The sequence below is a fragment of the Oncorhynchus clarkii genome, chromosome 1 (genome assembly GCF_045791955.1).
Source record: "Oncorhynchus clarkii lewisi isolate Uvic-CL-2024 chromosome 1, UVic_Ocla_1.0, whole genome shotgun sequence".
NCBI lineage: Eukaryota > Metazoa > Chordata > Actinopteri > Salmoniformes > Salmonidae > Oncorhynchus > Oncorhynchus clarkii.
Genome location: NC_092147.1, coordinates 89,142,745 through 89,214,833, shown reverse-complemented (window position 1 = coordinate 89,214,833; position 72,089 = coordinate 89,142,745). Strand labels below are relative to the sequence as shown.

General features: G+C 43.7%; 3 protein-coding genes and 1 pseudogene across 5 annotated transcripts; 1 reads left to right on the top strand and 3 right to left on the bottom strand.

Annotated features, from left to right (window-relative positions):
* Nucleotides 1-12,748: 12,748 nt before the first annotated feature.
* Nucleotides 12,749-35,079, bottom strand: LOC139413792 (protein transport protein Sec31A-like). 3 transcript variants are annotated; one of them, XM_071161555.1, is made up of 26 exons: nt 34,940-35,079; nt 33,646-33,761; nt 33,159-33,282; nt 32,825-33,020; nt 32,499-32,594; nt 31,606-31,746; nt 29,908-30,050; nt 29,402-29,501; nt 29,063-29,224; nt 28,411-28,563; nt 27,804-28,037; nt 27,054-27,221; nt 26,700-26,838; nt 26,286-26,464; nt 25,369-25,495; nt 24,738-24,883; nt 24,374-24,547; nt 23,575-23,748; nt 23,039-23,282; nt 22,267-22,674; nt 21,221-21,265; nt 18,564-18,619; nt 18,057-18,218; nt 17,619-17,738; nt 17,388-17,459; nt 12,749-14,285 (listed from the first exon to the last, which is right to left on the bottom strand). In XM_071161555.1, exons 2-26 carry the CDS (start codon nt 33,722-33,724, stop codon nt 14,106-14,108), a joined length of 3,822 nt encoding a protein of 1,273 aa, XP_071017656.1. In that variant the 5' UTR covers nt 33,725-33,761; nt 34,940-35,079; the 3' UTR covers nt 12,749-14,105. The 3 variants fall into 3 exon arrangements, with proteins under 3 accessions (XP_071017656.1, XP_071017665.1, XP_071017674.1); XM_071161564.1 differs by lacking the exon at nt 21,221-21,265 and having other exon boundaries at nt 28,411-28,587; XM_071161573.1 differs by lacking the exon at nt 21,221-21,265.
* Nucleotides 35,080-41,225: 6,146 nt separating this feature from the next.
* On the bottom strand, nt 41,226-46,125 carry LOC139418219 (NADH dehydrogenase [ubiquinone] 1 beta subcomplex subunit 8, mitochondrial-like). Its single transcript, XM_071167504.1, has 5 exons — nt 45,965-46,125; nt 45,436-45,562; nt 45,004-45,103; nt 42,183-42,338; nt 41,226-41,392 (listed from the first exon to the last, which is right to left on the bottom strand). Exons 1-5 carry the CDS (start codon nt 46,074-46,076, stop codon nt 41,300-41,302), a joined length of 588 nt encoding a protein of 195 aa, XP_071023605.1. The 5' UTR covers nt 46,077-46,125; the 3' UTR covers nt 41,226-41,299.
* Nucleotides 46,126-46,957: 832 nt separating this feature from the next.
* LOC139418210 (glutathione peroxidase 1-like) lies at nt 46,958-48,686 on the bottom strand (annotated as a pseudogene).
* A 917-nt stretch (nt 48,687-49,603) lies between these two features.
* LOC139418203 (F-box/LRR-repeat protein 15) lies at nt 49,604-54,357 on the top strand. The gene is made up of 6 exons (XM_071167479.1): nt 49,604-49,766; nt 50,060-50,219; nt 50,342-50,844; nt 52,442-52,589; nt 52,886-52,970; nt 53,344-54,357. The coding sequence occupies exons 1-5, from the start codon at nt 49,741-49,743 to the stop codon at nt 52,925-52,927; spliced, it is 879 nt and encodes a 292-aa protein (XP_071023580.1). The 5' UTR covers nt 49,604-49,740; the 3' UTR covers nt 52,928-52,970; nt 53,344-54,357.
* Nucleotides 54,358-72,089: the final 17,732 nt, after the last annotated feature.

Here is a 72,089-nt window from a genome sequence, read left to right as displayed (position 1 = left end):
CTACAGTACAGTTCTGGGTTATTACACCCCCCCGAAGATGAATATTGGATGGAGAAAGTGTAGGCCTACTTTAGTCACATCTCATTAATACGATATTGATCAATAATAATCTATTGTACAGGCTTACACAAATAGTTTAGATGTTTTATTGGATTGGCACTCTAGAAATTGAGTGCAATACTGACAATACCAGTAGTCCATGCTAAAAACATCAAACGGTTGGTTTGGATCATCAGTGATAGTCCCATCATGCTGACAGTGTCGCTATCTTCAGCCATTAGATAGTAGATAGGCTACAGTCGTTCGTTCCTCCGCTCTCTGCTTCAGCTTTACCATGTGATGCTACCACGTCTAGTGCTGTGCTTCCCACACCTATATGATGAATTCCACAGGAAGCCACTGAATGTCACACCACATTTCAGTGGCTTCGGTGGTTCATGCGCTTTGAGAAAATAGCCATGTCTTTCTTTCATTCATCTTTCATTCATCATATCTTTTTTTAATATCACCACTTTCATTCAAACACTGAAGAAAGAGGAGAAGAATACTTTGTCCATTGATACAGCCACACCCACACCCACACGGTTGCCCTGCAATGATGGGAATGCAGTGAGAGATGATGTCTAAGATTGCTTGACTTGGGCCGGAGCTGTCCCGACGAGCTCCGTACCCGGACTTCACATTTTTTGGTAATTGCAAACCAGCTCCTCTATAAAACAAAGTAGCATGTCGGCGGCGCAGATTCACACACCGAGGCAGAACACGGTGATCAAAACGGAATGGAAGGCGGGATCTGCATTGAATAGCAATGACATTTTGGCATTCATTTCCTGATTCCGCTTTGTTGAAATTGATTTGGCGCTAGTCTGTGAAACTATGCATGACTGTAGGCTGTTCCAGATTGTGCAGATTAAAAATGCGCCAGCCTGAATGGCATGGTGTCAAATTAGGGTTTTTAAGGTCATGAAATGTAATTGAAATGAGTTTAATATTTTTTGTTAATATAATTAATTAATGAAGGCACACTTTTAAATATGATCAATCACTTAAAAATCGACATATCAGCCATTACCGGAAGGACCATTCATTGCGTGACTGTTGTACACTGCACGTGTGCCAGTATGAGTGGTCTGTTGCCCGAGGAGAGAGAGCGCCGGCAATTCAGCAGCAGGTATAACATAATGACAGACAACAGACCAACTACCCTGAACTAAAATATAAACGCAACATGCAACAATTTCAAATATTTTTACTGAGTTTACAGTTGATATAAGAAAAACAGTCAATTGAAATACATTCATTAGGCTCGAATCTATAGATTTCACATGACTGGGAATACAAATATGCAACTGTTGGGTCACAGACACCGTGTGGATCAGAAAACCAGTATCTGGCAGCGGCGCAACAAGTCCCCACCACATTCCCCTATTTTATCATTGGAATGTGATACAAACCTAGGAAAAGGTGTGCTTTAGGACCATGCAGACGTTTGGAGTGTTTATCTGTCTGGATTTTACAAAAAAAATATCTATATTTTTTTATATATATATATATATATATATATATATATATATATATTTATGCTCGGAAGTTTACATAGACTTAGGTTGGAGTCATTAAAACTAGATTTTCAACCACTCCACAAATTTCTTGTTAACAAACAATAGTTTTGGCAAGTCGGTAAGAACATCTACTTTGTGCATGACACAAGTAATGTTTCCAACAATTGTTTACAGACAAATTATTTCACTTATAATTCACTGTATCACAATTCCAGTGGGTCAGAAGTTTACCTACACTAAGTTGACTTTAAACAGCTTGGAAAATTCCAGAAAATGATGTCATGGCTTTAGAAGCTTCTGATAGGCTAATTGACATAATTTGACTCAATTGGAGGTGTACCTGTGGATGTATTTCAAGGCCTACCTTCAAACTCAGTGCCTCTTTGCTTGACATCATGGGAAAATCAAAAGAAATCAGCCAAGACCTCAGAAAAAAATTGTAGACCTCCACAAGTCGGGTTCATCTTTGGGAGCATTTTCCAAACGCCTGAAGATACCACGTTCATCTGTACAAACAATAGTACGCAAGTATAAACACCATGGACCATGCAGCCGTCATACCGGTCAGGAAGGAGACACGGCCTGTCTCCTAGAGATGAACGTACTTTGTTGCGAAAAGGAAGGTACAAAAGTATCTATATCCACAGTAAAACGAGTCCTATATCGACATAACCTGAAAGGCTGCTCACCAAGGAAGAAGCCACTGCTCCAAAACCACCATAAAAAAGCCAGACTACGGTTTGCAACTGCACATGGTGACAAAGATATTACTTTTTGGAGAAATGTCCTCTGGTCTGATGAAATAAAAGTAGAACTGTTTGGCCATAATGACCATCGTTATGTTTGGAGGAAAAAGGCTTGCAAGAACACCATCCCAATCGTGAAGCACGGGGGTGGCAGCATCATGTTGTGGGGGTGCTTTGCTGCAGGAGGGACTGGTGCACTTCCCAAAATAGATGGCATGAGGGAGGAAAATTATGGGGATATATTGAAGCAAAATATCAAGACAATAGTCAGGAAGTTAAAGCTTGGTCGCAAATGGATCTTCCAAATGGACAATGACCCCAAGCATACTTCCAAAATTGTGGCGAAATGGCTTAAGGACAACAAAATCAAGGTATTGGAGTGGCCATCACAAAGACCTGACCTCAAGCCTATAGAACATTTTTGGGCAGAACTGAAAAAGCGTGTGCGAGCAAGGAGGCCTACAAACCTGACTCAGTTACACCAGCTCTGTCAGGAGGAAGGGCCCAACATTTACCAAATTCAACTTATTGTGGGAAGCTTGTGGAAGGCTACCCGAAACATTTGACCCAAGTTAAACAATTTAAAGGCAATGCTACCAAATACTAATTGAGTGTATGAAAACTTCTGACCCACTGGGAATGTGACGAAAGAAATAAAAGCTGAAATAAATCATTCTCTCTTCTATGATTCTGACATTTCACGTTCTTAAAATAAAGTGGTGATCCTAACTGACCTAAGACAGGGAATTTTTACTAGGATTAAATGCCAGGAATTGTGAAAAACTGAGTTGAAATGTATTTGGCTGAGGTGTATGTAAACTTCTGACTGTATGTCCCCCCACTTCTAAAACCAAAGTTGTGCCCCTTGTATCTGGTGTGACCCCCATTTACCTAATGCAGCAAGACACATCTCATTCTCATGGAGTTGATCAGGATGTTGATTGTGGCCTGTGGAATGCTGTCCCACTCCTCTTCAATGGCTGTGCAAAGTTGCTGGATATTGACGGGACCTGGAACACGCTGTCGTACACATAGATCCACAGCATCCCAAACATGCTCAATGGGTGACAAGTCTGGTGAGAATGCAGGTTATGGAAGAGAAAACACAGTTTCAGCTTCTAGGAATTGTGTACAGATCCGTGTGACATGGGGCCGTGCATTATCATGCTGAAACATGAGGTGATGGTGGCGGATGAATGGCACGACAATGGACCTCAGGATCACATCACGGTATCTGTGTCCATTCAAATTGCCATCGATAAAATGCAATTGTATTCGTTGTCCACAGTTTATGCCTGCCCATACCATAACCCCATCGCAACCATTGGACACTGTGTTCACACCGTTGACATCAGCAAACGGCTCGCCCACACGACGCCATACACGTTGTCTGACATTTGCCTGGTACAGTTGAAACCGGTATTCAAGATCAAGGCCCTGGTGAGGACGACGAGCACACAAATGAGCTTCCCTGAGACGGTTTCTGACAGTCAACTGTCCAGGTGGCTGGTCTCAGATGATCCCGCAGGCTGGTGGCTGGTCTCAGACGATCCCGCAGGTGAAGAAGCCGAATGTGGAGGTCCTGGGTTGGCGTGGTTACACGTGGTCTGCGGTTGTGAAGCCAGTTGGACGTACTGCCAAATTCTGGAGGCAGCTTATCGTAGAGAACATTAGATTCTCTGGCAACAGCTCTGGTGAACATTCCTGCAGTCAGCATGCCAATTGGACACTCCCTCAAAACCTGACACATCTGTGACATTGCGTTGTGTGACAAAACTGCACATTTTAGAGTGGCCTTTTATTGTCCCTAGCACAAGGTTCACCTGTGCAATGATCATACTGTTTAATCAGCTTCTTGATATACCAGACCTGTCATGTGGATAGATTATCTTGGCAATGGTTAAATGCTCACTAACGGGGATGTAAACAAATTTGTGCACAAAATTTGAGAGAAATAATATTTTTGTGCGTATGGAACATTTCAGGGATCTTTTATTTCAGCTCATGAAACATGGGACCAACCTTTTACATGTTGCGTTCATATTTTTGTTCAGTGTAGATAGCCAATTCAAAACAACGTGTAGCAGTTCTCGCTAGTTAATTATAACTAATGTCGTTGTCGCCTTTCCACCCGCACTAAGCCTAAATAAATCTGCACCGTTGGAAAACTGGGATTACCCTCTATTAAACCGTAGCCGTGTAATTGCGGCAACAAAAATGGTAAGAATTGACAAATGACTTGCTGTGCATCACAGGAGGTTGGTGGTACCCTAACTGGGGAGGACAGGCTCATGGTAATGACTGGAGTGGAATCCATGGAATGGAATCAAACACAACAAACACCTAACTGGGGAGAACAGGCTCATGGTAATGACTGGAGTGGAATCCATGGAATGGTATCAAACACATCAAACACCTAACTGTGGAGAACAGGCTCATGGTAATGACTGGAGTGGAATCCATGGAATGGAATCAAACACAACAAACACCTAACTGGGGAGAACAGGCTCATGGTAATGACTGGAGTGGAATCCATGGAATGGAATCAAACACAACAAACACCTAACTGGGGAGAACAGGCTCATGGTAATGACTGGAGTGGAATCCATGGAATGGAATCAAACACAACAAACACCTAACTGGGGAGAACAGGCTCATGGTAATGACTGGAGTGGAATCCATGGAATGGAATCAAACACAACAAACACCTAACTGGGGAGAACAGGCTCATGGTAATGACTGGAGTGGAATCCATGGAATGGTATCAAACACAACAAACACCTAACTGGGGAGAACAGGCTCATGGTAATGACTGGAGTGGAATCCATGGAATGGTATCAAACACAACAAACACCTAACTGGGGAGAACAGGCTCATGGTAATGACTGGAGTGGAATCCATGGAATGGAATCAAACACATCAAACACCTAACTGGGGAGAACAGGCTCATGGTAATGACTGGAGTGGAATCCATGGAATGGAATCAAACACAACAAACACCTAACTGGGGAGAAGAGGCTCATGGTAATGACTGGAGTGGAATCCATGGAATGGAATCAAACACAACAAACACCTAACTGGGGAGAACAGGCTCATGGTAATGACTGGAGTGGAATCCATGGAATGGAATCAAACACAACAAACACCTAACTGGGGAGAACAGGCTCATGGTAATGACTGGAGTGGAATCCATGGAATGGTATCAAACACATCAAACACCTGGTTTCCATAGTTTCCAGGTGTTTGATGCCATTCCATTTGCTCCGTTCCTGTCATTATTATGGGCCGTTCTCCCCTCAGCGGCCTCCTGTGCTGTGCATAGATATCTCCTGAAATATGAATATTTGAGCCTTATATATAAACAGTTAAGCCGTGTTCACATTGGCAGTTTGAAGTGACTCAAATCCTATTTATTTGCATAATCTTAGCTTGCTACATAACGTCTGAGTGATAGGAAGCACAAGCACCACCACTAATCAGCCTACACCACTATGGCATACACCGGTTGTTACTATGACGACTAGGGTAGCCTTGTCTGCAAATGACTGCTGTTTGAACACACACAAATCCGATTTGGCCACGCTGTTTGGACAGTCAGTAGTCCAAAACGGATTTGGCCACGCTGTTTGGACAGTCAGTAGTCCGAAACGGATTTGGCCACGCTGTTTGGACAGTCAGTAGTCCGAAACGGATTTGGCCACACTGTTTGGACAAGTCAGTAGTCCGAAACGGATTTGGCCATGCTGTTTGGACAGTCAGTAGTCCGAAACGGATTTGGCCACGCTGTTTGGACAGTCAGTAGTCCGAAACGGATTTGGCCACACTGTTTGGACAAGTCAGTAGTCCGAAACGGATTTGGCCACGCTGTTTGGACAAGTCAGTAGTCCGAAACGGATTTGGCCATGCTGTTTGGACAAGTCAGTAGTCCGAAACGGATTTGGCCATGCTGTTTGGACAGTCAGTAGTCCGAAACGGATTTGGCCACGCTGTTTGGACAGTCAGTAGTCCGAAACGGATTTGGCCACGCTGATTGGACAGTCAGTAGTCCGAAACGGATTTGGCCACGCTGTTTGGACAGTCAGTAGTCCAAAACGGATTTGGCCATGCTGTTTGGACAAGTCAGTAGTCCAAAACGGATTTGGCCACTCTGTTTGGACAGTCAGTAGTCCGAAACGGATTTGGCCACGCTGTTTGGACAGTCAGTAGTCCAAAACGGATTTGGCCGCGCTGTTTGGACAGTCAGTAGTCCGAAACGGATTTGGCCACGCTGTTTGGACAGTCAGTAGTCCGAAACGGATTTGGCCACGCTGTTTGGACAGTCAGTAGTCCGAAACGGATTTGGCCACGCTGTTTGGACAGTCAGTAGTCCGAAACGGATTTGGCCACGCTGTTTGGACAGTCAGTAGTCCGAAACGGATTTGAAAAACAAAACTGATTTGAGCATTAAGGCTTTAGATACCTTGCTTTGAAGTATCCTACCTTATCCATCTGATCAATGTATCCATCTGATCAATATATCCATCTGCAATATTTTATATGAAGGGTGGCAACCATCCTCCAGGATAGCAGTGGTGAAAAAAGTACTAAATTCTCAAACTGGAGTAAAAGTAAAGATACCTTAATAGAAAATGACTCAAGTAAAAGTGAAAGTCACCCAGTAAAACACTACTTGAGTAAAAGTCTAAAAGTATTTTTAAATATACTTAAGTATCAAAAGTAAATGTAATTGCTAAAATATACTTAAGTGTCAAAAGTAAAAGTACCAATAATACAAAATTCCTTATATAAATTCCTTATATACAGCCAGGGTCACACGCCAACACTCAGACATAATTTAAAACAAAGCATTTGTGTTTAGTGAGTCCTCCAGATCAGAGGCAGTAGGGATGACCAGGGATGTTCTCTGTTTAGTGAGTCCACCAGATCAGAGGCAGTAGGGATGACCAGGGAGGTTCTCTGTTTAGTGAGTCCTCCAGATCAGAGGCAGTAGGGATGACCAGGGAGGTTCTCTGTTTAGTGAGTCCTCCAGATCAGAGGCAGTAGGGATGACCAGGGAAGTTCTCTGTTTAGTGAGTCCACCAGATCAGAGACAGTAGAGACGACCAGGGAGGTTCTCTGTTTAGTGAGTCCTCCAGATCAGAGGCAGTAGGGATGAACAGGGATGTTCTCTGTTTAGTGAGTCCTCCAGATCAGATTCAGTAGGGATGACCAGGGATGTTCTCTGTTTAGTGAGTCCACCAGATCAGAGGCAGTAGGGATGACCAGGGAAGTTCTCTGTTTAGTGAGTCCTCCAGATCAGAGGCAGTAGGGATGACCAGGGATGTTCTCTGTTTAGTGAGTCCACCAGATCAGAGGCAGTAGAGATGACCAGGGATGTTCTCTTGATAAGTGAATTGGATAATTTTCCTGTCCTGCTAAGCATTTAAAATGTAACAAGTACTTTTGGGTGTCAGGGAATATGTATGGAGTAAAAAGTACATACTTTTCTTTAGGAATGTAGTGAAGTAAAAGTAAAAGTTGTTAAAAATATAAATGATAAAGTACCCCAATAAACAACTGAAGTAGTACTTCAAAGTATTTTTTACTTAAGTACTTTGCACCACTGCAGGAGAGCTACTGGGTGTGCAGACTTTTGTTCAAGCCCTGCTCTAACCACATTGTAGCCTAAACATCAGCTGCTCAACAGGACCTCGATAAGCAGACTTGGGTGTTTCAGGGATAGATCAAAAGTCAAGCCTGAACACCCAGAAGCTCTCCAGATGGAGGGTTGACCACGTGTTGACAACATGCGACTAAGAGTGCAGGTCTACTTTGTGGAGGTTAAGTGCCTTGATCAATGGCACAACGGCCTACAGGGGATCAGACACCGTGTCAAACACCGTGACATCAGCTCAGGGATTCGATACAGCAACCTTTTGGTTACTAACACAATGCTCTAACCACTGGGCTAGTTGCTAAGGGCTTGTAAGTAAGCATTTCACGGTAAGGTCTACCTACACCTGTTGTATTCAGCATTTCACGGTAAGGTCTACTACACCTGTTGTATTCAGCATTTCACGGTAAGGTCTACCTACACCTGTTGTGTTCAGCATTTCACGGTAAGGTCTACCTACACCTGTTGTATTCAGCATTTCACGGTAAGGTCTACCTACACCTGTTGTATTCGGCATTTCACGGTAAGGTCTACCGACACCTGTTGTATTCGGCATTTCACGGTAAGGTCTACCTACACCTGTTGTATTCAGCATTTCACTGTAAGGTCTACCTACACCTGTTGTATTCAGCATTTCACTGTAAGGTCTACCTACACCTGTTGTATTCAGCATTTCACTGTAAGGTCTACCTACACCTGTTGTATTCAGCATTTCACTGTAAGGTCTACCTACACCTGTTGTATTCAGCATTTCACTGTAAGGTCTACTACACCTGTTGTATTCAGTATTTCACGGTAAGGTCTACTACACCTGTTGTATTCAGCATTTCACTGTAAGGTCTTCCTACACCTGTTGTATTCAGCATTTCACTGTAAGGTCTACTACACCTGTTGTATTCAGCATTTCACGGTAAGGTCTACCTACACCTGTTGTATTCAGCATTTCACGGTAAGGTCTACCTACACCTGTTGTATTCGGCATTTCACGGTAAGGTCTACCTACACCTGTTGTATTCAGCATTTCACGGTAAGGTCTACATACACCTGTTGTATTCAGCATTTCACGGTAAGGTCTACCTACACCTGTTGTATTCAGCATTTCACGGTAAGGTCTACCTACACCTGTTGTATTCAGCATTTCACGGTAAGGTCTACTACACCTGTTGTATTCAGCATTTCACGGTAAAGTCTACTACACCTGTTGTATTCAGCATTTCACGGTAAGGTCTACTACACCTGTTGTATTCAGCATTTCACTGTAAGGTCTACTATACCTGTTGTATTCAGCATTTCACTGTAAGGTCTACCTACACCTGTTGTATTCAGCATTTCACGGTAAGGTCTACTACACCTGTTGTATTCGGCATTTCACGGTAAGGTCTACTACACCTGTTGTATTCGGCATTTCACTGTAAGGTCTACTACACCTGTTGTATTCAGCATTTCACTGTAAGGTCTACTACACCTGTTGTATTCAGCATTTCACTGTAAGGTCTACCTACACCTGTTGTATTCAGCATTTCACTGTAAGGTCTACCTACACCTGTTGTATTCTGCATTTCACTGTAAGGTCTACCTACACCTGTTGTATTCAGCATTTCACTGTAAGGTCTACTACACCTGTTGTATTCAGCATTTCACTGTAAGGTCTACCTACACCTGTTGTATTCAGCATTTCACTGTAAGGTCTACCTACACCTGTTGTATTCAGCATTTCACGGTAAGGTCTGCAGTACAGCGCCCTTAACCACCGCGCCACCCGGGAGGCCCTGCAAATACATTTTTATATGATTTACTTAACAGATCCATGGCTGTGCTATCGTTGTCTTTGAGGCCTAAGCTCTCAGTAATTTGCAAGTGAAGGGTTCCCTAAAATTCAAAGCTGGCTAGAGCTCTAGGAATCATGTCTGGGTAGGACTATGAATGTAGATATTATCTGCTCCCCAAATGGCACTCTATTGCCGATATAGTGTTTAACTTGACCAGGGCCCTCTTTTCAAAAGTAGTGCACTATATAGGGAATATGGAGCCATTTGGGATATATCCCATATGACTCTGACACACCCCGCCAACACAATAAGACTGTGTTCATTTCCCATTGGTGAATGTAGGATAATTACATATGCATTGTGTTTGATGGAGGTTATGGTTACATCACCTTGTCAAGTAGAGGTTACTTTAGGTCATAATGGCACTAGGGCGGTTCACCTGGTAAAATCACCCGCACAACAGCTTACGTCGTCTGATTCAACACAACCAATCAGCAGCAGTTCTTCAACATGTGTTCCCCTCTGACCAATCCTACGACATGCCTGCAAAGTGAGTGAAAACCTTAGCAAGGCATCACGTCTGAAGTAAATTTAAAAAAAAGAATCCAACCTATAAATTACGGTCATTCCTATATGAGCTCATTGGGACGTTCCTACCCTAAACCCGAACCTTACCTATAATTTACATTCCCCTTAGATGATAGTGGCACAGATGGAACAATGAGCCAGATCTTTCACTGGCTGTATAAATGTGAAGAAACCGGTTGGCGTTTCCACTCACTACCAAATATGGTGATAAGAGGAACCCCAATAGCCGGCTGTGGGAGAAGATGGAGACAGATGGATTTTGGCCTACAATCTGCAAAATTTTCTCATCGATGAAACATTTGATCTCCATACGGTTTTCTGTTTCCAAAACTAGAGTCTGTAACAAACATAGTAGATGTTTTGTAGATTTTACGCTTTGCCAAATGTTTAAAAAAAAATGCGTTGTTTAGGAGTGCAAGAGCGAATTTGGTTATTGTACACGTACTCTTCAGAGTAGGCGTTCCCTTAACAGAAATATGCAAATAAACTCTAGAACACGCCAATAGGATCTCACTAGCTCGTGCTTGGCTCTGCCCACCTCCTTCCTTGTTCTGCCCACTATGATTCATTTGCTCTCATTGGAAAGGACAGGCTCTGGTATATCTTGGGTTAGTTATAGAAATCTTTGATAGTGGGGTGACGTGTTCCCACCTTAAAACCTCCAGCTTTGAAGTATGGCTATAGCTGAGTTTTGGCGCCACCTACCTGGCAAGACAACATGACAAGGCAGAACATTCGTAGTATCACGGTCTCGTAATTGGGTGATTCTGCAACTACGGGCATTTCCATGTCAGGTCAATTTTGGGGATTTTATATATATAAAAAAAGAAGAAGAATATATATATTATATTTTAAGTTGACACTACAAGCGGTTCCATACTAGTTGGTTCCATGCTGTTGGTCCGCTCCATACTCACCACTCAGTTCAGCCTGACCTGCTGTTATTAAGTCTCTCGCGCCATTCATTCATTCATTCGCCTTCTCTCCTGTAGACCCACATGTACATCAGCCTACTCTGCTGAGGAATCAACCTTACACAATCATAAATCCCTTGATACACTTTCTGCACTAAACATGGACACTTCCTTATTTATACAAGTCTGAATTATTATTTTATTTCAAAACAAAAATATATACAGCAAAGGATGGCAAAGTAAGCATCAATGGATTGGATACATATTTTAGTGCAACAAATAATGAGCACTGGGTGAGGTGCTTCAATGCCTTCTGTTGCCACATGATGTTCTCTGTTTGCTCTCTCTGGCCAACCTGTTTAACTGACTGACATCTCTTCAACCAACCTATAGTACAGAACTAAAGTAATACACAACAGGGTGTAACATAGCACATCAGATAGTCAATTACATGACCAAAAGTATGTGGACACCCGCTTGTTGAACATCTCATTCCAAAATAATGGGCATTAATATGGAGTTGGTCCCTCCTTTGCTGCTATAACAGCCTCCACTCTTCTGGGAAGGCTTATCCACTAGATGTTGGAATATCAATACGGGGACATGCTTCCATTCAGCCACAAAAGCATTAGTGAGGTCGGGTACTGATGTTGGGCGATTAGGCCTGGCTCCCAGTCGGCGTTCCAATTTTTCTCAAAGGTGTTTGATGGAGTTGAGGTCAGGGCTCTGTGCAGGCCAGTGAAGTTCTTCCACACCGATCTCGACAAACCATTTCTGTATGGACCTCGCTTTGTGCACAGGGGCATTGTTATCATACTGAAACAGGAAAGGGCCTTCCCCAAACTGCTGCCACAAAGTTGGAAGCACAGAATTGTCTAGAATGTATGCTGTAGCATTAAGATTTCCCTTCACTGGAACTAAGGGGCCTTGCCCGAACCATGAAAAACAGCCCCAGACCATTATACCTCCTCCACCAAACTTTACAGTTGGCACTATGCAGTAGGACAGGTAGCGTTCTCCTGGCATCCACCAAACTCAGATGCGTTCGTCGGACTGCCAGATGGTGAAGCGTGATTCATCACTCTAGAGAACGCATTTCCACTGCTCCAGCTCTCAAACATTTGATTTAGCACATTAGATCTCGACTAATATTAAGTACACACGTAAGCATAGGCCACTCCCAATGAGAACAAAACACTAGAATGGATCAGCTTTGGTGTGATAATTTTTTGTGCACAAACCCCCTCCTGAAAATGAACAAGGTGACGTGGGAAGGTCGTTTCTATGGCTACGCACAATTAGAAACTAAATATAGGATGCAACAGGTCACATAAGAAATGTCTAATTCCTTATTAAAACAGGGGTAATTGTTAATTCCTTATTCAACACAGGGAATTACTAATTCATGATTAAAAATGGGGAAATACTAATTAATTATTAAAAACAGGGAAATGGTCAACAACGACCCCAAAAAAATAGGGGGAGTGTAGCTTACGCACCACTTACAATTCACAAAAATATTTCAAGATATTTATTCATGGGTTTCTTTGCCATAATTCATATTTCAGTCGATAACCGCCACGTTCTTCAATCAGCATGAAATGTCAAGTATAACCACGCCAAAGCTGTTTACACTGGTGTGCTCATTACAGTTTATACACAACAGAAGCCAGCACACTATAAACAGGGGGCAAAGCCAACAACCAGGACACACACTGTTCTCATACAGTATCTCAATCACACAAGCTAGCTGACAGCAGTGGGCCGCTCTATAGTGACTAACGCGGACTGACTATAAAACACATCCAGCAACTCCACAAGAATCATTAAATTACATTCTGTTGTTGCATAGCTCTGGACCAGGGCGTAATGTGCAGGCTCTGACACAGCTCTGAGTCAACAAGCTGCACGTAACACCCTGGATCAGAGCTAGTCGTTGCAGTGCTTTGGCCTGAAAAACGGAACAAAGTAAGAGGTGGCACACTGGTCTGTAGAGCACACTGGTCTGTAGAGCCTACTGGTCTGTCAGTGAAAAGTAAAAATTTCAGCGCTGTGGTACAGTATGCATTACAAAAGTGTATATAACTCATTCACTCTTCCTAACTATTGTAAAAATCGGCTGGACGTTGTGTGGTTTGTTAAGGAAAGATGAGGTAGGAAGGTGGACGAAAACAACCTCGCTCTCCAAAGTCTTCCCTTAGTTGGATGTGTTACCATGTTAAGAACTACTGACAGCCAGAGAATCCAAGCCCACATTGTTCAGAGACATTTGCGTATCTTTCTCCACTCTCAAACATATGACATTAAAATCCTCAGCAATCTACAATCCTCCCACATCAGTAAACCCCCACCTCTTTAATATTTAACATCAGGTATCTTCCCATCGAAAAGCTAAAAGGACTCAACTTCTTTAGTACTATTGGGTGTTTTGCTGTTGATAACCACCACAGTGACTCGTCTTCTCAGAGAGAAGAACACCTCTCGTCATCAGCCAAGTCTGAAACCTTTTCAATGAGTCGGCTTTAGTCAAGCGAAAACCACACATCTGCAATCATGTTCTCTTTATCAAAGCACATTTCAACAGCTGAAAAAGAAATAAATATCTAATCTATAACATTGTGATCCATCCATATGATAACACTGAAGGCTGTTTTTATCTTGGTGTGTTTTTGAGTGTTCCAAATGGCACTCTACTCCCTATTTAGGGCACTACTTTTGACAAAAACCCTCGGGGGCCCTCATAGACCCCTCGGGGCCCTCATAAATCATAGGGCCCACGGGGCCCGTAAAGAGCCCATAGGGTCTGGTCAAAAGTAGAGCATTATAGGAAATAAGGTTTATTCTAGAAGCCTGCCTTGGTGTGGGATCAGTGGTCAGACGCCCAGCTTGTTGGCGATGGTCATGACCACTTTGAGGATGGGCATGAAGGCTTGGATCTCGCTGAAGTTGCTGCTGGTGACCACAGCAGTGTGGACCTCCAGGCCACGCTGGTAGTTCTGGCCCGCCACACAGCGGCTGATCTCATGTAAACCCCCCAGGATGTTGTTAGACAGCTACAGGATGAGGGGAGAATTTAAAGTTACTATAGGCATGTACAGATTTCCTTTGGGTCTGTTATGTAGTGGAGCACCATGACTGGGTCTGTTATGGAGTGGAGCACCATGACTGGGTCTGTTATGGAGTGGAGCACCATGACTGGGTCTGTTATGGAGTGGAGCACCATGACTGGGTCTGTTATGGAGTGGAGCACCATGACTGGGTCTGTTATGGAGTGGAGCACCATGACTGGGTCTGTTATGGAGTGGAGCACCATGACTGGGTCTGTTATGGAGTGGAGCACCATGACTGGGTCTGTTATGGAGTGGAGCACCATGACTGGGTCTGTTATGGAGTGGAGCACCATGACTGGGTCTGATATGTAGTGGAGCACCATGACTGGGTCTGTTATGGAGTGGAGCACCATGACTGGGTCTGTTATGTAGTGGAGCACCATGACTGGGTCTGTTATGGAGTGGAGCACCATGACTGGGTCTGTCATGGAGTGGAGCACCATGACTGGGTCTGTCATGGAGTGGAGCACCATGACTGGGTCTGTCATGGAGTGGAGCACCATGACTGGGTCTGTCATGGAGTGGAGCAACATGACTGGGTCTGATATGTAGTGGAGCACCATGACTGGGTCTGATATGTAGTGGAGCACCATGACTGGGTCTGATATGTAGTGGAGCACCATGACTGGGTCTGATATGTAGTGGAGCACCATGACTGGGTCTGATATGTAGTGGAGCACCATGACTGGGTCTGATATGTAGTGGAGCAACATGACTGGGTCTGTTATGGAGTGGAGCACCATGACTGGGTCTGTTATGGAGTGGAGCACCATGACTGGGTCTGTTATGGAGTGGAGCACCATGACTGGGTCTGTTATGGAGTGGAGCACCATGACTGGGTCTGTTATGGAGTGGAGCACCATGACTGGGTCTGTTATGGAGTGGAGCACCATGACTGGGTCTGTTATGGAGTGGAGCACCATGACTGGGTCTGTTATGGAGTGGAGCACCATGACTGGGTCTGATATGGAGTGGAGCACCATGACTGGGTCTGATATGGAGTGGAGCACCATGACTGGGTCTGATATGGAGTGGAGCACCATGACTGGGTCTGTTATGGAGTGGAGCACCATGACTGGGTCTGTTATGTAGTGGAGCACCATGCCTGGGTCTGTAATGTAGTGGAGCACCATGACTGGGTCTGTTATGGAGTGGAGCACCATGACTGGGTCTGATATGGAGTGGAGCACCATGACTGGGTCTGTTATGGAGTGGAGCACCATGACTGGGTCTGTTATGGAGTGGAGCACCATGACTGGGTCTGATATGGAGTGGAGCACCATGACTGGGTCTGATATGGGGTGGAGCACCATGACTGGGTCTGATATGGAGTGGAGCACCATGACTGGGTCTGTTATGGAGTGGAGCACCATGACTGGGTCTGTTATGGAGTGGAGCACCATGACTGGGTCTGTTATGGAGTGGAGCACCATGACTGGGTCTGTTATGGAGTGGAGCACCATGACTGGGTCTGTTATGGAGTGGAGCACCATGACTGGGTCTGTTATGGAGTGGAGCACCATGACTGGGTCTGTTATGGAGTGGAACACCATGACTGGGTCTGTTATGGAGTGGAGCACCATGACTGGGTCTGTTATGGAGTGGAGCACCATGACTGGGTCTGTTATGGAGTGGAGCACCATGACTGGGTCTGTTATGGAGTGGAGCACCATGACTGGGTCTGTTATGTAGTGGAGCACCATGACTGGGTCTGTTATGGAGTGGAGCACCATGACTGGGCCTGTTATGGAGTGGAGCACCATGACTGGGTCTGTTATGGAGTGGAGCACCATGACTGGGTCTGTTATGGAGTGGAGCACCATGACTGGGTCTGTTTTGGAGTGGAGCACCATGACTGGGTCTGTTATGGAGTGGAGCACCATGACTGGGTCTGATATGGAGTGGAGCACCATGACTGGGTCTGATATGGAGTGGAGCACCATGACTGGGTCTGATATGGAGTGGAGCACCATGACTGGGTCTGATATGGAGTGGAGCACCATGACTGGGTCTGTTATGGAGTGGAGCACCATGACTGGGTCTGTTATGTAGTGGAGCACCATGCCTGGGTCTGTAATGTAGTGGAGCACCATGACTGGGTCTGTTATGGAGTGGAGCACCATGACTGGGTCTGATATGGAGTGGAGCACCATGACTGGGTCTGTTATGGAGTGGAGCACCATGACTGGGTCTGATATGGAGTGGAGCACCATGACTGGGTCTGATATGGAGTGGAGCACCATGACTGGGTCTGATATGGTCCACTCCATATCAGACCCAGTCATGGTGCTCCACTCCATGGTCCACTCCATATCAGACCCAGATGAGAACTAACTGACATCATGGTACAGGAGTTGCGTTAATACAGAATTGTGTGATTTTCACGCAGAAAAAAAAAAAAGATAAAACGAGTAAGAAATATCTTGCTGTGTTTTGTACAGCAAAACTAAAATGCTTCTTATTGTAATTTCTGCTCTGCATCAGACTAATTTTGTGCTTCAGTTGCACTTCTCCACTCGGATGAGACTTCAGGAACGGCATTCTATCAGCAGATAGCGCTCTGACTGATGTGTAGCTACTTTTCCGCGTAGCCAACTTTTCTCTGGTAAAATACAAGATTAACTTCAAGCAAAACATTGGGAAATGTAGCTGGCTACATTGTCTCTATGCTAAACAGAAATATGATGGCCATGCATCGTTTTTGCAAAAAAAAAAAAAAGACAGTGCTTTTTAATTGTAAACTCATTTACTTGTGTGGCTGCCAGCCAAATGGCGTTCCACTTCTGTTGTCATCTGATGAAAACGAAGCTATTTTCTGCCAGAATGTGTTGCACTAATGTATTTTCTGTGAAGGAAAACTATAGCTACATGTCCCTGATCACTCTATTGAAGCAAAAAATCTAAAAACAGCCGACTTTCAATATAAAAACACAGGTTTTAAAAAACACAGATTATTTTTTTTGAAGGTGTGTGTGTTTTTAAACAGCAGATTTGTGAACTCTAAGGCTGGGGCCCTGTGGTAGAGTATCTGCTCTGTGTTCTCACCGAATGCTCTCTCAGCTTGTCATACAGGTACCCAAGGCGTTTCGATGCATCGTCAAGTTTCCTCTTTGTCTGCTGAGGAAAATAAATAAATAAATATATTGAATATTAGGATGTCAGACTCGAACAGCAGCACCTTCAGAATGGCTCTGTGTGTCTTATGCAGATAGACGGGTAGAAATTCTGTCTTTTGAATCACTAGAGCCGAAACTACCGTCTTGTGTAAAGACTTACTGGGTCTTGTGCGGCTAGCTGGCAGCGTTGAACCAGGCTGTCGAAGGTCTGCTTGAGGACCATGTGCTCTGCAGGGATCTCTCTCTGCTCCACCCTCTCAGCCGGCAGCGCCTGGAGGAGCTGAAGGGACACACAGGGGTTAGAGATCTGCCTACCTATAAGTAACTGGTATCCTGACTTTAGGGGTTAGAGATCTGCCTACCTATAAGTAAGTGGTAGCCTGACTTTAGGGGTTAGAGGTCAGGCTGCCAGGCCTTTAATAAGAAAGTAAATGGTAGCCTGACTTTAGGGGTTAGAGGTCGGCCTGGCAGGCCTTTAATTCGAAAGTAAATGGTACTGGGTTAGGTTGGCACTAGTCTCATGCTACCAGAAATCCCACTGTATTCTGGCTCCAGAACTGGCATGGAGAAACACAGAAGAGACGAGATTGTCACTGACCTGTACGCTGGGCTCCTGAGGGGCCCCTGGGGGGAACTGCTGCGTGCGGCTGGGGTCGTGGCCCTGCTGTCCTTGGGGCTGATGATGATGGCCCTCCATGGGGAAACCCCCCATAACAGGGGCGGTGATGGGAGCCGGAGGGGTGTAGTTGTCTGGGACAACCTGAGACACGGACAGAACACAGATTCACACACTGGCAGGTTTATTATTACAGACATAAAAGCTTCACCTTATACTGGTTAACATACAGCTAAGATCTTACTGCATGTTTAAACACGTGAAAGTACTGAAATAGCAAAGACCCGTCTACAACATCTGGAGAACATGGATTCACTGAATACTGGTTTACATACAACTAAGATTGTAGCTATTAACATTTCCAAGATGGTCAACTGGTCCTGGATTGGACAAATTGGAACTGGTCCACATTTATCCAGTCTGAGCTAGTCCATGTTATCAGAGAGGATGGGGAATCCGGTATGAAGGTCATTTATCCAGAGGAGATACCTTTTTCTTCCTAGAACCCCCTCGTACTGCTGGTGGGTCATTCCAGCCATCTTGTCCTATAGATAGTGAAAGATGAATAGTCAGCCACAAGACACCTGACGCTTTTTAAGAATCCAGACAGCAGCCAAAGCCAAGAAGCCTAGAGACCTGGAGATCCATGGAAAGTTCTGGGACATTAAGTTGAGCAGGGTAATTTCTCAATCTCTTAGGAGGATAAATTAAGTCTTAAAAATCACTTTCAACTCTGAAAAACAAAAAAAGGTATTTCCACTCGAGTAGCAACAAACAGGCCACTTCAACAGACAGCAGGCCACGGCCAGGCAGCAGGTCACTTCAGACAGCAGGCCAGGCAGCAGGTCACTTCAGACAGCAGGCCAGGCAGTAGGTCACTTCAGCAGACAGCGGGCCACGGCCAGGCAGCATCACAGTGCAGTTAGATTGGACACACTGACTGACAATAATAACACATTGTTGTTGCATTATCTTCACTACATGGCATAGCCTAATACTGTGGTAAATTTACATTTTTTAGTACTCAAATATCATAAACTTAAAACAGATATTTCGGTATTAAATTAGTAAAATGTAAATCACCAACAACAGTGATTTAGCATGGATTATTTCACTACATCGTTACATTGTTTGTTATAAATCAAAGACCGGCTCAACGCGTTCCTGTAAAATCATGTGACGGCACAAGCAAACACCTTTCTACATGTCTGCATTAACACAGTCTTATCCCTCCAAACCTATCCCTGTCTGCATTAACACAGTCTTATCCCTCCATATATAAACCTATCCCTGTCTGCATTAACACAGTCTTATCCCTCCATATCTAAACCTATCTCTGTCTGCATTAACACAGTCGTATCCCACCATATCTAAACCTATCCCTGTCTGCATTAACAGAGTCTTATCCCACCATATCTAAACCTATCCCTGTCTGCATTAACACAGTCTTATCCCACCACATCCAAACCTATACCTGTCTGCATTAACACAGTCGTATCCCACCATATCTAAACCTATCCCTGTCTGCATTAACACAGTCTTATCCCACCACATCCAAACCTATACCTGTCTGCATTAACACAGTCTTATCCCACCACATCTAAACCTATTCCTGTCTGCATTAACACAGTCGTATCCCACCATATCTAAACCTAGCCCTGTCTTATCCCACCAAACCTATCCCTGTCTGCATTAACACAGTCTTATCCCACCATATCTAAACCTAGCCCTGTCTTATCCCACCATATCTAAACCTAGCCCCGTCTTATCCAACCATATCTAAACCTAGCCCTATCTGCATTAACACAGTCTTATCCCACCATATCCAAACCTAGCCCTGTGTACATTAAGTCTTATCCCACCATATCTAAACCTAGCCCTGTCTTATCCCACCATATCTAAACCTAGCCCTGTCTTATCCCACCATATCTAAACCTAGCCCTGTCTTATCCCACCATATCTAAACCTAGCCCTGTCTTATCCCACCATATCTAAACCTAGCCCTGTCTTATCCCACCATATCTAAACCTAGCCCTGTCTTATCCCACCATATTCAAACCTAGCCCTGTCTGCATTAACAGTCTTCTCCCACAATATCCCTCTCTGCATTAACAGTCTTATCCCACCATATCTAAACCTAGTCCAGTCTTATCCCACCATATCTAAACCTACTCCTGTCTGCATTAACAGTCTTATCCAAACCTATCCAAACCTATCCCTGTCTGCATTAACAGTCTTATCCCACCATATCCCTGTCTGCATTAACAGTCTTATCCCACCATAACCCTGTCTGCATTAACAGTCTTATCCAAACCTATCCCTGTCTGCATTAACAGTCTTATCCCACCATATCTAAACCTAGACCTGTCTAATCCCACCACATCCAAACCTATCCCTGTCTGCATTAACACAGTCTTATCCCACCATATCTAAACCTATCCCTGTCTGCATTAACAGTCTTATCCCACCATATCTAAACCTATCCCTGTCTGCATTAACAGTCTTATCCCACCATATCCCTGTCTGCATTAACAGTCTTATCCCACCATAACCCTGTCTGCATTAACAGTCTAATCACACCACATCCAAACCTATACCTGTCTGCATTAACAGTCTTATCCCACCATATCTAAACCTAGCCCTGTCTGCATTAACACAGTCTTATCCCACCATATCTAAACCTATCCCTGTCTGCATTAACAGTCTTATCCCACCATATCTAAACCTATCCCTGTCTGCATTAACAGTCTTATCCCACCATATCTAAACCTTTCCCTGTCTGCATTAACAGTCTTATCCCACCATATCTAAACCTATCCCCGTCTGCATTAAAAGTCTAATCACACCACATCCAAACCTATACCTGTCTGCATTAACAGTCTTATCCCACCATATCTAAACCTAGCCCTGTCTAATCCCACCACATCCAAACCTATCCCTGTCTGCATTAACACAGTCTTATCCCACCATATCTAAACCTATCCCTGTCTGCATTAACACAGTCTTATCCCACCACATCCAAACCTATCCCTGTCTTATCCCACCACATCCAAACCTATCCCTGTCTTATCCCACCACATCCAAACCTATCCCTGTCTTATCCCACCACATCCAAACCTATCCCTGTCTGTCACTCTCACTGTCACCTTCATCATCGTCAACAAGGGGAGTACTCAGCCAAGGGAAGTACCCTGAAAGTTAAACAAGGGGGACAGCTCAATCAGAAGCATTTATAAATTAACATTACGTTATTCACGTCTCAAATCTCACTACACATGATTTAGTATTTATAAAAGAGACAAGTGTTAAAGAAGGAATGGTGGATTCTTGTTTAAGCATAAATGAATAAAGATATGATTAAAGATGACTATCACAACAGATAAACAGTGGTGTTACAGGCCTGTGTCCCAAAATACACCCCATTCCCTTTATAGTACGAGCCCCGGTCAACGGTAGGGTCCTACTGACGGTACGTTCCCCGGTCAACAGTAGGGTCCTACTGACCGTACGTTCCCCGGTCAACGGTAGGGTCCTACTGACCGTACGAGCCCAGGTCAACGGTAGGGTCCTACTTATCGTACGATCCCAGGTCAACGGTAGGGTCCTACTGACGGTACGTTCCCCGGTCAACGGTAGGGTCCTACTGACCGTACGAGCCCAGGTCAACGGTAGGGTCCTACTTATCGTACGATCCCAGGTCAACGGTAGGGTCCTATTGACGGTACGTTCCCCGGTCAACGGTAGGGTCCTACTGACGGTACGTTCCCCGGTCAACGGTAGGGTCCTACTGACCGTACGAGCCCAGGTCAACGGTAGGGTCCTACTGACCGTACGATCCCGGGTCAACGTAGGGTCCTACTGACGGTACGATCCCCGGTCAACGGTAGGGTCCTACTGACGGTACGATCCCCGGGCAACGGTAGGGTCCTACTGACGGTACGATCCCAGGTCAACGGTAGGGTCCTACTGACCGTACGATCCCAGGTCAACGGTAGGGTCCTACTGACCGTACGATCCCCGGTCAACAGTAGAGTCCTACTGACCGTACGATCCCAGGTCAACAGTAGAGTCCTACTGACCGTACGATCCCAGGTCAACAGTAGGGTCCTACTGACCGTACGATCCCAGGTAAACAGTAGTGCACTCTACCAGGCATAGGATGGCAACACATGAATTGCATCATGGTCAGTACCTGTAGGAGGAGGAGCAACCGACGGAGCAGAGAAGGACTTGACAGCCGGGGCTCCAGGACCTCCTTGTGGGTACCCAGGTCCCAGGGGTGGGTACGGACCAGAGGGGGGACCTGCAGGTGGGCCCTGGCTGTGAAGGTGAGACCCCCCTGGTGGGTACATGCCGACGGGGGCCCCAGGTTGCTGGTAGCTGAGTGGCATGGGGCCTGAAGGGAGCGAGGTGGGGGTGAAGCCTGACGGAGGTGGCCCTGGGCTGGGCATGGTGGGGAGGCCGCCAGGGGCAGAGAACGGAGGCAGGGGGTGTATAGCAGGTCCTGGAGGTCCTGGAGGAAAGGCAGAGAGGCCGGGGCCACCTAGTCCTGCAGACATGGGCTGCTGTTGTGGCTGGAATGGCTGGAGTGGAGAGAACCCTGAGCAGACAGGAGACAGACATGTTACATCAAGACCAGTCTGGAGTAGTGTCTGGCAGGTGACAGAGTAGTACCTGGTTCAGCAGGGCACAGCTTGTATATTACGTTCAGATTGAAACATGTTTGTTCTACATTATATATTTCTATGTCACATACACAAGTACAATGAAATGCCTTTCTTACAAGCTTCAAACCCAACAATGCAGCAATCAATATCAAATGTAGCACTAAAAATAACAAGGTAGAACAAAAACACAGGATAGAAAACCAACAAGATTAAGTCAGTAAGCATACTACACACACAGGGTCAGTTCCAGACATAACACCTGCTGAACACGGCCCTGGACGGAGGGCGAGTGCCTACCTGGGGCAGTGGCAGGATGTTGAGGGTAGGCTGGCCGTAGTCCTGTACGTGGCAGCCCACTCGGTGGAGGAGCAGGGGAGGAGGGTGGCAGACCGCCATACGAAGGAGGAGGCGGCCCTCTGGAGAGAGCAGCAGCCTGAGGAGTGAAGACTGTCGTCATAGGAGGCTGGCCAACCACTGACATCACAGGAGGAGGAGGCTGGCCACCCACTGACATCACAGGAAGAGGAGGCTGGTAGGGCCCCTGGAGAGGAACATCATTTACACACAGCCGGCGTCCCAAACGGCACCCTTTTCCCTTTATAGTGAACTACTTCAACAGTAGACTGGAACGCAGCCACAGGAACACACACGAGAGAATAACACTATACCAAGCTGATGTTTCACAACATGAACTCTAGGAACTGCTATGATATCTTCAAGTGGAGATTAGATTCATCGATGTATAAATCAATGGAAATACATCTGTTTACTTTGTGTTTTATAATCCTCAGTCATTTGTGTGTGTGTTTATTGTTGCATTCATTCCTAAATACCGTCTGTGTTGGTGGTTGTGTTTGGACGGGGACAGCAGGGGCCTGAGCGGGGGTAGGGTTGCCCCCAGTCACCCTGACTCTGTTGTAAGGGCACGGTGGGGGCTGTTGCCCCCCTGCAGCTCCTCCCTCTCCCTGGGCGTGGAACAGCCGGTCTCTCATCATCATGATGCAAGCCTGCAGGAGGACAAACACCACAGAACAACAACACAGTTATAATAGTACTGGAAATATTTCCAACAGTTTGATGCGTCCGCCTGCAGGAGGACAAACACCACAACACAGTTATAATAGTACTGGAAATATTTCCAACAGTTTGATGCTTCAGCCTGCCCGAGGGGGTAAACTATAAACCAGGGAGTTAGCAGGCTAACTTACCCATTTCAAGCTTCTCAAATAATAATAATAATAATAATAATAATAATAATAAATCATAATATTTAGGCATGGTTTTATTGACTCAACAGCCAAGAACACATGGATGTTTAGCTTTGTTAATGAACCAGAAACTGTGTAGTAATTTCTGGTTGTTGATCAAAGTAAGCTGACTAACTCATTGATCCTGCTCTGCAGTACAGCCCTCTGGAGTAACAGATGGTAGGAAAAAACCCTTTCTGGACGACAACAACATTAGTTCTCTTTCACCAGGCAAGATCAACGAAGCACAACTTACATATTAAAATGCAGGTCTGAACACGATCCAGGAGAGAGAAAACACAGTGTCTTTGAAGCATGAGGACACGTTTAAAACACTTCCTGGTTGATAAGGTATCTGTGAAGAGGAGTGGGAGGTTGTGTTTACCTGGTCTGAGGTGTCTGGCAGGTAGGACAGGGCTGTAGCCAGGCTGCCTTGTGAAGCTAGGAGACCAGCGTAGTGAGTCAGCTTGTCAGCCAGGACAGGACTCTGTACAGCCACCTCGCTGTTCCTCAGACACTCCACAGACTTACGCAGAACCATCATCTTCTCTACCAAGTCCTGGCGGTCAATCACACAGACGACATAATGTAACTAACTACCTGGTTACTACCACGTCAATACAGATGGTATCTGTGGCCAGTTATCACATCACATCATCATAACGCTTGGGTTCACTTGGAAAAGTGACTTCCATGGTTAAATGAAGGACAAATATATAGATAGATATATAAAAAAAACGATTTCTTACCTCTAAAACCAGGGGAGATGAGCAGTCCCTCTGCAGGGCCCAGCATTCCACTAGTTTCTCAATGTTCCCAGAGCAAATGTAACAGAGACATGCCTGCAGACAGCGTTTCTCTGTCCTCTCCCCCTCCAGACGCGACCCCAGGGTCTCTACAGTACCAGGAGAGGGCGGGAGAGCAAGGAAGAGTGGGAGAGAGAGGAGGAGAGGTTAGATAGAAGATGTAACAGAGGTCAGTTATAGTCCAACCAGGAGAAAGGGAGGGAGGGGTTAGGAACAGGAAACAGAAGAGCAACCCAGCACAGAGATCAGTTATAGTCCAACCAGGAGAAAGGGAGGGAGGGGTTAGGAACAGGAAACAGAAGAGCTACACAGCACAGAGATCAGTTATAGTCCAACCAGGAGAAAGGGAGGGAGGGGTTAGATAGGACTAGAACTGACCTCTGTTACATCTTCTACCAGGGGAAAGGGAGGGAGGGGTTAGGAACAGGAAGCAGAAGAGACCATCAGGTACAATCAGGTCTCTCTTCTGAAATAGATTTGTAGTGACTTGCAGAAATAAGTTCTGAACTCAAGGTAAAAGCAAGTCGGGGTTTACTGATGCCTTTGTTTACGATCCTCAACATCTTGTTCTTACCACACAGATGAGCAAACTCTTTGGGGTGAGCGTAGGTTAGGAGTGCAGCGAGAGCCTCCTTCCAGTTATCCAAGGCACAGCTCTGCACGATGTCTCCCCAGTTCTGGGTCACCACGGATGAGATCAGCTGAGGACGGTCGACAGTAAACTTAACCATGTTGTATGTATTCATGTTGACTATGTTGATTATTTTGCCCTGTTGATATAAAATAACTATATTCTGAACTAAACTAACTTTGCTAGCTAGTAATCAAGTCATACAAATATGATATAAATCAAATAGCCGTGAGGGTAAGTCCCAAATGTCCCCCGTCTTACCATAGATGCTGTTCCTCTGCTCGTCCAGGTATGTCCCCTGTCTTACCATAGAGATGCAGTTCCTCTGCTCGTCCAGGTATGTCCCCCCCTGTCTTACCATAGAGATGCAGTTCCTCTGCTCGTCCAGGTATGTCCCCCCCTGTCTTACCATAGAGATGCTGTTCCTCTGCTCGTCCAGGTATGTCCCCCCCTGTCTTACCAGAGATGCTGTTCCTCTGCTCGTCCAGGTATGTCCCCCCCTGTCTTACCATAGAGATGCTGTTCCTCTGCTCGTCCAGGTATGTCCCCCCCCCGTCTTACCATAGAGATGCTGTTCCTCTGCTCGTCCAGGTATGTCCCCCCGTCTTACCATAGAGATGCTGTTCCTCTGCTCGTCCAGGTATGTCCCCTGTCTTACCATAGATGCTGTTCCTCTGCTCGTCCAGGTATGTCCCCCCTGTCTTACCATAGAGATGCTGTTCCTCTGCTCGTCCAGGTATGTCCCCCCCGTCTTACCATAGAGATGCTGTTCCTCTGCTTCTCCAGGTATGTCCCCCCCCGTCTTACCATAGAGATGCTGTTCCTCTGCTCGTCCAGGTATGCCCCCCCCCCCGTCTTACCATAGAGATGCTGTTCCTCTGCTTCTCCAGGTATGTCTGCTGGGTCTTCTGCAGTAGCTCCTGTCCTCCACTGATCGCCAGCAGGATGGCCTCAGCGTAGCGCCCCTCGTTCAGACACAGGTCCACCGCTCCCTCAAAGTTTCCCACCAGCAGAGCCTGGCTGATCAGACCATCTGCATCTAATACAACAGGAGCATAAAGCAACTGAATGAGATACGGGAGAGTTACAGTCATACAAAAGGGCCAGTTACCAGGACAACAGATTCATATTAAGACTAAAAAAAAAAGGTTTTACGTTGAACATTCTATTTGTTATGTGTCCGGGAAACCAGTCCGTACTGTTTAGATTTCACAGGAAGAGAGAGCTGAAGTCACGTCCTACTGCTGGGATACTGAACGGAAGACGAGCAGTACCTGCTGAGACAGGGATTGGGAAGCTGATCTTCTTCTCCTTGTCTTGTGGTTGTGGTGGGATCTGACTGAAAAAGTCAGAGGGCGAGGATGAACCCGGAGTCTTGGTGGAGTCAACCTCATCCCCGGATTCTTCTGACCTCTGGAAACGAAACGAGGACAACGTACTTTTACAGAAGGTTGGCGGTGATAATATAAAAAGGTGACAGGATTCATGTTGTTATGAACAGAGACCACATATCGCTTCTGAAACTCGTCACTGCCTTCTAGTGGACGGTGGAAGAAATGCAGTCTAGACGAGAAGTAGGACTACTATAAAAGAGAATGGGCTATGAAGAGGTTTGTTCCTGGACTGACCTGAGTAGAGAGAAGCTGTATCTTCTCAGCCAGATCGTTGGCATCCACTCCGTGTCCGTTAGGCTGCAGATTCTTCCCCAAGCAGGTGGATATCTTTCTCTCTAAATCCTCTTTGCTGAAACCCAAAAGTCTCAGGAATTTGACCCGGGCTTCATCTTCAAAGTTGACCTGCAAACATCAGGAGGTGGACAACATTAGAAACCTAAACAACCCTTACAGAACTTGTGTTCATCATATGTCGGTCTTGGCTCCCGAGTGCCTTTCTATCCAAATACATTGTACAGAGAAGCCTACTGTTCATGGAAATGCATCATCTCCATAGGTGTTCTGTGAGTCCTACTACTGTCCAGTCGGAAGGACAGACAGGGACACAGATAACTGGACTTTTTAAAAACATTTTGGCAATGAAGCAACTTTTCTACTTAACGAGGGTCAGATGAATTCATGGATACCATTTTAGCATGCTAACAGTTCCAGGAGACTTCCAGTCATTGTGCTAACGCTAGTTAGCAATGGCTCCCGAAACTACCTTCAAAACTGCATACAGAGGCAAAAAATGGTATCCATGAGATCATATGACCCTGGGTGAGGAGAAAAAGGGATTAAATGACAAAAATGTCACACCGTCTCTATAATGTTACATTGTTTGACCCTGGGGTATGTAGAAAAGTTGCTTAATTGCCAAAAATCGTCCATTATTCCTTTAAAAAATGAACCTTTCGTGCCACTGTGCAGTGTCATAACACCTACCAGGAGAAACCTCCATATATCCTGTTCAGAGTCTGTGGGGGCCTTGTGGATCTTGGCCTGGCAGTAGTCTGACAAGGATCCAGATTGCAGAGCAGCCTGCAGCTCTCTGGAACGTTGGAGGAGCTCTGTTTCCGTGGTGACCTGGCTCACAAACACCTGCCTGGGGACAGGGACGGGCTGTGGGCTCTGGACTGGAGCCTTAGGACTCTCAAAGGTGATCAGCTTCCCACCAAACTACAAGGAGAAGAGAATAGGGGGGGGGGGGGGGGGGGGGTACTATTACTATGATGCAGTTATAATACATTGTAAGACTTGTCATAAGCACGTACTGTCCCTTTAAGATTAGAGCGTGACAAAAGAGTAGCACTTTACGTCATGCCAAAGAATAGACTTTAACCGTGTGTTTCCACCATAATCCACGGGTTGTCATGCCTAAGAATAGACTTTAACCGTGTGTTTCTACCATAATCCACGGGTTGTCATGCCTTACTGCTTAAACATATTGGGGTTCCTCACAATAGGCATTCACTGATGTTATTTACCTTCTGAAATACATTTTTTTTTAATATATATACATTTTTTAAAAGGTCAGGTACATTGCACTTACAGCGAATGAGGCTCCTACGGGCCTACGAACCCACTTGGGGGGCTTCTTCAGCGGAGCGACGAGGGTGGTCTGAGGGGTGGGTTGGGGAACTTGCAGAGGGGGCAGCACCTGGCCTGTCCCAAACGGATCCATGGTGTCAAAGGACGAGGAGATCTGTGGGAAAGCACCACACAAAGACTGCATTCCAATCTAAATATTATATAAAGGAAAGATAAATGAGCAGAGGTCTTTAAATTATTATTATATTTTTACCTTTATTTAACTTGGCAAGTCAGTTAAGAACAAATTCTTATTTTCAATGACAGCCTAGGAACAGTGGGTTAACTGCCTTGTTCAGGGGCAGAACGACAGATTTGTACCATGTCAGCTCGGGGATTTGAACTTGCAACCTTTCAGTTACTAGTCCAACTCTCTAACCACTAGGCTACGCTTCCGCCCAAATGAGGTCTACAACCATACCAGGCTAGACACCTGACTACGCCAAAATGTCCCCTGGTCAAAAGTAGTGCACTACATAGGAAACAGGGAGCTTTTGACGTTTTAGCATTTAGCAGACATTCTTATCCAGAACGACTCCCAGCGGCAACACTGGATTGTGGGTGGTTTCCTTTAGACAGTAAACAGACATGGGTCACAGATGGAGGCTCTCTACCTGATCAGCCCTGCTCTGCTGCTGGGCCTCCAGGCTTCCTCCCATCACGCTGTAAACACTGATCCAGCCGTCAAACGAGGCCGCCGACAGCAGCGCTGGGTTCCTGGGACACCACTGGATGTCAAAGCACCACTGATTGGTCGTTGGTAATTCATAGATCACCTAGAGAGACGGGAGAGAGAGAGATTGGATCACCACGACATTGTAGAAACAGATCACCTAGACAGAGGCATCTGAAGAAGCCCTGAGCAGGGAAAGATGGCGGGGGCTTTGTGATGGGAGGCCATATGCACCACATGACGCCATGAGGCCTTTAGAACAGAGCAGAAAAGCAGGTACCTCTCCAGTGTTTGGGTTCCAGCAGAGGATCCTGTTGTCTTTAGCACTACTGAGCAACAGCTCTGGGTCTGCTTGGCTCCACGCTATGGACAGAAGTCCCCTGAGGAGGAAAAACACCAAGCCTTCATCACCGACGGTCGAAGCTCTCTCTCTTTTAACTTCAACTATGAAACAACAACAGCCGCCGAGCTAGAAGAACTCATTGTACTTTATTAATCCATTTAAAAAAGGAAAATGTGATTGAACCACGTAACACATACAACACCACTAAAAACACAACCAACGACATACAGACAATTAAAGTGGCACAACACCAACGTATAAAAAAATAAAAATAATAATGTTTTATTATGTGAATTACTATGGTTAGATATTACTGCACTGTTGGAGCTAGAAACATGAAGTACTTAGCTCCACCTGCCATAACAGAGACCATATCATCACCATCATCATCACATAACAATTCCAGCTAAAGTGATGTGTGGCACAATGTCCCAGAGGCTCACCTTGTGTGGTTCTCCAGGACTTTGAGAGGGGACGTGGCAAAGCGCAGGTCCCACATCTGAATGACTGGCATGCGGTCATCTTCTGAGGCCAGGACCAACTGTGTGGCCACCTCGGGGTGCCAGAGCATCCCTGAACAGTGCATCTATAACACAACACAACATCAGACCAGAGCATCCCTGAACAGTGCATCTATAACACAACACTACATCAGAAGAGAGCATCCCTGAACAGTGCATCTACAACACAACACTACATCAGACCAGGGCATCCCTGAACAGTGCATCTATAACACAACACTACATCAGACCAGAGCATCCCTGAACAGTGCATCTACAACACTACATCAGACCAGAGCATCCCTGAACAGTGCATCTATAACACAACACTACATCAGACCAGGGCATCCCTAAACAGTGCATCTAAAACACAACACTACATCAGACCAGAGCATCCCTAAACAGTGCATCTACAACACATCAGACCAGGGCATCCCTAAACAGTGCATCTACAACACATCAGACCAGGGCATCCCTAAACAGTGCATCTACAATACTACATCAGACCAGAGCATCCCTGAACAGTGCATCTGTAACACAACATCAGACCAGAGCATCCCCTAAACAGTGCATCTACAATACTACATCAGACCAGAGCATCCCTGAACAGTGCATCTACAATACATCAGACCAGAGCATCCCTGAACAGTGCATCTGTAACACAACATCAGACCAGAGCATCCCCTAAACAGTGCATCTACAATACTACATCAGACCAGAGCATCCCTAAACAGTGCATCTACAACACATCAGACCAGGGCATCCCTAAACAGTGCATCTACAACACATCAGACCAGAGCATCCCTGAACAGTGCATCTACAATACTACATCAGACCATAGCATCCCTAAACAGTGCATCTGTAACACAACATCAGACCAGAGCATCCCTAAACAGTGCATCTACAATACTACATCAGACCAGAGCATCCCTAAACAGTGCATCTACAATACTACATCAGACCAGAGCATCCCTGAACAGTGCATCTACAATACTACATCAGACCAGAGCATCCCTGAACAGTGCATCTACAATACTACATCAGACCAGAGCATCCCTGAACAGTGCATCTATAACACTACATCAGACCAGAGCATCCCTGTTGCTGTGGTCACTAATCTACTGTACTCACCCGGTTACTGTGGTCACCAATCTACTGTACTCACCCTGTTGCTGTGGTCACTAATCTACTGTACTCACCCGGTTGCTGTGGTCACCAATCTACTGTACTCACCCTGTTGCTGTGGTCACTAATCTACTGTACTCACCCTGTTGCTGTGGTCACTAATCTACTGTACTCACTAGTCTACTGTACTCACCCGGTTGCTGTGGTCACTAATCTACTGTACTCACCCTGTTGCTGTGGTCACCAATCTACTGTACTCACCCTGTTGCTGTGGTCACTAATCTACTGTACTCACTAGTCTACTGTACTCACCCTGTTGCTGTGGTCACTAATCTACTGTACTCACTAGTCTACTGTACCCACCCGGTTGCTGTGGTCACCAATCTACTGTACTCACTAGTCTACTGTACTCACCCTGTTGCTGTGGTCACCAATCTACTGTACTCACTAGTCTACTGTACTCAACCGGTTGCTGTGGTCACCAATCTACTGTACTCACTAGTCTACTGTACTCACCCGGTTGCTGTGGTCACTAATCTTGATGATGGGCTCGTTCTTCCTCAGGTCCCAGACCACTGCTTTCCCACTGGGGTTTGCAGAGGCCAGGATGTGTTGCACCTGTCTGTTCCACGACACTACACTGATATCTTCAGGAGGCTAGGTGGATGGGGAGAGAAGGAACAGCACTGTTACAAATATAGATATTCCTCCATTAATTAGTGAGTGGAGAATGTCATGGCACACATTTTAGAGATTAACAAAACAACAACAAAAAATTAGTTATTTCACATCAAAAAGCAAAGCCAAAATTCCCAACACTGCCACACTGTGGAAGACTATCGTCACAGGCTATTTCTCTGAGACTTCAGTAATATCTTGATAGGGGGAAGTGTTAGGTTATTTATTGTTCCCACCAGCCCACACATGTTAAATCCAACACACACCAGACAACCACACACACACACACACACACACACACACTTTCACTCTTACCTCACAAAGCTACAAAGAGGGGAAAACATGGAGAAAACGGTTCAAAATTAAATTAAGACTCACCAGCCCACACATTTTAAAGCCAACACACACCAGACAACCACACACACACACACACACACACACACACACACACACACACACACACACACACACACACACACACACACACACACACACACACACACACACACACACACACACACACACACACACACACACACACACACACAGGCTTTCACTCTTACCTCACAAAGCTACAAAGAGGGGAAAACATGGAGAAAACGGTTCAAAATTAAATTAAGACTCATTCCAGGGATTTAAATCACCTGGAATTACCCACCATTTTGATTTAGAGAAGAAGTTGAATGGAAATAGAAGAGAACGGGACAAACTTCCCCCCCAGAGACATTTACCTGTGACTTTGTCCCGGGTGTCATTGGATTGCTGAAATTGTTCAAATCCCAGATGTAGATCTCTGAATCGTTTGCACCTGATGCCAACAGATTACTCTGAGAGAGAGAGGAGAGAGAGAGTGAGAGAGTGAGAGAGTGGAGTACATTCAAATGAGAGAAAAAAAATACATGTGACGAATATGAAAGAGAACATTGGATTGAACATATCCTTTAAGTGTTCATATTAAAAGCTTCATTTAAATGTAATTTAGTAGCCATTTTAAATTGCATGTCAAACTACAAGTGAGAAATGGGCCAAAGCCTTGACTGGCTGCTACCAGTATTACCTGAAAGGGGTTGAAGTCTAGTGCTCTGACAGGCCCAGTGTGTTTGTCAGACTGTCCTATTATTGCCTCTGCCCCTGATGTTACGATGGCTTCTGGGCTATACACCGTTACCATGCCATTATCACTGCCTCCAATCAGTCTCCCTCCCAAACCGTCTTCTCCTGCTCCAAAGTTCACCCACACCAGACTATGGAGCCTAAGGCACAGATATCAAAAATCAAATGTTATAGGTTGAATCGTATGTATTGATACAATAATATTATATATATATATATATATATAAAACTTGATAACTCGTATAGTATTGGGTTAGCAGGTCATTGTTGTTGCTTACCTGTTAGAAGTAGGTAGGGACCCCTTGAGCTTCATTCCCAGGGAAGGATCGGCAAAATCCACCTGGAATATTTCCAAGGCGGCAGTGGTGTTGAATGACGCATCCAGCTGCTGAGCTGACGTGCCTGTTCCTCAACAACAACAACAACAAACAGACCAACAAAGAAATCTAATAAATCACAAGAACTCAAGAAGTATGTTATTCAGAATTAAAAGTGAAGCCTGTTATCATCAGTTACACAACTCCTGATTTTTAGAAGCCTGCTCCCAAGTCTGTTTATGCATGCTTGCCAAGTTAGGCAAGTTGGCTAGATCGCATAAACAGATCTGGGAAGAATGCCTAAACATCTGGAACTATCTACTGTATAAGTGCATGACAGTCCTGATACACAAAACAGTTCTGACCTACCTAAGATTAGGTAGAAGGGTTAGAGTTAGTGTAGGACAGGTATGGACAGGCCTGATACAGGTAACATTTGGTGCCCTACCTAAAGCCAGGCAGATAGGGTGGTGGGGCGCAGGACTCCATGCTGGATGAGCAGTCCTCTGGATCTCTTTCAGCCTCATCTTTCCTCTATTGGGCTAGGATGCCTCTATCAAAGTCCTAAAAAAAATGGAAACAAGCACTTTTAATGACGTTTCAATACGGGGTGCATTCAGTTCAGTTCAACGTGTGCAGCATTCTTCAACAACTTTTGAGGTCTGTTTGCTTCTGTTTGGTGGGTGTACCCTGATCAATATGGGTGTGACACATTGAGATACATAAATCACCAGTGTGACCATTTGTAGCTAATCGCACAATATTGTGCAGCCCACCATACACAATAGCCCTCTGAGCCACCATAATCACACCGTTCTTCTCTTCAGCACCGTTTCCATTGACTAAATCGTTGAACATAGCCAAAACATTTCGAAATGTTTTTGGCTACGTTGAACAAAGTTTTGTCATATTGAATATACCCCTGACGTTATGACCCCTGGAGTGTATTCATTACGCAAATTATGTTGCAAAACGTTTCCTCCAAACTGAAAAAGTTTTGCAACGAAAACGAGAGATTCTATCGGAAAAACTCAGGTAGGTCTGTCTCAGTTGACTTCTTAAACGGTACAAAGTTTCCGTTGCAAGACGTAAGGAATAAACCCAAGGTAAGCGTATTGCATTGGGCAGTAATGGACGTCATATGGGGATAGCCGATTTCTAAACACTATGAACCCACCTACAGCTAACTAGCAAACGTTAATAGTTTCTGAATAATCAAAACAACATATTGTAGGGCGTTACAGTAGCTAGCTAGTTAGCTACGTAACATTCCGGGATGGTTAATAAGATGAAACAATTTACTAAACGTTAGAAGAATCAATTTCAATCACGTGTCATGAATCAACAACACGAGAAGGAAGCGAGCCGTTAGATGGAGAGCTGCTGGGTGATGAGAAAACGTTGAGCTAGCTAACATCCATCATTTGGTTAGCTAGTAATACACGTCTGTCAACGGCTTTTCTTCGTCGTAATGTATATGTTCTATAAATAGATAGGTAGTTAATGCTGGTTGAGCTATTAGCTATAAACCATCCCTGGTTCAACCAATTTATTTAGTTAGCTAACGGTAGCTAGCTAGGCTAGTTACCGATACGTGTCGTTGGCTTCTGCTAGAGCTTGACAGCTAAATCATGCAGACGTGTCGTTCAGTTTATAAATCTAGCAAGCTAGCTAAAAGCTAGAATAAATATATTCTAACACTATATTGTTAGTACCCCCATATCTTCATATAAAATACTTACGTCTGAATTGATGATTATCAATCTTTCTAGCTTACAAATGATGTAGAAAACCACCGGGCACTCCCAACGTAATCCTGGATGTTTATCGTCGTCTACGGTGGCCGACATGGTATCAAATATCACAGCAGTCAGTATCTTGATTTGACCTGTAGCTGTGTTTTGCAATGTTTTCAGTTCAGTAAAGATTGTCTCGCCTATTCATATGTTAGTAGTTGAAAGTACTGAATAGATTTTCTTTTTTTTTCAAAATAGTATTACATCTATAACTATACATTTTAATTTCCTGATGAACAATGTTGCAACTAGCTTCAGCCAGACAAACATACAGTGCCTTCAGAAAGTATTCATACCGCTTGATTTTGTCCACATTTGTTTTTTTTTATACACGCAATACCCATAATGAAAACATGTTTTAGACCTTTTTACAAATGTATTGAAAATAAAAAATACAGATATCTCATTTACATAAATATTCACATCCCTGAGTCAATACAAATTAGAATCACATTTGGACGTGATTACAGCTGTGAACCTTTCTGGGTAAATCTGTAAGAGTTTTGCACACCTGGATTGTACAATATATGGTAGTGAGGAAGCCCGATTGCGGGCAGCGGGAGAAGATGGAACCAGATGGATTTTAGCCGATATTCTACACATTTTCTTATCGATGAAACGTTTGATCTCAATACAGTTTTTTGTTCCCAAAACTATATGTTATGAAAAGAGTGGCCTAGGTTTTGCAGACTTTGCAGTTTGCAATTTTTTGGGGGAAATGTGCGTTTTTTAAAAGGGGCGCAAAGGCGAATTGAGTTATTGCACACGCGCACCTCACAGGGTAGTGGGTCCCTAACGGACATAACGCAGATGTGTGCAAGAACACGCCAATAGGATCTCGCTAGCTCATGCTTGGCTCATTTGTTCCCATTGGAAACGAGAGGGTGTGGTCTATCTTGGTTTACTTATAAAATCTTCGATTCATTGACGTCTTGGTAGGCAACTCTTTCTTCTTCTTTTTTTGAGATAGGGTTGGCAGATCGCATCCAACTTTTAAGGTGTATCACCGCCACCTACTGTAGTGGAGTGTGAGGCCAGTCACAGCCCTTCTCCTCCTCCTCCTCCTTCTTCTTCTTCTTCTTCTTCTTCTTCTTCTTCTTCTGTGGGGGTTTATCGACAGTTGGCATCCAACATGATGGTGCATTACCGCCACCTACTGTACTGGAGTGTGAGCCAGAGACGGAGAAACTAAATCTTACCTGCCAGCCCCATTACTCTTTAAAAAAAAAATCGAAAATATTTGAGACTATATCTAATGATGTTCTACACAATACACTCTTTAAACTAATTTCCTGTATCCCCTCCTCCCTCATACTAGATCTCAGCCTCTCTTTCCCTCTGATACTGCCCACACTAGCAATACATGCTCCACGGTCTCTGTTTCCTGGCAATAATCACACTTTCCTGTTGGATGCTTTCATCCATCACGTTTAAGGTCTTATTCAACCGTCTGTGTCCCACCCTTAATCTTGTAAAAATAGCCTGCTATTTTCTGTCCCTTCCTGCCGTCCTCCCCTCTCCGACTTTCCTCTGTACTTGAAATAAATGCTTGCCCTTACTATCTCTATTCCACTGCTCCTGTCATCTCTGCACCATCACTGTCCATATCAGGCTTTTAACCTGTCATCTCTACACCATCACTGTCTATATCAGGCTTTTAACCTGCTCCTATCATCTCTACACCATCACTGTCTATATCAGGCTATTATCCTGCTGTCTCTACACCATCACTGTCTATATCAGGCTATTATCCTGTCATCTCTACACCATCACTGTCTATATCAGGCTTTTAGCCTGCTGTCTCTACACCATCACTGTCCATATCAGGCTTTTAACCTGTCATCTCTACACCATCACTGTCTATATCAGGCTATTAACCTGTCATCTCTACACCATCACTGTCTATATCAGGCTTTTTGCCTGTCATCTCTACACCATCACTGTCTATATCAGGCTTTAACCTGCTCCTGCCATCTCTACACCATCACTGTCTATATCAGGCTTTTAGCCTGTCATCTCTACACCATCACTGTCTATATCAGGCTATTAACCTGTCATCTCTACACCATCACTGTCTATATCAGGCTTTTTGCCTGTCATCTCTACACCATCACTGTCTATATCAGGCTTTAACCTGCTCCTGTCATCTCTACACCATCACTGTCCATATCAGGCTTTAACCTGCTCCTGTCATCTCTACACCATCACTGTCCATATCAGGCTTTTTGCCTCTGCCTTGCTCATTGAAACTACAACATTAACATTCCCACTACTAAGTGCTTGTTGAGCCAGTACATCAACATCCCCACTACTAAATGCTTGTTTAGCCAGTACATCAACTGCCTCGTTCCCCTCCACCCCCACATGGGCTGGGACCAAGTAAATCTTATCTGTATTCCCATCTGTCTAATCCTGCCATGGGGTTTGTAGCACCTCATACAGCAGGTCTTGTCTTCTACATGACCTAACGGACTGAATACTCATTAACACTGCACATGAATCAGAGCAAATAACTACTCTGTCAGGCTTGACTTCCTCCACCCACTGAAAGGCCAACAGTATGACCATCAGCTCTGACAGAATATCTGTACTTTGTTTCCTGACTGCCACCCCACATTCCTGCACTACAAATGCTGACCCAGTATGTCCTGTCCTTCCCTGGCTTCCGGATTGGTACCACTAGTGCTCCTTCCAGCTGTGTGGTAGTTTCCCCTATTCCCAGATTGGTACCACTAGTGCTCCTTCCAGCTGTCTGGTAGTTTATCCTATTCCTAGATTGGTACCACTAGTGCTCCTTCCAGCTGTCTGGTAGTTTCCCCTATTCCCAGATTGGTACCACTAGTGCTCCTTCCAGCTGTCTGGTAGTTTATCCTATTCCCACACTCTGTGGTACAACACCAATACCTTATCCAGTGCTTCATCACTAAGATGGGCCAACATAAAATAGCACATCTCATCTTTCCCAGGTGAAGTTAACCCAGCATTACTTATTGCCCTTTTCTCCTCTGCCATTGTAAATGGTGCATTCAACGCATCCTTTACATCCTCCCTCCCATCCAGCACTCTCTTGTTCTCTCTCGCCTCCTGGCATTATCATACCAAGGCTTATATTGATTTACTACTTCAGGCCTTTTATCTCCATTAGATGTTACAGTATTCCTGTGATTTCCTCCATCTTCACTCACGCCAAAATAATTAAGCATCACTTCCGCTTCCATTGTTACTCTCTCACCTTGGGTAAGCAACTCCTGTGTATATTTGGCCTTGTGTTTTAGTTTATTTTTGACCTTTTATTTACCTAGGCAAGTCAGTTAAAGAACAAATTCTTTATTTTACAATGACTGCCTACCCGGGTCAAACCATCCCCTAACCCGGACGACACTGGGATAATTGTGCACCGCCCTATGGGACTCCATAGGCCGGTTGTGATACAGCTCGGGATCGAACCAGGGTCTAGCACTGAGATGCAGTGCCTTACACCACTGTGCCACTCGGGAGCTTCTGTTTTCCTGCTGAAAGGTGAATTTGTCTCGCAGTGTCTGTTAGAAAGCAGATGTTTTTCTCTAAGATTCTGCCTGCGCTGAACTCTATTCCATTTATTTTTATCCTAAAAAAAGTCCCTAGTACTTGCCAACAACAAGCGTAACCATAACCAATGTTCCCTCTAAACTGCGCGCGTGGGCGGGCGCCCCACTCCCCATGACTGCCATACAGCCTGCGCAGAGATGCACGAGATTGAACTTCACTCAACTTTCGTCAAGTTTTCTCCCTTAATTAACACTATCAACGTTTCCCTTTACTGTGGGAATTGTGATTGAATCACTGCAATATTAGCCACTTTCAATGCAACATACCGAAACAAAAACGAACTAGTCAAGACATTGTGTTGTAGGCAGAACACATCAGTGTAGGATTCTATTTCATTGACAAGCACCACTCCGCCCATACTCTACACACAGACCGGTGAGGCCTAACCAATCAGAGCTGCCAATAGGCCTATATGCAAATAGACCATTGCCATATATGGATCTGTGCCATTCACTTTGAACTGGACTGTGTTTACAGCATGAGTGGTCTTGAGTAGATGTGTTTGTTTTCAGATCAAAGCGAGAGCTGCATGTAGCCATGTGTGTACATTTGTTTATATCCTTTGCTAGTTAGTCATTTATTAACCCAGTTATAGATCATTAATAGTCAACAGTAGGGGAGTGATTGCTTCCTACAAGAGCACAAAACTTGTGCATTTCTAGACATCTTTGAAAAGCCTGTCTGGTAAAGAGCTTTGTTATGTCTTAAAAAGGGGCAGTGTTGTATTTTGAGGCAGGCTTAAATAAGCTAAGTAGCCAATAGGCAGAGAGTAGCATAATTTGTTTGATTCTTTGTAATCATGGAATGAGAATAATGCATTTTATTTTGTAAAGTAGTTTCTTGCATCAAACAACATTTTCAGTCCCCTCATCTGAAGGACAAGTGGATAAACAGGTTAATGTCAAGCCCTGTATATTTTTTCAAAAGTCTGATGAAATGTAGGCCTACATTGAACACCACACATTGGCTGGTACTGTAGACAATTATAGAACAGCTATTGCCATGTTAAAATGTTATGGGAGGCATTATCTCAATTAGATTTGATGGTAGGCCATTCTGGTAGGCCTACATCATGATCAAATAGCCAGCCACAGTAGCCTACTTTACCACTGTCTGAAACGGTAACTTAAAGTGGGTAAAGCCTCAAGTGTTCACAGTAAACACGTGCTCGAAGTTACACAGAATGTTCACAACATTCAAGTTTGCTCTCAGCAGGCCTGATGTTTTTTTCAGTGCCGAAATTGTTTTGAGGGAACATTGCCCATAATAACATGATGCTGCAAAATATGAAGAGTGGTACTCAGTGATGGATTTGCACAAAACAGGATTCAGGACATAAGGTTCATTTCTTTGCTGTTTTACTTTAGTTCCTTGTTGCAAACAGGATGCATGTTTTTGTAATATTTGTATTCTGTAGACTTCCTTCTTTTCAGTCTGTCATTTAGGTATTGTGGACTAACTACAACGTTGTAGAGCCATCCTCAGTTTTCTATCAGTCATTAAACTCTGTTTTAAAGTCACCATTGATTGACCTCATGGTGAAATCCCTGAGTGGTTTCCTTCCTCTCCGGTAACAGAGTTAGGAAGGAGACCTGTATCTGTGTAGTGACTGGGTGTATTGATACACCATCCAAAGTGTCATTAATTACTTCTCCATGCTTAAAAGGAATATTCAAATGTCTGTTTTTATTTTACCCATCTACCAATAGGTGACCTTTGCACCTATTGGTAGATGGGTATCTGTTTGAATCTGTGCTTGAAATTCACTGCTCGACTGAGGAAACCTTACAGATAATTGTATGTGTGGGGTACAGAGGTGAAGTAGTCATTACAAAACCATGTTAACCCCTATTACTGCAGACAGAGTGAATCCGTGCAACTTATGACTCTTTGCATAATTCCTCTCTGGCATTATGGGACATTGCTTGTTGGCTCGTGACACAATCTAAATTCAGTCTGACAAAGTGGGAAAAGTCAAGGGGTGTGAATACTTTCTGAAGGCACTATTTTTTTACGTTGGTCAAAGAAGTTTAGAAGTTTAAATTGAGCGTAGTAGTGACTGTATGCACTATGAAAGTGACACAGCATTTAAGGATGTAACCTGGTCATTTTTTGTATGGTCTTCGATAGGGAAAAAACATCTGGCAGAAGTAAATTCATTCACACCAAAAAAATATAATTTGATATCCTAAAACGGCCTTGTTTTCACATTGTATTTTTTAATGGTCAAACCCAATCAAAAAATATTAGGGGACAAGACCCAGGCGTATGACGACTCCACTTGTGCAGCGTTTTACAGTAGTGGGATAGTATCTTTTAATGATAGTCACCCTAAATTAAATATAACGTAGCCCCATAATGCACTATGATATAAAGGACTTCATTTAAAAACACAAACAAGTAATTGACTATTTACCATGTAGCCTAATTAATTAGCCATGTATTTACCATGTCAATTGGCTATAGGACTATCCACTGATCGATCTCTCTCTCTCAGCAGGCGACGACACGGATAAGTGATATCAAAAAGTTGTACGCAAGCAACCTATTCCAGAGTTGCACGTTTTAAAGTTTGAAAAGCCATTCGATCTTAAAAGTGATTTAGAAGGAGTAGCTTTCCAAAGAATAAGATCTAGGTCAAAGATCAAGGAATGTGACTGAAGTCACACTAATAACTCTTTATTAGACAGAAATATACACATTTAGAGAAGCAGATATTTAAATGTTAAAATGTTTGACTTCTTCAGGTTGTTTCTCGGGATCCTCTCCTCTCTCTAGGTGCAGGTTGCTGTAAGGATATTGTTTGGGTGCCTGGAATAGAGAACAGGGATGACCTAACAGGGGGCATCAGACAGGATGTACCTATTCACCTTTCCTACAGAAGAGGACATTTGAAGACCTTTGTACTTTTTAAAAACATGTGTTTGGTGAGTGTGTGAGAGGTGCTCAAATGGTCTTCAATAAATACCAGAAATATATCATAAGGAAATGAAATAGCAAAATATGTTGGAATATGATAAATGCACTTCAGTTACCAATGCATGTCTTCACACTATTGAATTGGTAGCAGGGCAAGGAAACAAATGAAAACACTAACAGCAGTAGCATCATCTCCGACTCCGTGTACACCGAGTCATTAAACTGTATTCAGGGATCAGATCTGTTGCTCCAACTGTAAAATCCCATGTTAGTGTCCACGGGGTAGACCCAAAGGCTGTTATTGGATAAGCCCTTCTCAAATCCAGATTTTTTTATGTTTTATTTATTTTACCTTTATTTAACTAGGCAAGTCAGTTAAGAACAAATTCTTATTTACAGTGACAGCCTAGTGGGTTAACTGGCTGTTCAGGGGCAGAACGACAGATTTGTACCTTGTCAGCTCGGGGGTTTGAACTTGCAACCTTCCGGTTACTAGTCCAACGCTCTGGCTACCTTGCCGTCATAGTAAAAAATGTCTTGAGATGCCAAAATGGGAAAGGGTTTCAATACAACAGGAAAGGCATATAATTATATTATCTTCTGGTCTGTGACATCTTAGGGGGTTACAACAGCGATTACAACGGAGACAAAAGACTGATGCTTTGCTCAATGCAATACTTACCACCGGCTGGTAAGACGGAAACTTCTCCCCAAGGTAGAACATCAGCAGCATGAATCCAACGAAACCAAACAGATGTTTGCACATGGTGTGCCAGGCCACAGGGCTGGGCGACGTGTCCACTCGATTCCTGATGAACATGTCAAAATCCCAGTGGATCTAGAACGAAAACATGCAACAGGCGAGAACCCATTTTTTTATTTATCTGTTATTTTACCAGGTAAGTTGACTGAGAACACGTTCTCATTTGCAGCAACGACCTGGGTAATAGTTACAGGTGAGAGGAGGGGGATGAATGAGCCAATTGTAAACTGGGGACCGTGATGGTTTGAGGGTCAGATTGGGAATTTAGCCAGGACACCGGGGTTAACACCCCTACTCTTACGATAAGTGCCATGGGATCTTTAATGACCTCAGAGAGTCAGGACACCCGTTTAACGTCCCATCCGAGAGACGGCACCCTACACAGGGCAGTGTCCCCAATCACTGCCCTGGGGCATTGGGATATTTTTTAGACCAGAGGAAAGAGTGCCTCCTACTGGCCCTCCAACACCACTTCCAGCAGCATCTGGTCAGCATCTGGTCTCCCATCCAGGAACCAACCCTGCTTAGCTTCAGAAGCAAGCCAGCAGTGGTATGCAGGGTGGTATGCTGCTGGCAACCCACTGTCAATGAGTCAGGGAGAAATACATGAGCAGATAATGAGTTGTAGCTTACACACATTCACGTCCTGCCATTTCAAATGTCTACGTGCATAAATGTACACAATACTTTACAGTAAACAAGTGGCGCACTGTGAATAATACACAGTAGGGCTGTAATGATATCAGTATTGTCATATTTTCCCATAGCAAAACATTTACACGAAGCAGCTCAAACTCTTTGGTTCTTTATAAAAACCTGCTTTGTGTAAAATGTTGTGTGCTATAGCTTGGAAAATAAATACAAAATGTGACTCTGGGTAACATGTTTGTTTCCAACATCAGCGCCGTTTTCCTAAATTAGTTAATCTGCTTTGTGTTGTTTTCTTGTTGCGATACTAAACAAGTATCGGGATACTGGTATTGTCCCAGACCTAATATATAGTCTTATTAGTCAGTTGTGTAGTCACGATACTAAACAAGTATCGGGATACTGGTATTGACCCAGACCTAATATATAGTCTTATTAGTCAGTTGTGTAGTCACGATACTAAACAAGTATCGGGATACTGGTATGGTCCCAGACCTAATATATAGTCTTATTAGTCAGTTGTGTAGTCACGATACTTGTAGGCAGATGCCTTTTATTTTTAATATACACTGAAAAAGAAATAAATTAAGCCCTGATCTATGGATTTCACATGCCTGGGAATACAGATATACATCTGTTGGTCACAAACGCCCTTACTAAAAAAAAGGTTGGAGTGTGGATCAGAAAACCAGTCAGTATCTGGTGTGACCACCACTTGCCTCATGCAGCACTTGCCTATGCCTTCACATAGAGTTGATCAGGCTGTCGATTGTGGCCTGTGGAATGTTGTTCCACTCCTCTTCAATGGATATGTGAAGTTGCTGGATATTGGCAGGAACTGGAACACTCTGTCGTACACGTGGATCCAGAGCATCCCAAACATGCTCAACAGGTGACATGTCTGGCGAGTATGCAGGCAATGGAAGAACGGTGACATTTTCAGCCTCCAGGAATTGTGTACAGATCCTTGCGACATGGAGCCGTGCATTATCATGCTGAAACATGAGGTGATGGCGGCAGATGAATGGCACGACAATGGACCTCAGGACTGCAGCACGGTATCTCTGTGCATTCAAAATGGCCTTTGATTAAATGCAATTGTGTTCATTGTCCGTAGCTTATGCCTGCCTGCCTATACCATAACCACACCATGGGGCACTCTGTTCACAACAGAAAACTGCTCGCCCACACAACGCCATACATGCTGTCTGCCATCTGCCCGGTACAGTTAAAACCGATATTCACCCGTGAAGAGCACACCTCCCCCTCTTTCCCAGTGGCCATCTGCCCACTGAAGTCAGTTACGACACCAAACTACAGTCAGGTCAAGACCCTGTTGAGGACAACAAGCACGAAGATGAGCTTCCCTGAGACGGTTTCTGACAGCTTGTGCAGATATTCTTTGTTTGTGCAAACCCACAGTTTCATCAGCTGTACGGGTGGCTGGTCTCAGACGATCCCGCAGGTGAAGAGGCCGGATGTGGTGGTCCTGGGCTTGCGTGGTTACACGTGGTCTGCGGTTGTGAACCCGGTTGGAACTACTGCAAAATTCTCTAAAATGACATTGAAGCGGCTTATGGTAGAGAAATTAACATAACACTGGTGGAGATTCCTGCAGTCAGCATACCAACTGCACACTCCCTCAAAACTTGAGACATCTGTGGCATTGTGTTGTGTGAAAAAAACTTTACATTTTAGTGGCCATTTATTGTCCCCAGCACAAGATGTACCTTTGTAATGCTCATGCTGTTTAATCAGCTTCTTGATATGTCACACCTGTCAGGTGGATGGATTATCTTGGCAAAGAAGAAATGCTCAATAACAGGGATGTAAACAAATGATCAAAATTGGAAATATGCATTTTTTTTTTACTACCTTGTGCATATGAAACCAATCTTTTACATGTTGCATTTATATTTTTGTTCAGTGTAAGTAGAGTGAGATCTGATACTGTATCTTGACAACACTATTAGTCTCCCCCCCAGTTCCTCCTCTTTCTTACCGGCTCCCCCCAGTTCCTCCTCTATCTTACCGGCTCCCCCCAGTTCCTCCTCTATCTTACCGGCTCCCCCCAGTTCCTCCTCTATCTTACCGGCTCTCCCCAGTTCCTCCTCAGGTCTGGATGGTCCCAGGAATACCAGGGGTCTCTCTCATGCTGGGATCTGTCTGGCAATTGTGGGTAGTCTCCATACCTACAAAAACACAACAAGACAAAAAGTGTGTAGGTGAATAACCTTAGGTAATGCACATATCCTGAAACGTTAAAACTCCCATTGCTGTCCAATATTGGTTCTCATACCTTATATATAGTGCATCCCATAGGGCTCTGGTCAAAACTAGTGCACTATGTAGGGAATTGTAAACCGTTTGGGATGCAGAGCCTCAGTCATTTCAGTGAGAGTTCACCCCATAGGTTGAATTACCAAATCAATTTGCTAGTTGTCTGGCAAAGCAACATAGCTCCTGCTGTAATGGGGTGGTGTATAGATGACATTAAAACAATGGCATGTGTGTTCTTCCTTACCCCTCGCCATTATCCGGAATTGGTTCATAATCCTCCACTCTCATGTTGTACTTCTTCGCTGCAGCTGCTCTCTCCTCGGGCGTTTGGGGGTATGGCCCTGGCAGCATGCCCTTGGAAGGTCCAGAGGCTATACAACATTTGGAAAGAAGTTAATACAGTACCATTTAGCCCCATGATCAACCAGAGTGGGATTGTTAGCTAACTAGCCGTTTGAGAGTAACGTTAGGAATTGCTTTAAGAAATTTACAGTATATACCTAGCGTAGCTACTTGCACAAGTTATCCAAAGACAGTAACGTTGGCTGGCCAGGTAACCGTGTATGGGATCTAGCCTAATATTTGATCGTAGACAGTTAGCTACATAATACTGAATGAAGCTTTCACTAACGTTAGTAAACCACTGAACGAGATGCAGCTCTGTTGTAGGCTAGCTCAAGGTTAGCGACACTTTGCCTGGCATGTTCTAACTTCCATTCCAACGTGATACAGGCATTTTGCATAAGTACAACGATAAAGATCCATGAACCAACCTGCTCTGATTTGGGAGAAAAGCGCCGAAAAGCATGGCTGTTTCCCCTTGGAAAGAGCTCGAGCCCAATTACTGAAACCCACGGCAGCCATGTTCAATTGTTGCTGTGACATTGAACAGTGAAATACGCATGCGTCCGGTGACAACTTCGGGAAATTTCTTTTTTTTCCTTCTTCTCTTCGCTTCTTCTTCTTTGGGATTTGGTTGGTGGATTGCATCCAACTTGAAGGTGCATACACCGCCATCTACTGTACTGGAGGGCGAGGCCAAGCGACCACTTTCTCCAAAAATGTCAGTCCTACTGGACCAGATTCTACTTTATTCAAACTCGGCGGTCCTCCCCATACTGCATCCCCACTCTCAGGTTCCATCTCTGAGCTACTGGAGGACGTGTCCCTGTTTTTCCACGTGACGCCAAGCTCCCTCACCACACCACCTGCCACCGCAGTTAATTCAACCTCACTCTCGTCACGTTCAATTTCCTTCTGTAGCTTTTCCAAAGGTTCTGTGATATCCTCCATTCCATATTCACTCAAAACATATTCCACTTTTCTTCCTTGTCTACCATCATTACCAACTTTAAAAAAGGGGGTATTTTTTACAGAATAGCAGTCTCTTTGATCGTAAAAATGTCAAAGTATAGAAATGTCAAACATAAAACAATCCAAATAGTGAATTGTATTTTATTCTCAAACATCCACAGTGCTCAGTTAAATTGTGTATATTGTATATCCTTCCATACAAGTAGGCTTGAGTTTCTAAGCAGCTGGAGACTTGGGTTTCTCCTACTGTAGCCTACAAATGTTGTTTTAACAATGTTAAACAATTAAATGGACAACACATTTTAAGATTTCAGCCAAAAGATTTATTGACTTCCTCTGTTTTGCAACAATAACAAAAGGGAGTAGTTAGTTATTTTGAGACCATAGTGATATGCCTACTGGTCACCAACAGGGGCTGGAGGGATCTAATATTCTGAGTGAATGCACTGAAACTCAGAGTCCTTCTCCCTTCTCCATCAGATCCAGCTCAGCTGCATTTAGTCTGCATTTACTGAGGGATCGTCACTCTGCCTCTGCTGATGAAGGACCCACTTTCTTGACAGCCATAAAGGGAACAGATTACTCCATTTATAGTAGGCCTGCAATGTCTTTTTCCACTTTCTCAGTAGGGTCATGAAGTTCATAACTGGGGAAAAGGAGAGGCCATTATAGAATAGGACACTAAGTATTTTCAAATCTTATTTGTTAATTAATTAATTAATTAATTGAATGAATGAATGCATGAATGATTGATACATTTTATATATACTGTCAAATCATTTTTCATTCATGTGTTTAACTTACCGCCTGAAAGGTGCCCCATCAGAATCGATTAGAAACTTCTCAAAGTTCCAGCGAATGTCGTTGACTTTGATGGGTGACCAGTAGAACTTCTTTATATCTCCTATGACAGGGTTCACATAGGGCAAAGACTCCTGTTGTACAAGACATTAACAAATGCTGTTAGTGAGGTCTAATGTCCATAAAGTATTCAACTTGTCCCCAGAGTGCAGTACATAATAGTGCATAAGGACATGTCATATATACTACCTTGAGATAGGCGAAAAGAGGACATGTCAAATATACTACCTTGAGATAGGCGAAAAGAGGACATGTCAAATATACTACCTTGAGATAGGCGAAAAGAGGACATGTCAAATATACTACCTTGAGATAGGCGAAAAGAGGTTCTTCATTCAACCCATTGACCTCGATCTTGCCAAACACAGGGAACTTGGGGACAAACCCCCCACCTGGCCTTACATACTTGAGAAGGTTGAGGGTTTCATGATTTACCTCTGAAGGAAGAAACAACAACAAATGCAACAGACCAGTGAGCTTATTAGTTCTGAAACAGAGGCATTTATAAAAACAGACTGGTCTCGTCATCACGCATGACAAACAAGCATACTATTTAACTTGGCAAGTCATTTAAGAACAGATTCTTATTTACAATGACGGCCTACCCCTAACCAGGACGACAATGGGCTAATTGTTCGCCACCCTTTGGGACTCCCAATCACAACTGGTTGTGATACAGCCTGGAATTGAACCAGGGTCTGTAGTGAGATGCAGTGCTTTAGACCGATGCGCCACTCGGGAGCCCACACATGAGCGTTTTGACACATAGCATTACTCCTAGAGACAAAGTAGGCCTGTAAGTTACAACAGATCAAAAACCTTTATTGTTATTTCAAAAAGACTCTCTTACCAGGTGCCTGAAGACCAAACTGATTGCAGGGGAATCCCAGGACAGTGAAGTTGAGGTCACCAAACATTTCCATGAGTGCATTCATTCTGTGGTACTGTTAGGATGACACATACAATTATCACACCATCTCAACATTCCCCTTGGGCTGACTCTAGAATATCTCTAATACTACAACACAATCAAAAGTTTGGCCTATGCCCGCATTAGGCTTTTAGCCTGTATAGGCTAGCACCATGAATCCTCGTTAGCCTACCTCCTCTATCGTTGACCCTCAGAAGGTGGCCAGGTTGACAATGAGGAGCACCTTGCCCCTGTAGATACCGAGAGGAACGCTCTGACCGTTCAAGGTCTCAGCGCTGAAATCATAGATTGATTTAACGCACGCCATTAGAGGTTCTACTTCTTCTTTAGCTTGAGGCCTTTATCCAGAGCAGAGCAGTCAGCGGTGGGTATTCACTAAAGCCACCCGGTTGGTCCTCCTCATTCAGAGAACCATAACTATAGGCTCAGCAGTTGTTCAGCGTGGTTGACTCCATTGTGTCGCTGCATGCTAAGAGATGAATTGACAGGATGGGTATTTGTTCAGCAGTTTGCATGGGCATGCAGATCATGTTAGTGACAGTTAGTCATTGGTTATCTCTCCTTATTCACTTGACAGGTATGTAAGAAAATCGATGCATATCTTGGAAATACTAATAATATACTAATAAATACTAATATTGGTGCCGTTCCTGGGGTCACTATAGGACATATGATCTATTTTACAATAAACAATAAAGTACTATATCGTCATATTATTGATTATTTTATACATGGTAGAGAATTAAGTATGATCAACATAACCAAAGCTTAGATGGAATTTAATATTTCATTAATTGAGCCTATTGGTTGTTGCTGTGTCAAAGATTGGCCTATACCTTTTGTTTGCTATACATTTTAATACATTGCATTTGTAGAACACTTTTTATTTACTGACATGAATCAAAGCTCTTCACATTGTGAGCAACCATTGGATAATAAAAAATAATTCCTTCTGATAAAGAACTGATCAAGTCATTCCTACGATTGCCAATATGACAAAAGAAAAACGATGCTTTTCCTTGTTTGGAGCGGTTACAGCAAAGATAATATTCCTCTCGTGTAACAGACATTGACCGGTGGTGCGTATCGGTAAAATCCACAGGCGTCGAATGTCACTTGGATCCTAACGCTCGGCCGTATATTTTTTTTTAACCAAAATATCGCACATACTTGTCAAATACCATCAATAACTACTCCAATGTATTATTTTTCTCAGCTTTATTTCTCCCAAAACAAACACATTTACTGAGATATAGATTCCCTATTCCTGCGCAGAGAGGTTGACTCTGCATTCTGGAACGTACCCAGTGACCGAACCCGGAAGTTTGGGAATACAGCCAAAAAAGCTGTCGCTGATCCAGCAAGCTTCAACCAAGGCTCACAAGATAGCTAACAAACTGTCGTTGTACATGTAGCTATCTCGCATATTTCTGCGGATTCAAAATGGATGCGGAAACAGAGTGTTGCAAGTATGTATTTTGTAAGCACGTATTTTTGTTTTAACGTTACAATAAAAACGTGTCAGCAGAACTAGCTAACCGTTAGTTACCTATTCTTACTACTGTAGTTTGCTACGGCAGTTGGAGAATGCATGTCCTGCAGAATCATCACATGCTTTACGCTTGAGCTAGCTAGCTACATATCTAGCCATCAATCTTTGTAGAGCTAGTTCGAACGCGAGGCAGACGTTGATGTGTGACTGTGCTAAATTTGTCCATTAACTTGTTCATCAGTTGATCAAGTTTGAAATGTCTGTTGGCAGATGTCACCTCTTGGATTTGCCCTGGGAGGATGTGTTGGTAACGCACATCTTCTGCTACCTGCCATTACGCCAGCTGGTGCGGCTACAGAGAGTGAGCAAGCAGTTCTATGCCCTCATCCAGGTGTACCTGGCCAACTGTCGCACCTTTGACCTCACACAGGTAGGCCACACATGACCCATTCTATTTATTTCAGGATTTCCTTACAGTTTCTTGTACTTAAATGCTCATACACTATTTAGCCTAATACTCAGTTTAAGATCACACTCTTGTAATGTTCACAGATAGGGCCTAGCCTTCCCAAGGAGGCATTCTGCAACATACTAAGGGACAACAAAGTCCTACAGAACTTGTCCGTCCAGAACTGCTCCGATTGGGTGACAGACACGGAGTTGCTGCCTGTGATTGGCCAGAACCAGCACCTGCTGAGAGTAGACATGAGGGGGTGTGACCGGCTGACCCGTCACTCCTTAGTAGCCGTGTCGTTGAGCTGCACACACCTGCAGTACCTGGGCCTGGCCCACTGTGAATGGGTGGACAGCCTGTCCATACGCAGCCTGGCTGACCACTGTGGGGGCCTGAGGTCCATCGACCTGACCGCCTGCCGCCAGCTCAAAGACGAGGCCATCTGCTATTTATCCAAGAAGTGTCTGAAGATGAGGTCGCTGTCTGTGGCGGTCAACGCCAACATTACAGACGTGTCTGTGGAGGAAGTGGCCAAGAACTGCAGGGAGCTGGAACAGCTGGACCTGACAGGCTGCCTGAGGGTTAGGAACGACTCCATCAGGTACTGTTGTTTTGATACACTGACTGCTCAAATCATTGGTATCATCTCTCTCTGTCTGTGTGTGTGTGTTTGTATTTTGCTAATGTAGGTTATCTATATACTAGTCATATATACTATTTAGGTTCTAGTCAGGTTCATATACTTAGTCAGGTTCTAGTCAGGTTCATATACTTAGTCAGGCTCGTATACTAGTCAGGTCTGTATACTAGTCAGGTTCATATACTAATCAGCTTCTAGTCAGGATCATATACTAGTCAGGTTCGTGTACTAGGCAGGTTAATATACTCGTCAGGATCTAGTCAGGTTCATATGCTAGTCAGGTTCATATGCTAGTCAGGTTTAGATGCTAGTCAGGTTCATGTACTAGTCAGGTTCATGTACTAGTCAGGTTCATGTACTAGTCAGGTTCATGTACTAGTCTGGTTCATGTACTAGTCTGTTTCATGTACTAGTCTGGTTCATGTACTAGTCTGGTTCATATACTAGTCAGGTTCATATACTAGTCAGGTTCATATACTAGTCAGGTTCATATACCTGTCAGGTTCATATACTAATCAGGTTCTAGTCAGGTTAATATACTCGTCAGGATCTAGTCTGGTTCATATACTAGTCAGGTTAAATGTACTAGTCAGGTTCTAGTCTGGTTCATATACTAGTCAGGTTAATGTACTAGTCAGGTTCTAGTCTGGTTCATATACTAGTCAGGTTAATGTACTAGTCAGGTTCTAGTCAGGTTCATGTACTAGTCAGGTTAATGTACTAGCCAGGTTCATGTACTAGCCAGGTTCTAGTCTGGTTCATTACCTAGTTTGGTTCACATGCTAGTCTGGTACAGGTTCTAGTCAGGATCCTATACTAGTCAAGTTGATATACTAGTCAGGTTCATATACTAGTCAGGTTCTAGTCAGGTTCATATACTAGTCTAGGCTTTATACTGGGGAAGAGAAGGACATGTTTCATCCCTCTCCAGCCAGTTGGGCGTGGCCACTGAGTGAGCATAAAATGACTTATGAAAACAATTCTCTCATTTAGAAAGATAAAATTACATTTAATATTTTCACAAATAGTTTCATATTTAAACATTTCAATTGCATAACAATTTCATGTGAATCTGATAACTAGAATGTGTAGACTTTCCAAGATAGAATTTATGTCTTCCTATCATCAGTAATAATGTCCCAGACGACAACTGATCTGACATCATATTCTTTAAGTAAAAACGGACACTTTCAACTGGTTGGATTACAGAAATATTGTCCCATTCCCCAACCTTTTGATGTTACCATACTATCTCTATGTTAAAAAAAAAGGTTTCCAAGAGTCCATTCTGTAGAGTAGACAGAGAAAATATATTTATGGGGGAGGGGAGGGGGGGGTCATAAACCTCACCCAACAGGGTAATGTCATGACACATTTTTTAGATCATCTGCAATGGCACACCTGTAAGAACCCTCTTCGTGCTGTGTCCAGGACGGTCGCAGAGTACATCCTGCTCCAGCTTGCTTTGGATGAAGGGGAGACGGGCACTCCTACTTTGATATTCACTGGTAAACCTGCCCTTACACCTTTTGCTCCTGCTGTGTGTGTGTGCGTGCAGGACGGTTGCAGAGTACTGCCCCAAGCTGCAGTCTCTGAAGGTGAACCACTGTCACAACGTGACTGAGTCCAGTCTGGACCCCCTGCGGAAGAGGAACGTTGAGATTGACGTGGAGCCACCACTACAGAGGGCCCTTGTGCTGCTGCAGGTATGAGGGCGAAGGACGCACTCATGTACAAGTACTACTGTCATTTAAAACACAACAATTAGTGTATTTGAATAATCACATATCACCCTCCCCCCAATTAATAACATCGCGTTAATAACACGTTTTAATGTGAATGGCTGAACACACAGTGTCTTGTATTGTTTCACTGAGGCATTGATGAAAGCAATTGTACTGTAAGGACCGTACAAAACAAAATGTCCACCTGAAAGGATATGAAGTATCATCTATAATGTATTGTTGTTGTCTGTTTGTCTATTTCCCTGGTGATACTGCAGGATGTGGTGGGGTTCGCTCCCTTCATCAACCTCCAGATCTAGGCTAAATGACATCTGTATTATTCATCCAACCAATTGGAAACAGGTAGGCTAGCTAGGCTAAATGACATCTGTATTACTCATCCAACCAACTGGAAACAGGTAGGCTAGCTCGCTAGCTAACACTTCTCAGAATCAGCTAAATATTTAAGTATTTTTGCTCTAAATACCTGTTTAGGTGTGTTCCTATGTATTCATGCAGTATAAATGCTATGTAACTACAAATCTCCTGAAGTGTGCACTTGTTCACTACTCCCCAAATGTAAAGTATTGGATAGGTGTAGGTACGGGCTAGACAGTTTCCACAATATTTATTTTACCAGTAAAAGCAGTGCATACTGAGGGACAAAGGACAGAATATTGGACTCTACTTTAATGTTCTGCAGTCTATGTAACCAGAGGTATTGTTTTTTTTGCAGGTTTTCTTCCACTAGGAGAATGACCTGTTTCAATTGAAACACACCCTGTGTATGCTGGGACATCAATTAAGCAATTCAAGAAACAAACAAAAACGGATGTATATGGGAAATATATTGTGAAACTTGTCTCTTTTATTTATTACAGTGATGTTGCAGATTTATAATTATGCACTTAGGAAAAGACTGAAGGAAGCCGTGCACTTTTCAGTAACGCTGTCACGAGTCCAAAAGATTCCTGCAGTATTTAATTTGTATCTCATCACACACTAACAACGCTTTAGATGTTCTTGTGATCTATAGCTTTTTAAAAAAGGACCGTTCCAACCAAAGGAGAAGCCGTAACTATGAGAGCATATTGTTGATTTTTTGTGTGTTTTTTGACATGTTACTCTGCTAAATGTACGATACATACACCTCTAAATGTCTCATACAGATTAGCTTGGTAAACTTTTATATATTAGGTAAGTAAATGTTTTATATTCGGTAAATAAACGTTTTATATTGTGTGTTTGCATTGACCTTACATTGACTGAAACTATTCTCTTCTTACAATATTATTTTTAATGGTTAGTTGAGCTCATCAGTCTTGGCCCAGCCCACCATTTTGTTAAAATGTGTCATTTTAAAATGTTATAAGACTCTGGATACCGTGATCTTGAAATCCTCCTTTTGCCTGTTTACTTCAGGAAATCTGCTTTTCCATGTTGAATGTCTGAAAACATGTAGGTCTAGTTGTAAAACGACATTTTAGTTCCATAAGCTTTCTCATATGGTAGGCTATGAAGAAGGACACGTTTCTGTTTGTTTTTCAATAGTCACATATTACAATCTCAGTTTTACATCTGGGAAGAAACATGAGAGGAACATGCAGTGTAAAGTCTATTTTAATGTGATCACCCCACGTTGTATTGTTCCACTGAGGAGTTGCAGTATTGAAACTAGTTGTATTCAATGTGTAATAAGGGACCATCCAATCATGTCTATCTGAGAATATAAAGCACTATCTATAACCTATGAGCGTTTTTATCTTTGTCTTGCTAGTTATCTTACTACGTTCTCTGGGTGGCAGTTGGAAGGAACAGGACTTCTCTTTGTGTAAACATAACATTACAACCAGAAGGAATGCTCTCTTCCTGTAACAAACAGATGGCTGTACATGTGCACGCTATTGAACTTCAAGTGAAAACTTACTTAATTATCCCACAATGCTTCACTGCGAATTGAGAAGTGGGGTATTTTTACTGTCACAGTACTCGGCCTCCTGACTGTTAATGCAACAGGCTAGGAGCAACACAGGGTCAGTTTTACAGCCTTACCCTTGTAACAGTTTAGGGGTTAAATGCCTTGCTCAAGGCCACAATGGCAGTAGGGGATGGCACCAACCCTGTGCCTGTTGTCTTTTAGATGCTGTGCTTGATTTAGTTTGCCTGGTGCAATCAATGGAATAATCCAAAAAGTGCAAACCCCACTCACCCATCTGGCAAACCCCACTCACCCATCTGGCAAACCCCACTCACCCATCTGGCAAACCCCACTCACCCATCTGGCACTCCCAGACAGGCTCAAGCAAACGCTCAAACAACAAGCTGAATGAAGTCAACTTGAACTTTTAACACGGTTGGTTCTACTTCAGGAACCCTCACATGCTGACAGCTCTCTGACTAGCTGGAGGACCCAGTGTTACACCTAAACAGGAATAGTATGCCAGTAAATATCTGAAGGAAGATGCACAAACATACAGAGACAGTCCCTGAGGTAACCAAATACTGTATATGAACAAAGTTGTGTATTTTGAAGTGTTCTTGTGGGTTAGCTAAGGCTTAATGCCCGAGGAGGCAGAGTAGCCTATAATGCTTTTGAGAATAGAATGTTGATGTCTGGACGATGTAGAAACGATGTAGAATTGCATCATTTAAAATGTAGTATCTGAAAAAATATATATGTCTGCAAGACGTCTTGCCAATTAACAAACTATGTCTAAACTGCATTATCCCAATGCGTAATGGTTACATCGTGCCCACGTTGGGCAGAGGTTTGTGTGCTATCTGGGATCGGGCATCAAATTAGCACGAAATGACAAGGGGGTGGGGGAGAGAGAACATCATCATTGAAAGCACATAGAAGATCATACATATTTATTACCTGATGATCTTCCTTGATTTTGGGGGGTGGCAGGTAGCCTAGTGGTTAGAACGTTGGGCCAGTATCCAAAAGGTTGCTGGATTGAATCCCCGAGCTGTCAAGATTAAAATCTGTTGTTCTGCCCCTGAACAAGGCAGTTTAAGATTTTTTACTCTTGACAGCTCGGGGATTCTGTCGTTCTGTTCAGGGGCAAAATGACAGATTTGTACCTTGTCAGCTCGGGGATATAAACTTGCAACCTTTCGGTTACTAGGCCAACGCGCTAACCACTAGGCTACCCTGCCGCCCCAGTTAACTCTCTGGTCCTAGGCTGTTATTGTAAATAAGAATTTGTTCTTAACTGTCTTGCCTACTAGACTGTGGAGTTTTTCAGGATAAAAAATGAACAGAATGGAGCTTAAAGCACAGCCAAAGTCATAAAGGACAACCTGGTTCAGTCTGCTTTCCACCAGACACTGGGAGATGACTTCACCTTTCAGCTGGACAAAACCCTAACACACACACACACACACACTGGAGTTGTATACCAAGACGACACTGAATGTTCCTGAGGGGCCTAGTTACAGTTTTGACTTGAAATCGGTTTGAAAATCTATGGCAAGACTCGAAAGTGTCTGTCAACAACCAACTTGACAGAGCTTGAAGAATTTTGAAAAAGAATAATGGGCAAATATCGTACAATCCAAAACTCTTAAGACATACCCAGAAACACCCACAGCTGTAATCGCTGTCAAAGGTGATTCTAACGCATGTTTTGTATGTGTATGTCAAGTATGTGACAGATCTGAAGTATGATGCAACTTTTATACCTGGCCCTGTGAGCGTGTTCTCTTCCAAGATCAGCCAATAATATGAGTTCCCTTCACTGTAAGCCAAACATGAAACCAGTCACCATACCCTCACACAGTCTCTTTCACTTACTCACACACACACACACACACACACACTGGAAATACTTTATTTGAAGCCACAAACCACATTACGTCAAGTAGGATTCAAACATTTAAAATGTCTTGGATTGAAAAAAAAGCACCTTCACCTCCACACAGCTAGGCTGCTCCCATAACGGGAGAAACAGAGCAGTACCTCGCCAGTTACTTTGCTCTAGTCCTAAACACAGACCACAAGCAGTGGACACTTAAAGGTTCATTCATACAGTATGACATCCCTATACAATTAGTCAAACATCTTGTGTTCACAAAGACATGTTGTATGGTATATTAAAGCCTTTAAATGTTGTCGTTTGCTTATTTGAAGCTCTCCAGGATCAGATCTGGACCTAAAGTCTGGACACCCTGTTGCTCTAATGGCTGTGTGAATAGAGTGATATGTATCCACGTCTAATGTTCCACCTCCCACATATGCAATGACATCACATGGTTTAAACATCTCTAGAGACTATATCTCTCTCATCATTACTCATTGTCTATGTTTACCTCCAATGTACTCTCTTCCTACCATACCTTTGTCTGTACCATATGCCTTGAATCTATGCTATCGTGCCCAGAAACCTGCTCCTTTTACTCTCTGTTCCCGAACGTGCTAGACGGCCAGTTCTTACAGCCTTTAGCCGTACCCTTATCCTACTTCTCCTCTGTTCCTCTGGGGATGTAGAGGTTAAAACTTCTTAGGGCCGTTAACGGGATTGATAACGGGATAACGGGGCCGTTAACGGGATTGATAACGGGATAACGGGGCCGTTAACGGGATAACGGGGCCGTCAACGGGATTGATATGACAACAGCCAGTGAAAGTGCAGGGCGCCAAATTCAAAACAACAGAAATCTCATAATTAAAATTCCTCAAACATACATAGCGTATACCATTTTAAAGGTAATCTTGTTGTTAATCCCACCAAAGTGTCCGATTTCAAATAGGCTAATAAACACAGCCATTTTTCCAGCCAAAGAGAAGAGTCACAAAAAGCACAAATATAGATAAAATTAATGACTAACCTTTGATGATCTTCATCAGATGACACTCATAGGACTTCATGTTACACAATACATGTATGTTTTGTTCGATAAAGTGCATATTTATATTAAAATAATCTCAGTATACATTGGAGCGTTATGTTCACTAGTTCCAAAAACATCCAGTGATATTGCAGAGAGCCAGATCATTTTACAGAAATACTCATTATAAATGTCGATGAAAATACAATTGTTAGACATGGAAATATAGATACAAATCTCCTTAATGCAACCGCTGTGTCAGATTTCAAAAAAGCTTTACAGAAAAAGCAAACCATGCAATAATCTGAGTACAGCTTTCAGATAACAAAGCAGCCAAAAAGATATCCGCCATATTGGGTAGTCAACATTAGTCATAAATAGCATTATAAATATTCACTTACCTTTTATGATCTTCATCAGAATGCACTCCCAGGAATCCCAGTTCCACATTAAATGTTTGATTTGTTCGATAATGTCCATCATTTTTGTCCAAAGAGCTACTTTTGTTAGCACAAATCCAAAGTCATGAAGCGCGTTCCCTAGTTGCAGACGAAATGTCAAAAAGTTCAGTTACTGTCCGTAGCAACATGTCAAACGATGTATGGAATCAATCTTTATGATGTTTTTAACATAAAACTTCAATAATATTCCAACCGGAGAATTCCTTTGTCTTCAGAAAAGCAAAGGAACGCAGCTACCTCTCAAGTGAAATGCACGTGAACCGGGACATGACTGCTGGCAGACCTCTGACTCATTCCTCTCTCATTCGGTCCCACTTCACAGTAGAGTCCTCAAACAAGTTTCTAAAGACGGTTGACATCTAGTGGAAGCCTTAGGAAGTGCACCATATCCCACTGTGTATTCAATAGGGGCTGGATTGAAAATCCACCAACCTCAGATTTTCCACTTCCTGTTTGGATTTCTTCTCAGGTTTTTGCCTGCCATATGAGTTCTGTTATACTCACAGACATCATTCAAACAGTTTTAGAAACTTCAGAGTGTTTTCTATCCCTAACTAATAATAATATGCATATATTAGAAACTCGGACTGAGGAGCAGGCAGTTTACTTTGAGCACCTCTGGGCACCTTTCATCCCAGCTACTCAATACTGCCCCTGCAGCCATAAGAAGTTAATCCAGGACCTGCAGTGCCTAGCTCCACTCCTACTCCCCAGGTGCTCTCATTTGTTGACTTCTTTAACCGTAAAATCCTTGGCTTCATGCATGTTAACATTAGAAGCCTACTCCCTAAGTTTGCTTTATTTACTGCTTTAGCACATTCTGCCAACCCGGATGTCTTAGCCGTGTCTGAATCCTGGCTTAGGAAAACCTCCAAAAACCCTGAAATTTCCATCCCTAACTATAACATTTTCCACCAAGATAGAACTGCCAAAGGGGGCTGTGTTGCAATCTACTGCAGAGATAGCCTGCAGGGTTCTGTCTTACTATCCAGGTCTGTAAACAAAACAATTCAAGCTTCTACTTCTAAAAATTCACCTTTCCAGAAACAAGTCTCTCACCGTTGTCGCTTGTTGTAGACCACCCTCTGCCCCCAGCTGTGCCCTGGACACCACCCTCTGCCCCCCATCTATATTCTGAGCTCGTGTTGCTAGGTGACCTAAACTGGGAGATGCTTTAACACCCCGGCCATCCTACAGTCTAAGCTTGATGCCCTCAATCTCCCACAAATTATCTATGAACCTACCAGGTACAAACCCAAATCCGTAAACATGGGCACCCTCATAGATATTATCCTAACTAACTCGCCCTCCAAATACACCTCTAGCCCATCCAATCTCCCCATACTGTATTTATTTATCTTGCGCCTTTGCACCCCAGTATCTCAACTTGCACATTCATCCTCTGCACATCCTACCATTCCAGTGTTTAATTGCTATATTGTAATTACTTTGCCACCACGGCCTATTTATTGCCTAACCTCTCTTATCCTACCTCATTTGCACACATTGTATATAGATTTTCCTACTGTATTATCGATTGTATGTTTGTTTATTCCATGTAAAACTCTTTGTTGTTGTTTGTGTCACACTGCTTTGCTTTATCTTGGCCAGGTCGCAGTTGTAAATGAGAACTTGTTCTCAACTAGCCTACCTGGTTAAATAAAGGTGTTCTCAACTAGCCTACCTGGTTAAATAAAGGTGTTCTCAACTAGCCTACCTGGTTAAATAAAGGAGAAATATATATATATATTTTAAATATAACAGTTACACAGGTTGCCTGGACCAGAACACACTGCAGGTCTGGTACAACAGTTACATCAGGTTGTCTGGACCAGAACACACTGCAGGTCTGGTACAACGGTTACATCAGGTTGTCTGGACCAGAACACACTGCAGGTCTGGTACAACAGTTACATCAGGTGGTCTGGACCAGAACACACTGCAGGTCTGGTACAACAGTTACATCAGGTGGTCTGGACCAGAACACACTGCAGGTCTGGTACAACAGTTACATCAGGTTGTCTGGACCAGAACACACTGCAGGTCTGGTACAACAGTTACATCAGGTTGTCTGGACCAGAACACACTGCAGGTCTGGTACAACAGTTACATCAGGTGGTCTGGACCAGAACACACTGCAGGTCTGGTACAACAGTTACATCAGGTTGTCTGGACCAGAACACACTGCAGGTCTGGTACAACAGTTACATCAGGTGGTCTGGACCAGAACACACTGCAGGTCTGGTACAACAGTTACATCAGGTCGTTCTTCTCCACATCTCTTTTGGACTTCCTGGATATCTCTTCCCATCCCGTGTCCAGTGTGTAGGTTAATTGCAGGCTGTGTTTTGGTGATAGTCTGCATACTGTATGTCCCAGCTATTGCCATGTTTTGTTCTTCACCCTCAAGGTCAAGGCTGTTGTGTCTGTCTCAAATTAAACGTCCCCTCAGACAGATCTTTATTCATCCACTGTCAGTGGTATTGTGTATATTTTCTGCCACAGACAGTACCCAACCCTCTGAAACACTGTTCACGTAACAGGCAATTAAGCTATATTTCATCTGAAAATGTTTATTGAAAACATAAATAAATTTGCCCAATAAGCACTTATTGTCTTTAAAAGACATTGTTACAGTTGTTGTTTAGCTAAAATGGTTCTATATAGATTTTTTTTAGGGGTCTCCTATATTAAGAATACAATAAAACTATTTTTAGTTGTATCCAGATATTTCTTTTCTAAGAGTATAGTGAGTGACATTGTGTGCATTGAGTGTTGACTTATTTAATGACCTGGAGCGTAGATGGAAGGGTTTCTGAAGAATCCATTTACATCATGTTTTTGTACCAAGATTAGCCAAAATAATTTGTTCTTAGGGAACTTCTTAGGGGGTTGGGGGTGTGGAAATGACCTGGACAGGTAGGATGTCAGATGTAACAGCATAGAGGCAAATCAGTCTCTGGACCTCCTAGCAGACTGTTTCTACCAACTCCACAATCTCCAGGTTAGTTGAACTTTATTATTATTGTTGCCCGAGGAGGAAGGGTTTTCTAGACCATGTGTGTCTGCTTCTGTTTCTACCAACTCCACAATCTCCAGGTTAGTTGAACTTTATTATTATTGTTGCCCGAGGAGGAAGGGTTTTCTAGACCATGTGTGTCTGCTTCTGTTTCTACCAACTCCACAATCTCCAGGTTAGTTGACCTTTATTATTATTGTTGTCCGAGGAGGAAGGGTTTTCTAGACCATGTGTGTCTGCTTCTGTTTCTACCAACTCCACAATCTCCAGGTTAGTTGACCTTTATTATTATTGTTGTCCGAGGAGGAAGGGTTTTCTAGACCATGTGTGTCTGCTTCTGTTTCTACCAACTCCACAATCTCCAGGTTAGTTGACCTTTATTATTATTGTTGTCCGAGGAGGAAGGGTTTTCTAGACCATGTGTGTCTGCTTCTGTTTCTACCAACTCCACAATCTCCAGGTTAGTTGACCTTTATTATTATTGTTGCCCGAGGAGGAAGGGTTTTCTAGACCATGTGTGTCTGCTTCTGTTTCTACCAACTCCACAATCTCCAGGTTAGTTGACCTTTATTATTATTGTTGCCCGAGGAGGAAGGGTTTTCTAGACCATGTGTGTCTGCTTCTGTTTCTACCAACTCCACAATCTCCAGGTTAGTTGACCTTTATTATTATTGTTGTCCGAGGAGGAAGGGTTTTCTAGACCATGTGTGTCTGCTTCTGTTTCTACCAACTCCACAATCTCCAGGTTAGTTGACCTTTATTATTATTGTTGTCCGAGGAGGAAGGGTTTTCTAGACCATGTGTGTCTGCTTCTGTTTCTACCAACTCCACAATCTCCAGGTTAGTTGACCTTTATTATTATTGTTGCCCGAGGAGGAAGGGTTTTCTAGACCATGTGTGTCTGCTTCTGTTTCTACCAACTCCACAATCTCCAGGTTAGTTGACCTTTATTATTATTGTTGCCCGAGGAGGAAGGGTTTTCTAGACCATGTGTGTCTGCTTCTGTTTCTACCAACTCCACAATCTCCAGGTTAGTTGACCTTTATTATTATTGTTGTCCGAGGAGGAAGGGTTTTCTAGACCATGTGTGTCTGCTTCTGTTTCTACCAACTCCACAATCTCCAGGTTAGTTGACCTTTATTATTATTGTTGCCCGAGGAGGAAGGGTTTTCTAGACCATGTGTGTCTGCTTCTGTTTCTACCAACTCCACAATCTCCAGGTTAGTTGACCTTTATTATTATTGTTGTCCGAGGGGGAAGGGTTTTCTAGACCATGTGTGTCTGCTTCTGTTTCTACCAACTCCACAATCTCCAGGTTAGTTGACCTTTATTATTATTGTTGTCCGAGGAGGAAGGGTTTTCTAGACCATGTGTGTCTGCTTCTGTTTCTACCAACTCCACAATCTCCAGGTTAGTTGACCTTTATTATTATTGTTGTCCGAGGAGGAAGGGTTTTCTAGACCATGTGTGTCTGCTTCTGTTTCTACCAACTCCACAATCTCCAGGTTAGTTGACCTTTATTATTATTGTTGCCCGAGGAGGAAGGGTTTTCTAGACCATGTGTGTCTGCTTCTGTTTCTACCAACTCCACAATCTCCAGGTTAGTTGACCTTTATTATTATTGTTGCCCGAGGAGGAAGGGTTTTCTAGACCATGTGTGTCTGCTTCTGTTTCTACCAACTCCACAATCTCCAGGTTAGTTGACCTTTATTATTATTGTTGTCCGAGGAGGAAGGGTTTTCTAGACCATGTGTGTCTGCTTCTGTTTCTACCAACTCCACAATCTCCAGGTTAGTTGACCTTTATTATTATTGTTGCCCGAGGAGGAAGGGTTTTCTAGACCATGTGTGTCTGCTTCTGTTTCTACCAACTCCACAATCTCCAGGTTAGTTGACCTTTATTATTATTGTTGTCCGAGGAGGAAGGGTTTTCTAGACCATGTGTGTCTGCTTCTGTTTCTACCAACTCCACAATCTCCAGGTTAGTTGACCTTTATTATTATTGTTGTCCGAGGAGGAAGGGTTTTCTAGACCATGTGTGTCTGCTTCTGTTTCTACCAACTCCACAATCTCCAGGTTAGTTGACCTTTATTATTATTGTTGTCCGAGGAGGAAGGGTTTTCTAGACCATGTGTGTCTGCTTCTGTTTCTACCAACTCCACAATCTCCAGGTTAGTTGACCTTTATTATTATTGTTGCCCGAGGAGGAAGGGTTTTCCTGACCATGTGTGTCTGCTTCTGCTTTGCTTGTTCTTTGGAGTCTGGAACGACCGGGTTACTGTACAATGACTGTGATAACTGCTGATGTAAAAAAAGGATTTAGAAATGAATTTGATTGATTGGTTGATTGGTTGATTGGTTGGTTAATTTATCGACTTATTGTCCAACCTGGATGGGGGTGTTTTTTTGTGTAGGAAAGGATGAGGTGACAGGGTGTGTTAGTGCTGTTCACTCTGCTGGGTTTCCAGTGTGTGTAATTTTTTTCCGACCTTATCAGGACCACAATCTCCTGACAAGTCTCTAGAATCTCCTGACAAGTCACTAGAATGTCCTGACAAGTCACTAGAATGTCCTGACAAGTCACTAGAATGTCCTGACAAGCCACTAGAATCTCCTGACAAGCCACTAGAATGTCCTGACAAGTCACTAGAATGTCCTGACAAGCCACTAGAATCTCCTGACAAGCCACTAGAATGTCCTGACAAGTCATTAGAATGTCCTGAAAAGCCACTAGAATGTCCTGACAAGTCACTAGAATGTCCTGACAAGCCACTAGAATCTCCTGACAAGCCACTAGAATGTCCTGACAAGTCATTAGAATGTCCTGAAAAGCCACTAGAATGTCCTGACAAGTCACTAGAATGTCCTGACAAGCCACTAGAATGTCCTGACAAGCCACTAGAATCTCCTGACAAGTCACTAGAATGTCCTGACAAGCCACTAGAATGTCCTGACAAGCCACTAGAATGTCCTGACAAGCCACTAGAATCTCCTGACAAGCCACTAGAATGTCCTGACAAGCCACTAGAATGTCCTGACAAGCCATTAGAATGCCCTGACAAGTCACTAGAATGTCCTGACAAGTCAATAGAATGTCCTGAAAAGCCACTAGAATGTCCTCTTTCTGGGCCGTCAGTGGGCCCAGAAAACTGGATTCTGCAGAGATTGATCCTATTTCTCTCTCGCTCTCGCTCTCTCGCTCTCTCGCTCTCTCGCTCTCTCTTGCTCTCTCTGCTCTCTCTCTGCTCTCTGCACTCTCTATTCTCTCTCTCTCTTATTCCCTCTCTCTCCTCTCTCTCTCTCAATTCAATTCAAGGGCTTTATTGGCATGGGAAACATGTGTTAACATTGCCAAAGCAAGTGAGGTAGATAATATATAAAGTGAAATAAACAATAAAAATTAACAGTAAACATTACACATACAGAAGTTTCAAAACAATAAAGACATTATATATATATATATATATATATATATATATATATATATATATACAGTGTTTTAACAATGTACAAATGGTTAAAGGACACAAGATAAAATAAATAAGCATAAATATGGGTTGTATTTACAATGGTGTGTGTTCTTCACTGGTTGCCCTTTTCTTGTGGCAACAGGTCACAAATCTTGCTGCTGTGATGGCACACTGTGGAATTTCACCCAGTAGATATGGGAGTTTATCAAAATTGGATTTGTTTTCGAATTCTTTGTGGATCTGTGTAATCTGAGGGAAATATGTCTCTCTAATATGGTCATACATTGGGCAGGAGGTTAGGAAGTGCAGCTCAGTTTCCACCTCATTTTGTGGGCAGTGAGCACATAGCATGTCTTCTCTTGAGAGCCATGTCTGCCTACGGCGGCCTTTCTCAATAGCAAGGCTATGCTCACTGAGTCTGTACATAGTCAAAGCTTTCCTTCATTTTGGGTCAGTCACAGTGCTCAGGTATTCTGCCGCTGTGTACTCTCTGTGTAGGGCCAAATAGCATTCTAGTTCTCTCTCTCTCTCAATGACAATAGACACTTGTGTTTCATTTTTAATAACTTTGACAGATCAGTAGTTGTCATCATGTTGCTAGGTAGAGTAGCGTGATATGCTAGTTTACACACTCTGTATGTATGGCACTCTATTCTGTCCAGAACCCTGTGGTGTCTGGTCTAAAGTAGTGCACTGCATAGAGAATGTGGTACCATTTGGAATGCAGTCTATCATGTACTTCTTGCTGACTTTATAGATCAAAGGTCACGTTAGGGGATCTAGACACAGAGCAACAGGAAGATCAAAGGTCACGTTAGGGGATCTAGACATTGGGCAACAGGAAGATCAAAGGTCACATTGGGGGAATAAGACACTGGGGAACAGATAACATTTCACTATCTCTGCTCTGATTCTACCTTGTGGACATGAATTGTAGTTACGTCTTTGGTTTCTGGGATTCATCAGATTACTTAATTAATAAACTTTCACTTTAAAGTTAAAATCCTTAGTTGCCACATACAGTTTTGGACTTATAAATGAACGTTATATCCATTCATTCTCCAAGAAAATAACTTACAAATGCATCATGAGCAGTCTGAGAACCTGAGCACTCTGGAGCAGGTTTTCATCAAGGATCTCTCTGTACTTTGCTCTGTTCACCTTTCTCTCGATCCTGACTAGTCTCCCAGTCCCTGCCACTGAAAAACATCCCCACAGCATGATGCTGCCACCACCATGCTTCATCATAGGGATGGTGCATGTTTCCTCCAGAGCGCTCAGGACCTCAGACTGGGGTGAAGGTTCACCTTCCAACAGGACAACGACCCTAAACACTCAGCCAAGACAACGCAGGTGTGGCTTTGGGACAAGTCTCTGAATGTCCTTGAGTGGCCCAGCCAGAGACCAGACTTTAACCCGATTGAACATCTCTGGAGAGACCGGAAATAGCTGTGCCACAACGCTCCCCATCCAACCTGACAGAGCTGAGAGAATCTGCAGAGAAGATTGGGACAAACTCCCCCAATACAGGTGTGCCAAGCTTGTAGCGTCATACCCAAGAAAACACAAGGCTGTAATCGCTGCCAAAGGTGCTTCAACAAAGTACAGAGTAAAGGGTCTGAATACTTATGTAAATGGGATATTTCAGTTTTTCTATTTTTTAAAATAAATGTTCAACAATTTCCTGTTTTTGCTTTGTCATTATGGGGTATTGTGATGTCATTATGGGGTATTGTGATGTCATTATGGGGTATTGTGATGTCATTATGGGGTATTGTGTGTAGATTGATGAGGCAAAAAAAACAATTAACTCCATTTTAGAATAAGGCTGTAACTTAAACAAAATGTGGGAAAAGTCAAGGTGTCTGAATACTTGCTGAATGCACCGTATGGGCCACAGGAAGATTGATGTGGAGCGTGTCCACAGGACTTGAAAACCCACCACCGACCCAGGTGATAGGCCCAGGCCGATAGTGGTCAAGTTCCTGAGGTTCAAGGACAAGGTAGCTGTTCTGGAAAGAGCCAAGATCTTGAGAGGAATGTATATCTTCCTCAACGAGGACTATCCTGAAGCCAAAAGAGGAAAGATCTTATCCCAGTCATGAAAGCTGCCCGAGTGCATGTGGGGACATTGCTTACATCTGCTATGACAGGCTCATTGTCCATCCTCCCTCCCAGAAGCCTGGAAGGGATGAGCGAGTCAAGCCTATGGGTTCGTAGCTTCAACGCCGAAGCGCACACACACACACACACACACACACACACACACACACACACACACACACACACACACACACACACACACACACACACACACCAATTGATTAATGGACTGCTGAATGTAGATATTTTTCTCTTGCTTTGTTTGCTCTTTTCAGTATTATGTCTATCGCTGATAAGATACCCAGGAAAGGGCTGAAAATAGCCCATATTATTATATGAGGCCTTAGAAATAAGGTTCATGAAATCAATAACTTGCTAACATCAGATAACATTCATATATTAGCCATTTCTGAGACTCACTTATATAGTTCATGTGATGATATAACAGTAGCAATACAAGGATATAACATCGATAGAAGGGACAGAAATTCTTATAGGGGAGGTGTTGCTGCATTCAGAGCCATGTTCTTGTAATGCTTAGAGAAGATCTTATGGGGGAGGTGTTGCTGCATTCAGAGCCATGTTCCTGTAATGCTTAGATAAGATCTTATGGGGGAGGTGTTGCTGCATTCAGAGCCATGTTCCTGTAATGCTTAGAGAAGATCTTATGCGGGAGGTGTTGCTGTATTCAGAGTCATGTTCCTGTAATGCTTAGATAAGATCTTATGGGGGAGGTGTTGCTGTATTCAGAGTCATGTTCCTGTAATGCTTAGAGAAGATCTTATGGGGGAGGTGTTGCTGTATTCAGAGTCATGTTCCTGTAATGCTTAGAGAAGATCTTATGGGGGAGGTGTTGCTGTATTCAGAGTCATGTTCCTGTAATGCTTAGAGAAGATCTTATGGGGGAGGTGTTGCTGTATTCAGAGTCATGTTCCTGTAATGCTTAGAGAAGATCTTATGGGGGAGGTGTTGCTGTATTCAGAGTCATGTTCCTGTAATGCTTAGAGAAGATCTTATGGGGGATGTGTTGCTGTATTCAGAGTCATGTTCCTGTAATGCTTAGAGAAGATCTTATGGGGGAGGTGTTGCTGTATTCAGAGTCATGTTCCTGTAATGCTTAGAGAATATCTTATGTCAAGTGTTATTGAAGTGTTGTGGTTGCAGGTTCACTTGGCACATCTAAAGCCTTTTCTTTTGGGGTGTTGCTATAGGCCACCAAGTGCTAACAGTCAGTATCTAAATAATATGTGTGAAATGCTTGATAGTGTATGTGATGTAAACAGAAAGGTCTACTTTCTTGGGACCCTGAATATTGGCTGGTTTTCATCAAGGTGTCCGCTCGAGAGGAAGCTTCTTGCTGTAACCAGTGCCTGTAATCTGGGTCAGGTTATTAATCAACCTACCAGGGTGTTTACAAACACTACAGGAACAAGATCATCCACATGTATCGCAACCACAACACTTCAATAACACTTGACATAAGAGCTTCTCTGACAACTTCCGGCGCAGACAGAGATGGCCGCCTCGCTTCGCGTTCCTAGGAAACTATGCAGTTTTTTGTTTTTGTACGTGTTATTTCTTACATTGGTACCCCAGGTCATCTTAGGTTTCATTACATACAGTCGAGAAGAACTACTGAACATAAGAGCAGCGTCAACTCACCATCAGTACGACCAAGAATATGTTTTTCGCGACGCGGATCCTGTGTTCTGCTTTTCACCCAGGACAACAGAGTGGATCCCATGCAGCGACCCAAAAAAACGACTCCGAAAAAGAGGGAAACAAGGCGGTCTTCTGGTCAGACTCCGGAGACGGGCACATCGTGCACCACTCCCTAGCATCCTTCTCGCCAATGTCCAGTCTCTTGACAACAAGGTTGATGAAATCCGAGCAAGGGTAGCATTCCAGAGGGACATCAGAGACTGTAACGTTCTTTGCTTCACGGAAACATGGCTCACTGGAGAGACGCTATTGGGGGCGGTGCAGCCAGCGGGTTTCTCCACGCATCGCGCCGACAGAAACAAACATCTTTCTGGTAAGAAGAGGGGCGGGGGCGTATGCCTTATGACTAATGAGACATGGTGTGATGAAAGAAACATACAGGAACTCAAATCCTTCTGTTCACCTGATTTAGAATTCCTCACAATCAACTGTAGACCGCATTATCTACCAAGAGAATTCTCTTCGATTATAATCACAGCCGTATATATCCCCCCCCAAGCAGACACATCGATGGCTCTGAACAAACTTTATTTGACTCTTTGCAAACTGGAATCCATTTATCCGGAGGCTGCATTCATTGTTGCTGGGGATTTTAACAAGGCTAATCTGAAAACAAGACTCCCAAAATTTTATCAGCATATCGATTGCGCAACCAGGGGTGGAAAAACCTTGGATCATTGTTACTCTAACTTCCGCGACGCATATAAGGCCCTGCCCCGCCCTCCTTTCGGAAAAGCTGACCACGACTCCATTTTGTTGATCCCTGCCTACAGACAGAAACTAAAACAAGAAGCTCCCACGCTGAGGTCTGTCCAACGCTGGTCCGACCAAGCTGACTCCACACTCCAAGACTGCTTCCATCACGTGGACTGGGACATGTTTCGTATTGCGTCAGATAACAATATTGACGAATACGCTGATTCGGTGTGCGAGTTCATTAGAACGTGCGTTGAAGATGTCGTTCCCATAGCAATTGATGGCAGCATTCGCGTGAAACTGAAAGCGCGAACCACTGCTTTTAATCAGGGCAAGGTGACTGGTAACATGACCGAATACAAACAGTGCAGCTATTCCCTCCGCAAGGCTATCAAACAAGCTAAGCGTCAGTACAGAGACAAAGTAGAATCTCAATTCAACGGCTCAGACACAAGAGGCATGTGGCAGGGTCTACAGTCAATCACGGACTACAAGAAGAAATCCAGCCCAGTCACGGACCAGGATGTCCTGCTCCCAGGCAGACTAAATAACTTTTTACGGACATATTCAATCAATCCCTATACCAGTCTGCTGTTCCCACATGCTTCAAGAGGGCCACCATTGTTCCTGTTCTCAAGAAAGCTAAGGTAACTGAGCTAAACGACTACTGCCCCGTAGCACTCACTTCCGTCATCATGAAGTGCTTTGAGAGACTAGTCAAGGACCATATCACCTCCACCCTACCCGACACCCTAGACCCACTCCAATTTGCTTACCGCCCAAATAGGTCCACAGACGATGCAATCTCAACCACACTGCACACTGCCCTAACCCATCTGGACAAGAGGAATACCTATGTGAGAATGCTGTTCATCGACTACAGCTCGGCATTCAACACCATAGTACCCTCCAAGCTCGTCATCAAGCTCGAGACCCTGGGTCTCGACCCCGCCCTGTGCAACTGGGTACTGGACTTCCTGACGGGCCGCCCCCAGGTGGTGAGGGTAGGCAACAACATCTCCACCGCTGATCCTCAACACTGGGGCCCCACAAGGGTGCGTTCTGAGCCCTCTCCTGTACTCCCTGTTCACCTACGACTGCGTGGCCACGCACGCCTCCAGCTCAATCATCAAGTTTGCGGACGACACAACAGTGGTAGGCTTGATTACCAACAACGACGAGACGGCCTACAGGAAGGAGGTGAGGGCCCTCAGAGTGTGGTGTCAGGAAAATAACCTCACACTCAACGTCAACAAAACTAAGGAGATGATTGTGGACTTCAGGAAACAGCAGAGGGAACACCCCCCTATCCACATCGATGGAACAGTAGTGGAGAGGGTAGCAAGTTTTAAGTTCCTCGGCATACACATCACAGACAAACTGAATTGGTCCACTCACACAGACAGCATCGTGAAGAAGGCGCAGCAGCGCCTCTTCAACCTCAGGAGGCTGAAGAAATTCGGTTTGTCACCAAAAGCACTCACAAACTTCTACAGATGCACAATCGAGAGCATCCTGGCGGGCTGTATCACCGCCTGGTACGACAACTGCTCCGCCCACAACCGTAAGGCTCTCCAGAGGGTAGTGAGGTCTGCACAACGCATCACCGGGGGCAAACTACCTGCCCTCCAGGGCACCTACGCCACCCGATGTTACAGGAAGGCCATAAAGATCATCAAGGACATCAACCACCCGAGCCACTGCCTGTTCACCCCGCTATCATCCAGAAGGCGAGGTCAGTACAGGTGCATCAAAGCTGGGACCGAGAGACTGAAAAACAGCTTCTATCTCAAGGCCATCAGACTGTTAAACAGCCACCACTAACATTGAGTGGCTGCTGCCAACACACTGACACTGACACTGACTCAACTCCAGCCACTTTAATAATGGGAATTGATGGGAAATGATGTAAATATATCACTAGCCACTTTAAACAATGCTACCTTATATAATGTTACTTACCCTACATTATTCATCTCATATGCATACGTATATACTGTACTCTATATCATCGACTGCATCCTTATGTAATACATGTATCACTAGCCACTTTAACTATGCCACTTTCTTTACATACTCACCTCATGTATATACTGTACTCGATACCATCTACTGTATCCTGCCTATGCTGCTCTGTACCATCACTCATTCATATATCCTTATGTACATATTCTTTATCCCCTTACACTGTGTATAAGACAGTAGTTTTGGAATTGTTAGTTAGATTACTTGTTGGTTATTACTGCATTGTCGGAACTAGAAGCACAAGCATTTCGCTACACTCGCATTAACATCTGCTAACCATGTGTATGTGACAAATAAAATTTGATTTGATTTGATTTGATCAATTTTTTACTAATACTGTATAACTTTGTTCTAAAGCTGTATCCGAACCCATTGGATGGAGTGATCACAATACAGTGGCTATATCCAGGGAAGCCAAAGTTACAACAGCTGGGCCTAAAATAGTGCATAAGAGATCATACAAAAGATGTGGATAATGTTGAAAATATTTGATGTGATTAATGAGGAGCATCCAGACACTGCACTTGATGAATTTATCAAATAAATTATTGATAAATATGCACCTGTTAAGAAACTGATATTAGAACTGTTTGAGGCTCGATGAGATTGATGGATTGATGAGGAATTAAAAAACTGTATGGTTGAAAGAGATGGTGCTAAATGAGTGGCTAATAAGTCTGGCTGCACATCTGACTGGCTGATTTACTGCAAATTGAAAAATGCTGTGACTAAACTCTACAAGAAGAAGAAGAAACTATATTGTGAATTGTTTTATTGTTTTTATTTAAGTCAGTTAAAAACAAATTCTTATTTACAATGACGGCCTACCCCGGGCAAACCCGGACGACGCTGGACCAATTTTGCGCCGCCCTGTGGGACTCCCAATCAGGGCCGGATGTGATACAGCCTGGATTCGAACCAGGGACTGTAGTGAAGCCAAGATCAATGATATAAAGAATTAAGAAAAACTTTGGAGTGCTTTAAATTAAATGATGGGCAGAAAGACACATTGAAGAGGTGAGGTGGAAAGATTTTTGTTATCGATCAAACCTCCTGACATTACCATGATGGAAAGCTATTGAGGATGGTAGCTGACTCTATAGTCACTCCTATCTGTCATATCTTTAATCTGAGCCTAGAGGAAAGTCATTGTC

What these genes read in the sequence shown, in the direction of transcription:
- LOC139413792 (XM_071161555.1), bottom strand. Translation starts at nt 33,724, where the DNA reads ATGAGGCTGAAAGAGATCCAGAGGACTGCTCATCCAGCATGGAGTCCT. An exon ending in TACAGCTTCTCTCTACTCAG is followed by an intron (nt 26,839 to 27,053) that starts GTCAGTCCAGGA and finishes TTTCGTTTCCAG; the next exon opens with AGGTCAGAAGAATCCGGGGA. An exon ending in CCCAATCCCTGTCTCAGCAG is followed by an intron (nt 26,465 to 26,699) that starts GTACTGCTCGTC and finishes CTGTTGTATTAG; the next exon opens with ATGCAGATGGTCTGATCAGC.
- LOC139418219 (XM_071167504.1), bottom strand. Translation starts at nt 46,076, where the DNA reads ATGTCACAGCAACAATTGAACATGGCTGCCGTGGGTTTCAGTAATTGG. An exon ending in TTTCTCCCAAATCAGAGCAG is followed by an intron (nt 45,563 to 45,964) that starts GTTGGTTCATGG and finishes AATGTTGTATAG; the next exon opens with CCTCTGGACCTTCCAAGGGC. An exon ending in TTCCGTCTTACCAGCCGGTG is followed by an intron (nt 41,393 to 42,182) that starts GTAAGTATTGCA and finishes TCTCTATTCCAG; the next exon opens with GCACCCAAACAATATCCTTA.
- LOC139418203 (XM_071167479.1), top strand. Translation starts at nt 49,741, where the DNA reads ATGGATGCGGAAACAGAGTGTTGCAA. An exon ending in GCGGAAACAGAGTGTTGCAA is followed by an intron (nt 49,767 to 50,059) that starts GTATGTATTTTG and finishes GTCTGTTGGCAG; the next exon opens with ATGTCACCTCTTGGATTTGC. An exon ending in GTTAGGAACGACTCCATCAG is followed by an intron (nt 50,845 to 52,441) that starts GTACTGTTGTTT and finishes GTGTGCGTGCAG; the next exon opens with GACGGTTGCAGAGTACTGCC.